Source organism: Rattus norvegicus, chromosome 16 (genome assembly GCF_036323735.1).
Source record: "Rattus norvegicus strain BN/NHsdMcwi chromosome 16, GRCr8, whole genome shotgun sequence".
Classification (NCBI taxonomy): domain Eukaryota; kingdom Metazoa; phylum Chordata; class Mammalia; order Rodentia; family Muridae; genus Rattus; species Rattus norvegicus.
Window position 1 is genome coordinate 18170685 of NC_086034.1, and position 60948 is coordinate 18231632.

Here is a 60948-nt window from a genome sequence, read left to right on the forward strand (position 1 = left end):
CTGTGAAATGAGCTCCTTGGTTTGAAGCAATACTGTGTGGGATACCATGATGATGGATGAGGCATTCTGTAAGTCCATGGATGGTGGTTTTGGCAGAAGCATTACATACAGGAAAGGCAAACCCATAGCCAGAATAAGTATCTACTCCAGTAAGAACAAAATGTTGTCCTTTCTACGGAGGAAGCAGTTCAATGTAGTCAACCTGCCACCAGGTTGCTGGCTGGTCACCTCAAGGAATGGTGCCATATCTGGGGCTCCGTGCTGGTCTCTGCCACTGGCAGATCTGGCATTCAGCAGCAGCTGTAGCCAGGTCAGCCTTGGTGAGTGGATGAGCCCAAGCATAACCTCCATCTTGGCCACCATGGCCACTTTGTTCATATGCCCACTGAGCAATCAATGACAGGGATGGCTGAAGAAAGAGGCTGACTGTCCACAGAACGGGTCATCCTATCCACTTGATTATTGAACTCCTCCTCAGCTGAAGTCACCCTTTGGTGAGCATTTACATGGGACACAAATATCTTCACACCCTTTGCCCATTTGGAGAGATCTGTCCACATACTTTTTCCCCAGATGTCTTTCTCACCAATTTTTCAATCCCAATCTTTCCAAGTCCCTGACCATCCAGCCAAGCCATTGGCTGCAGCCCCTGACTGAGTGAACAATCGTACATCTGGCCATTTCTTCTTCCAAACAAACTATAATACCATGTGTACTACACAAATTTATCCTCATTGTGAAGATTTTCCTTCACCTGCATCTTTCAAGGTTGTCCCGGAAAGGTGTTATAGTGCTGCAGCTGTCCACTTCCGGGTGGTGTCTGCGTAACGTGCAGAGCCGTCAGTAAACCAGGCCCTGGTCTCCTCTTCTTCAGTCAGCCGATCATAAGGAACAATCCATGGGGCTTAAAGGCACATGCTTGCAGCAGATGGCATTGTAACAGGAGTAGAAGCCATAGGCATTTGAGCAACTTCTCCTTGTAACTTGCTTGTGCTCTCAGAACCTGCCCAGGCCTGATCACGTATATACCACTTCCATTTGATAATAGTCTGCTGCTGTGCACATCCTACTTTATGACTTGGAGGGTCTGACAACACCCAGCTCATGATGGGCAGGGCAGGTCCCATGGTAACTTGGTGTCCTATTGTCAAACGTTCAGTTTTCACTAAGGCCCAATGGCAGGCCAAGAGCTGTTTTTCAAAGGAAAGATAGTTTCTTCAGAGAAAGGCAGAGCTTTGCTCCAAAATCCCAATGGTCTTCTGTGATTCCCCTACAGGGGCCTCCAGAGGCTCCAAACGGCATCTCTATCTGCCACCAACACCTCAAGTACCATCGGGTCTGCTGGGTCACATGGTCCAATTGGTAGAGCAGCTGCACAGCAGCCTGGACCCGGTGAAGAGCCTCCTCCCATTCCAGGCCCACACAAAACTAGCAGCTTTCTGAGTCACTTGGTAGATGGGCCTGAGTAACACACCCAAGTGGGGACTGTGCTGTCCCCAGAATCCAAGTAGACCCACGTTGTGCTTCTTCCTTGGTAGTGGGAGGGGCCAGATGCAATAACTTATCTTTCACCTTAGAAGGAATATATCTGCACGCCCCACACCACTGGACTCCTAAGAACATCACTGAGGTAGATGTCCTTGAATTTCGGTTGGATTTATTTCCCATCCTCTGATACGCATATGAGTTACCAATGAGTCCGAAGTGGTTGCTTCTTCCTGCTCACTTGGTCCAATCAGCATAATGTCATCAATATAGTGCACCAATGTGATATTTTGAGGAAGAGACAAACAATCATGGTCCCTTCTAACTAAGTTATGACACGGGGCAGGAGAGTTAATATACGCTGGCCTGGACAACCGGAAGCAAATTGCTTCTGGTGGTCCTCATGGACAGGTATGGAGAAGAAGGCATTTGCTAGATCAATAGCTCCATGCCAGGAACCAGGAGATGTGTTAATTTGCTCAAGTAATGAAACTACATCTCGTACAGCAACTGCAACCAGAGTTACTACCTGATTTAGTTTTCCATAGTCAGCTGTCATTCTCCATGATCCATCTGTCTTCTGCACTGGCCAGATAGACTTAAAGGGAGATGTGGTGGGAACCACCACCCCTGCATCTTTCAAGTCCTTGATGGTGGCAGTAAGTTCTGCGATTCCTCCAGGATATGATACTGTTTTGATTCACTATTTTCTTTGGCAGAGGCAACTGTAAAGGCTTCCATTTAGCCTTTCCAACCACATGTCAGGGAATCAATGTGAGAATTCTGCCAACTTCTAAGTATATCTATCCCAATTATACATTCTGGAACTGGGGAAATGACCACAGGATGTGTTCAGGGACCTACTGGACCTACTGGACCTACTGTGAGTCGGACATCAGTCAAAACTCCATTAATCACCTGTCCCCCATAAGCCCCACTTTAACTGGAGGGCCACAATGTTTCTTGTGATATCCTGGGATCAGGGTCAGTTCAAAACCAGTATCCAATAGACCCTGGAAAGTCTGATTATTTCCTTTCCCCCAGTGTACAGTTACCCTTGTAAAAGGCCATAGGTCCCTCTGGGGAAGAATGGAGAAAGGCTAACAACAAAACGTTTAGGTGTCTTATCAAGATCCTTCCTGAGTAGAACCTAGCCACCCCTTCATTCAAGGGGTTCTGGGTCTGCAAACTGACTCAAGTCTGCAAACAGATTCAGTGGCCGAGACTGCCTTTTGCCACGATCCAATGTAGCCTTTCTTTCATTTGTTTGAGAATTTTTCTGCTTATACAGAACAAACCTGGAAACACCGTGACTGGTTCACCAGTACCAAAGGTCTGATCGAGTCATGCCATTGTAAATTTCACCTCCCCTGTGCTGGCCATTATGGACTATGTCATTATAAACATTTTGTCTATGCTGTCCATTATAATAACTATGATCACCTTGTCTCTGGTGATTCAATGCTGCCACCTGGCCCTTGTCACCTCAGAGCCCAATTAATCCCATTGCATTTAATTCATCTAATTGAGCAGCAGCGTCTCCAAGCCCTAAGGTCTGGCACAAGGAAAAGGGCAAGAACAAAACTCTTCAAATGAGCTGGTGCCCCTCTCACCAGTTTGTGTCTTACAGGATTCATGGAGGGCGTATCTTCTGGGCCTTCCCGTTGTGGAGGATTAGGTTTTACACAGCGTATCCACTCTAGCATTGCAGTTTTCCTGAGCCCTAAAATCCCTTCATCAACACTAAGCCAAGGGATATCAGGCATCTCCAACTCCTTTTCAGTAGGCCATCTTTTGATAAACGCTTCAAACAAACTTCTGACACCTTTTTTTTTACTGTGTGAGCTTCCATATTAAACCTAGAATCTCCACTCAGAGGGTCCATGTCAATAAACTCAGCCTGATCTAATTTTATGTTCCTTCTGCCATTATCCCACACCCTTAAAATCCATTCCCACACACACTCCCAGACTTCTGCTTGAATGAATTAGCAAACTCATTAAGCTCCTCATGGACTACACTTTCTACCTCCCCTCTGGGGGCCTGTTTTGCCTTGAGTCTGGTTATGGGTCTAGAAGAAACTATTGGTGGGCCTTGAAACATCAATATTGTCTTGTCTGCCATTTTCTTCAGCAGAAGTCACTGCTGGTTTATCAGACTCTGTGGGATTAATTTTCCTCATGTGAAAAAGGCATTATTTCAAGGGGTGGGGCTGAGGGCACTACTTCCTTAGGTGGGGTAAACCCTTGAGAATCTGAAGATTCAAATTTCTCGTCTTCAACAGGGCCCTCCCACACATCCCCATCCCAAGTTATAGGATCCCATTCATTGCCAAACAATGCCCTTACTTTATCTGCTGATGCCCTCTGAGGCTGGGGCTTGAAATTTTGCTGTAATTCAGCCAACTTATAATGAGGGCTTCAGTTTGATTTTCTGCAACTCGAGCTCTATGGCTGCTGGAGAGGAGATTCTGTTCAAGGGCACCTTAGAAACCTTTGGATTGTTTGTTTGCTTCTGGAGCCGTTCGATTTTTATCACAGAGCTCATTCTTTTCCTTCATCAATTCTTCCAGAGATACTAAGAACAAGCCAGCAAAATCATTTTTCGATTTTCCCCCCAGCTTGTGGAAAGTTCTGTACACTGCACCACCTAATTCGTGAAGATAATCAAAGCCTAGCTTCTTTAAGTTTGAAATATGGTTTCAGGGCTGGGGATTTAGCTCAGTGGTAGAGCGCTTACCTAGGAAGCGCAAGGCCCTGGGTTCGGTCCCCAGCTCCGAAAAAAAGAACCAAAAAAAAAAAAAAAAAAAAAAAAAAGAAATATGGTTTCAACCACGGATCTTCAATATTCTCCGAGCTTCCAGGAGAGAGAGCATCTGGAGAGGTTTGAGTAGTTGAGGGTGCTAGTGTATTATTAAACCAACTCCAGATTCTTAAAAGATTCATCCTTCTACTTCTGCTCCTCTATAACCACTCCTGCTACCAACTTCTGTATTAGTCAGGGTTCTCTAGAGTCCCAGAACTTATGGGTAGTCTCTATATAGTAAGGGAATTTGTTGATGACTTACAGTCTGTAGTCCAACTCCCTAACAGTGGTCAGCAGCAGCTGTGAATAGAAGTCCAAGGATCTAGCAGTGGCTCAGTCCTACAAGGCAGGCAAGCAGGCAGGTGGAGAAGAGAAGGTGTGTCCCAGATTAAAAGTGTGTACCACCATGCCTAGATCTGGGACTTGCTTTGTTCTAGGTGACCTTGAACTCAGAGATCTCCTTGCCTTAGTCTCCTGGGATTCATAGCCACTATGCCTCAAGATCTCCAGGCCAAGATCCATGGGAGAAACTTTTATCTCCCGGCCTCAAGATCAGGATCAAAGGTGACCCTACAATTCTGGATTGTAGTTCATTCCAGATATAGTTGACAACCAGGAATAGCCACTACAGGGAGGAAGGGGTCCCATGAATCCTGTAAGTCCCAGGGACCTTCTGAGATTTGTGAGTTGCTTACTTCCTTAGCTTTCACCAGCCTCCCTCCAGAATGGAAATGTTTAACTAGAAAAATATTGCTGGACTGGAGAGATGCTTCAGGGGTTAAAAGCACTGACTGCACTACCAGCGGCCCTGAGTTCAAGTACATGGTGGCTCACAACCATGTGTAATGGGATTCCATGTCCTCTTCTGGTGTGTCTGAAGACAGCTATAGTGTTACTCATGTACATAAAAGAAAAAAGAAAAATATTGCTACACAGCATTGGACCAAACCAGTACCCACATCAAACATGTAATCCTAGCAAATCTTGTTCCTATACCTGATCAGACTTATTAGAAAACCTGTACTTATGCCTCAGACCATATCCATACCCAAACCCCTCCCTGCATGCACATCAAATACACACATTAAAATCAACACCCATGCTTTCACTCTTACTCCTCCAAACTTAGTGTCCATACCCAATCCCCACCCACAGCAAACCTCGTGCCTGCATATCCTCCCCCACCAAATCTTCCCTCAGCCCTGCAACCTCAGCCAGACCAGTGCCCAACAGCAAAACCACAGCAAGCTGCTCCCTCTTACAGCATGCGGGTTGAGGGGCCCTGGACTCCAGTCACCCCCCCAACCCCCATGTCTTTCTTTCTCTCTCACCCACTTCATCTCTTGGGCGGAACACTGAAGCTTTCCCTGCACTCGGGTGGCAGAGGCAGGCAGATCTCTGACCTCAAGGTCAGCCTGGTCTACACTGAGAAACCCTGTTTTGAAAACATCCTCTAGCTGTCTGTGCGTGGTGACACACATCTGCCACCCCACCACAGGGGACACTGAGCCAGGAAGAGCTTCTTTCGGTTCCAGTCAAGAGAAAAGTAACTCACAGAGAAGCTAACCCACAATTAAAGAGGGCAGGAGCCATGGCTCAGGGGTGGGGCCTCTGGCTAGAAATCTTCAGAATGAGGCAGGGATAGGGACACTGGCCTCTGGACTATCATGTCTTGGTGTGTGGGTTCAAGTGGCTCTGGGGACAGCGTTTATTTCCCTCATCTGTCCCTCTGCCCCAAAGGGACTGTGATCCTGCGTGTCCCAGCCTTCCAGGCCAGTCTGCCTCAGTCTCCTCAGGCTTCCCCCCTTCTGTCTCATTGTTTTAACTGCAGGCGGAGACAGTTCCCAGTGGGCTACATCCTTTAGTGGGTGGGCTCTCCTGTGAGCTCAGATCTGCTCTGTTCAGAAATACAAAATCAAACAATAAATAAATAAATAAATAAATAAATAAATAATAAAAAAGTAAAAAAAACCCACAGAAATACAAAATCAAGCAAAAGGGGCTGTTGCAGTTGGCCAATTAAATCTCTAATCAGTTCCAGTTCCAGGATGAAAGACACACACACACACACACACACACACACACACACACACACACACACGAGAGAGAGAGAGAGAGAGAGAGAGAGAGAGAGAGAGAGAGAGAGAGCATCTTATTTTTTAATATGCTTTCAACAGCTCAATGGCTGGGCCATTCCTTAACCTCCATGCAGCTAACACACTCTCCTCCAATATTCCTGACTCATCACTTACCAAAATCTGTATTGCATCCTGGCTGCCCCAGACCCAGACCTGTAGCCCTTCTGGGCCATGATCCCTGACTCTTCCGTGCTGGTTCTGTTCCGTTCCGTACCTCTCAGACCCGGTCTTTACTACTTTCCCGGTATGGTGGCCCCTCCCCTATCCCTTGCCCAAGAATCTTAAAAGTCCTGCCCCTGTCTCCCTGCCCAAACATTGGCTGCTGGCAACTTTACCAGTCAGAACCAACTTGGGCAGGGACCCTCAGTTTCTTATGTATGGACATATTGATTCTCTTATAATATTGGGGACCCGGGGTTGGGGATTTAGCTCAGTGCTAGCAAGCACAAGGCCCTGGGTTCCATACTCAGCTCCGGGAAAAAAAAAAGACAAAATAAAATTGGGGACCCAAATGACATAATATAAATAACATTAGACCAAATCCACAACAAGGGGCGGCTGTGTGCCAAGGGCCTCTCAGCCTGAGGTCCCCATGACCTGCTTGTCCTCCTGGCTGAGGGGAGGGAGAGCTGCAGCTTCAGGACACCCAGAGCCAAGGCTGTGTGCTGAGTAAGTGACCAAGAAGCCTGAGGAGCCAGAGGGGTTGGCGCCTGATAGCTTGTCCAGTTCTGGTGAAGACGGCAGGGTGTGTGTGCTGGGGGTGCCGGGTGTTCATGACTGAGGACATCCCTCTCTCAGGCCGAAGGTGAACTTTGTGATAGATGGTGCTGTCAGGGAGAATAAGGTCCCTGAGGTGGGAGAGAAGCAACCGGTGAAAGAAACTACTCTAGAACATTCCACTGTCCGGCAGGGCTGGTGGCGGTGCATGCCTTTATCCCAGCACTCAGGAGACAGAGGCAGGCGATCTCTGAGTTGGAGGTCAGCCAAGGGTACGGAACAAGTTCCAGGATAGCCAGGGCTTCACAGAGAAACCCTGTCTGGGGCGCAGGGGGTGGGGGATGGGCAACCACCGTCTCACATTGTCTGGTCATCCCAGGAGAGCAAACATGGAGAGTAGGAGAGGCAAAAGAGGCTAGGAAGGCGAGAGAGACAGAGAGAGAGAGAGAGAGAGAGAGAGAGAGAGAGAGAGAGAGAGAGAGAGAGAGAGAGACGGGGAGAGAGAGAGACAGAGACAGAGACAGAGACAGAGACAGAGACAGACGGTGCTACTTGCCCATCTCAGCCCTCAAGATGCTGAGGCAGGAGGATCACAAATTGGAGGCCAGTTTGGATTGTCATTTTTTTTTATTGAGTTACAAGTTGCCATGTGCGGGGATTTGTGGCTCCGGCCCCTCCCTCCTTGGGTGCCTAGCTCCCAGTCCCAAGCAATGGGGATGGTGCGATAAGGTCTCCCAGGACTGGATAGGAGGTCCTCCCAGGATTCCCCTTGGGGCTTCCCGGTGTGGAATGGAGCACAGCGGAGGGGAAGACCGAGTGGGATGGCAGCCCACACATTGCAGCTTCGGGAACTTGGGGAGGCAGGGAGGGGGCTCTGTACAAGGTCACACCCTTCGGTCTCGCGTGGAAAGGGCACGGTAGCTACCCTGGGCACAGAGTCTCCAACACCAGCTGTGCCCCGTCCGCTCTGGGACACGCCCAGGCCCCGCCCATCGGCATGAGGCCCCGCCCAGCCAGCCCATGCCCAGTCTAAGGGAGCCTCTACTACTCAAGATCCAGGAGTCCCTGGGGCCGCTGGTCACTTCTCCTCCCCTGGAGCCGGGTCTGACTGCAGCTGCAGCGGCTGTGGCTTGGACTTTGGCTCGAGCTTTGGCTCGGCCTCAGGTTCTGGCTCCCACAGCAGGAACTCGTGTAGCAGTGTGTTGACTGTCTCAGGACACTCCAGCATCACCATGTGGCTGCCTTCCTCGATGAGCTTGAGAAAGGCCAGCAGCAGGATCTGCGGGCACATCGAGAAGTCCCTTCTGCTGTCTACACTTCAGCCCCACCCAGGAGGATGCCAGGGGTGGCCTCTCACCCATATGGACCCTCTCCAGGTATTCCTCACTCAGTCAACATCCATTAAGCGCTTTATAATATGCCCCGGGGTTGGACTTCTCAACCTTGGCTCTGAGGACACTGGGGTTGGCTCATTGCTATGGGGGTATCAGCTGTGTTGTAGGGTGCTGGGCAGCATCCTCGGACAACCTCAGGAGTGGAGGCTAGGGAAACTGCCCTCTAACCCTGTCCACGAATGTTTCTAGATGTCTCCAAGTGTCCCTTATAGGACAGATCTGCCCTTGGTGAGGATCTCCCTGCAATCCCTTCTCCATACCTTTCCTGAAAGTCCTAAGAATCACAGAGTCACAGCCATCCAGAAATCTTAATCAATCAACGCCTGCCACTCAAAGACCCCATCCATCCACAACTGTCAGAAAGACACACCCGTCTGGAAAGTTCACAGCCACTCAGCCTTGTCCTCACTGGCACCTTTCTGGAAAACTAGGCTTCCCACTGGCCGAGCCTACTCAGAATCCATTGTGGCGGGATGCCAGTCTTGGGACCACACACATCCCTAAGTCACGCCCAGGCACAGGTACCAGCCCTGAATCCTGTGCACAAGGAGTGTGTGTTGGTGTTCTGGATCCACAGATCCTACCTCAGCCATGCGTTGGTCCTCTTCCACTGGCACAAACTTGTCGTGCATGCCGTGCACCAGAAGCACGGGAACTGTCAGCTCCGCATGGTAGACCTCGTCACCTTCAGGCCAGTACTGGCCGCTCATCATGGCCCGCAGCACGAAGGAGGACACATTGAACGCATTGCCCTCCTTCAGCAGCTGCTTTTCCTTGGCCCCTTGGCGAGCAAAACCGGCCCTGGGATGCGGAAGATGCCATCTGAGCCTGAGCTCAGCCCAGAGCCTCCCCCTACAGGTCAGTAACGGAACAACCACCCCTCCCCCGCAGAGATACCAGGGGCAGGCAGGGATCTTACTTGAGGAAGCTCCAGGCCAGGCAAGGTGACAGGCAGTGCAGGACACACGTGGGCATGTTGAAGATGGAGCAGAGACTGGGCTCCAGTGCCGTGGGGCCTCCACCGTTGATCATGATCACCTTGTGTACAAGATCTGGGTACTCATGGGCCAGGAAAGTACAGAAGGAGACCCTAGGGGGCAGGGATGGGAGAATCCGGGTCAGCAGGACACTGACAGCATTTTACTTCCTCCCTTGGTCACTAAGTAGGCCCTCAGAGACCAGTTCCCTGGCCCGGCACCCAGCTGGCTGACGGAGGGGTTCCTTCGTGACCAGGTACGCAGTGCTGAGGATGGAGTCCATGGCTTTACACTGGGCATGCGCTTTATCTGCTGAGCTACAGGCCCGGCCCTTTGGCTTGCTGCACGCTCTTCGAAAGCCTATGACAGCCTCTACATAACCAGGGCTCACATCCACCCTTGAGTGCTGGGGTCACAGTACACATCCCCTGTAAGTTCTGGGGTAGTTCTTGTTAGAAACAGGCTTTCTCACTTTAGAGAGTTTCACTTAGAGAATTTCGCTTGGACTAGAAAGCCCAGAGATATGCCTGCCTCCCGGGCACACTTCTGTATAATTTCTGCCGTGCTGAGCCCGCTAATACGGTGAGCTTGGCTGTCCTGTTACTTTGCTGCATCCCAAGTGGGAATGTGCTCCCTTGAGGGGATGCTTGCTAACCGGCACACGGCAAGCCATCCCATCTGAGAGTGACTCACAGATGGCCACACCTTTCCAGCTGAGCTGGATTCTGGAATCCCTTCAGTGGCTCTCCACTGGGCGTGCTTCTGTCCAGCATCTGAAGACAGGACATCATGGGCAGATATGTGGGGATGGCGGGCACTCAGGTCCACAGCCCCTTAGAGGACGGAATCACTGGGTACCAAACAACTACACAGAGAACTCCCTCTCCTCCCCCTTTCTGAAAGAGTCTCACACACTGTATAGCCCACGCTGGAACGGACTTCATGGCAATCCTCCTGCCTGAGTCCCTGGAGCACTGAATTTACAGGCACGTGCCGCCCCATGTGGGCCTTGCCCTGCTCAGCCTCCATCACCTGGTTAATAGCTTGAAGCTATTGAAGGGTTAATAGCTCAACATAGAAGGAGAGGAAGGGGAATGGGCCTGACCATTAGGCCACCCCACCCACCCCCACCCACACACATGGATATGTAATGCTGTCCCACAGTAACCCCAGTCTATTATTACATGTTTGTAAAAAAAGAAACATGTTTTAGACAGACTGTGTAATTTAGCCTAGAACAGGCTTGAGGTCAAAGCAATGAATGCCCCTGCCTCACACTCCAAAGTGCTGAAATTACAGGCACAACCCACCATGGCCAGCTTTAAAAGATTATTTTTTAGGCTGGACATGGTGGCTCACACCTGTTATCCTATCACCCCAGAAGCAGAGGCAGAATCTCTGTGAGTTCGAGGTCAACCATGTGATTTCCAGGACAGCCAGGACTATGTAGACAGGCCTGTCTTAAAAGTAAAAACAAAGGGATTGGGGATTTAGCTCAGTGGTAAAGCGCTTGCCTAGGAAGCGCAAGACCCTGGGTTCGGTCCCCAGCTCCGAAAAAGAGAACCAAAAAAAAAAAAAAAAGTAAAAACAAAAATTTAATTTTTAAATGTTTAAGGACATGAAAAGATCCTGCTGATTGACTTTTTGTGGTGCAGGGACTGAGGCCAGGCCTTGTGCGTGCCAGGTATGCCTGAGCAGTCATTCCCCCAGCTTTGGTGCAGGGGGATGTGCGTCCTCACGTTTGTTAACCGCGCCTGGGAGCTGTGTGGCTGAGTGACCATTACATCTGTCCCTGCCTCCCAGGTACGGGGATGGCACACGAGGGCCACCAGGCCTGGCTTTCAATGCTATTGGTTGATTTTTGAGACCAATAATCTCAAAAATCTGGCTGGTCTTGAATTCCTAGCAATCCTCCTGCCTTGGTCTTGGAAGTTCTGGGGCACCATGCCCAGACTCTTCGTGGTTTGCTTTTTTGGTTTTTGTTGTTGTTGCTTTTGGTTTTTTGTTTTGTTTTGATTTGTTTGTTTTTAAACATAGGTTTTTGCTATAAGTGTAGTCCTGGGTTGGAAACGACTTAGTAGCCGAGGCTGGCCTTACGTTTTGAGCTTTCTTCCGGGATCAGCCTCCTAAGTATGGTGATGACACACCTGCTACCACCACATATACTAAAGGCTGCCATTAGCTAGGCCAGAGCTCTAGTGTCAAGTTGCTCCCAGCCCCCTTACTGGGGGATTCTAGTCAAGGCTCCACCCCTGAGCCATGCCCTCAACCTCTCACTGGGGGATTCTAGGCAAGGCTCCACCCCTGAGCCACGCCCCCAGCCCAATCACATTCTGCAAGGAAAGACATTGCATAGGGTGGCACAGAAGTTGCATAGGGTGGCACAGAAGGCTTTTATTCTAACCTTTGGGAGGTAGATGCAGGAGGACCAGGTTGTTCAAGGTCATCCTCAGCTACATAATTTTTGGGGCTAGCCTGGACTATAAAAAGCCCTGTCTCAACCTAGCTTTGGGGGGAAGAGAATGGTTTGGGAGTAGCCATTCTTTGGGATCTTACCCGTAAGAATGACCAATGAGCACGTTGCGCTTCTTGGCATAGCGCGTGAAAATGGCCCGCATGTCCTCTGCCAATGCGTAAAAGGTGTAGGCGGCTGCAACCTGTGGCGCAGAGCTGGCTCCATGGCCGGCCAGGTCAGGTGCCACCACCTCGTAACCGAGTCGCACAAAGAAGTCCAGCTGCTCCTTCCAGATGGCGAGTGAGCCACCCACTCCATGGATGAAGAACAGCACCACATCAGCCTGCGCGCCCTTGCAGCTGGTGATGCGCTGCTCGCAGTCGATGTGGATGGTCCTCTTCGGACGCCGTGGACGGCGGCGTCGCCCGCTGCCCGGGGTGGCCCGGGTGTCGCCTCCTGCGGGCTCAGCCAACTCTACCTCAAGTGAGCCAGGCGGGTCCCCGGAGCCACTGCGGCCTTGCAGGTCGGCACGAGGCGCTCGGCCCAGGTTCTCCACCACCAGCCTCCCATTTCGGTACACTGTGATTCGGCGCTGGCAGCGCACAAGGCCCGTCTTGACCCCTGGATTATCTTCAGGAGGAGGGGGTGGCGGTGAGGGGATGGGCGCGGGGCACGCATGCTTTACCCGCAGCACCCGGCCTGGTTTGACCTCCACGAACGTGTAGCCGTCACTGGACTCGACGCTCTCCAGCGGCCGCACGGCGTTAGGGGGAGTCCCCAGCAGGCAGCAAAAGAAGCCATCTGTCACGCCGGTCAGCATGGTGTGTCCTGGAGGGAGGGACAGTGGCTAGCTCAGGGTCAGTAGCTCTGCTCCTGCATCGGGTAAGCAGGACCTGGAGGGGCCTTCTAGGTCCCTTGACACCCCAATGCCAGACAAGTTCTCAGGGTGTCCCTTGTACAGTACTGAAGAGAGCATGAGAACACTAAAGCAAGAGCCCTTTGCAGGGGAGACCCTTACCACCAGCCGGAGTTTATCATGCATTCATCCACTCATGCACGCAAGCGAGCATGTTTGCATGCATCTCTTCATACACTGAATTGTGCAAACATGGACACAGCTGGTTTGCATGCTTGGTTTTGAGAAAGAAGCTCATGTAGCCCAGGCTGGCGTGGAAAGCCTCCTACTGCCCAGGCTGACCTTGCTCTGGTTTCCACCTCTAGAGTTGTAACAGGTTAAGCACACAGGTGTGTTTCTAAGACCAAGGGGAACCTCAAACTCCCACAGTCCTCCTGCCTCTACCTCCCCAAGTGTTGAGGTGACAGGCCTGTATCAACCCTATGCCGTTGGTTTGTTTTTGTAACAAGATCTCATTCTGTAGTCCTGACTGTACACTGTCTCAAACTCCTTGCAATCCTCCTGTCTCCGCCTCTGCCTCTGCCAGTACTAGAATGACTAGTGTGAGCCCCCATCACTGCCAACCTTTTACACAGAGTTTCATTCTGTAGCCCAGGTTGGCCTCAACCTTGTGCCAGAACTCCTGGGTGATGAGATGACAGACCAAAAAGCCTCCCTCTTTCTCTAAAATGTCAAAGTTCCCAGCTCAGGCCTCTGGTATGAGTCTCACTAATGACTGATGTGGCCGAGGAAGGATGTTGTCCACTGGGACTCAGGTTGTATATCCGGCTCCAGGTTTGGGAGAGCGCAAGTTGACTCGCACAGAAGGGAGAACCGATGGAGGCTGCTGCCCTCGGCATTCTGGTACTCTGTGTTCTAAGGGGTGGCCACACGACCCTAGTGACAGTCAGGAGGATGAAGGCAGAACCTGACTGGGGGCCTCTGGGCCTCCATCCGGTTCCCTTGACCACCCCCCCCCGGTGTCCATGACAACCACAGGCGGTTACATAACTCCAGGGGATACCGGCGCAGCACACCCCCATTGTCTGAGGCATAGGGATGGGACCAGCTTCATTTTTCCATCACGGCCTGATCGCCGCTGGAGTGATGGTCATTAAATACCCCGCCCGTGGTGGCCCCGGATGCACTCGAGGGAAAAGCAGGCCATGCACCTCGTCTCTAAGAGCCCTGGAACCCCGACTGTGGAGGCCTCTCTAAAGCGCAGCGCCAGCCTGTTTCCTAGCCCGACCCGCTTCTCCCTGGAGTCTATCACCTCCGCGGTGGGGTCAAGGCCACTGTGGTTCCGCAGCATCCTAGCAGTGCGAATGCGGAGCTTGGCCGTTATCCACCTCCCGCACTCCCCTCCCCGCCCCCCGCGGAGGCCTGGCAGCCTGGTGACTCCTCTCTCAGGGAAACAGATCCAGCTCACCTGAGGTCATCGAGGGGCCCGGGGCCCGAGGCAGGACGCAGGGGTCCCGGGCGGAGAAGCCAGCGTCCACCTGCAGGTGCGGCTTACATGGTGATGCGCGGTCGGCCGCATTAGCGCGGACAGGCGCGAGCCTGGACGGTCAACGCAGGGGCATCCCGCAGCCGCGCAGCAAACCGGCCCTGTAAGTCCCACCCAGCGTAGGCGGGGCCTGAAGCCGATGGACAGGCATCTCGGCCTATTGCCGCGGCGAGCCGACTGGCCTAGATAACCGTCCAACCAGAGGCTGCTCTTGCAGGATCAGAGCGCGCTCTGCAAGCAGCAGCCCCGCCCCTGCGAAGAGTTTGGGGGCCAGGGGGGAGGGATGGGCTGGCGCCTGGGCCAAGAAGGGCTTGCAGTTAAGGGACAGCGAGTAGCTTGGGGGTGTGGAGGATGTGTTCTGTCTGGGACGGGGTCTCCTCAGCCATCATCCGCCTCCCGCAAGGCGGTATGCCCACTCTTCCTTGACCTTCCCATTCTACAGACTCCCAAATCTCTACACGTTTGGATCAAGGCTGGCATTTGAACCAGAGGCTGTGTCAGAAGTGTCGGAGCTGCGGAGCTAGAGAATGGGAATTGCATCCCAGCAGTGGGGGGCTCGGCTACACCAAGACTCTTAGAAGGGCAGGAATCCAAGGAGCCTAAGCTGACCCTCCCACCCTGGCCTGCTGTTCGCTTGTGGGCTCAACTTGCAGTTCAGACACTTGCCGCCATTCCTTCTACACACAGTAAGTACTCAACTCTTCGCCTCAATGATTTGTAGGCACAACTGGCCGTTTTAGAGGGTAGGTAAGGACCATGAACTTCAGAGATGCTGGTGTGTACGGCTTCCTGTGGCTGCTGGCACGACTGTCTGGACATCTTAGAGCAGTGGAGAGCACAGGAGGAGTCCAGATCTGAGCCGCGGGAAGGAAATTCCTCCAGGCCAGCCTGAGGAATTAAGCTAGCCAGGGAAAATTCACAACGCACGAATTTTCCAGATTATGAAGAGCTGGGACTCAAGGACATCCGGGCTGCGCGCCAGGAGTCTTGGCTGAGGGCGCGGAGAAGCTGCCAACCCGCTGCGTGCCAGCTGCCCGTCTTCAATGAGGGCGGCTGAAAAGGCCAGCAGCCAATTCCCCGGACTGCTGCCAGAGTCGTCCCCACCACCCTGGGGCGCCCTCTACCAGTGGCCGAGGCGGAGAACTACAACTCCCAGAAGATCAGGGGGGGACAGAATGTCATACACACGGCAGGAGATTACACTCGCTCGCCCCCTCCTGGTTATTTTGGTGAACTACACGCCACTGAGGACAGAGTCTCCAGCTTATCGTCAAGCGCAGGCGTGGAACTACAACTCCCAAAGTGCCCCGTGGCAATAGGTGGAACTACATTTCCCAGAAGGCATTGTCAAGGAGCCCAGAGTGTAGGAACTGAAGTCGACCCGGACGACCAGGCCAGTGACCCGCCACTGGACATGGCCTTCCTAGCCCGGTGCTTTGGGGGCCAGGCCTGCAGGTCGGTGATCCTGTTGAGTGGCAGGTGAGCGCTCCAGACTGGGAACAAGGGTGTTCTCCAGACTACCACGCATACTTATGTCGCGCCTTTTGTATACAAGCTGTTTTGTTGCCCTGCCCATTACAAAGGCGGCTCAGAAAATCATACAGCGTACATTCTCAGGTTTCACGGTTTCTCTGGACCCACAGGTATCTCCAGTCCAGGGTCTGGATGGGACTCCCGGATGCCTGGTCCCTCTCCCTGCAGCAGGTCCGAGGCCGCACACGCGGAAACGAGTATCAGCCGAGCAACATCAAGCGCAAGCACAAGCACGGCTGGGTCCGCCGGCTGAGCACGCCTGCTGGCGTGCAGGTCATCCTCCGCCGCATGCTGAAGGGCCGCAAGTCCCTGAGCCACTGAGGAGCGCCATGCCGCTGTAAATAGACTCAGACGCTGGTCGAGTTGCCCGAGGGCGAGAAGTTGGGGCAAGTTGAAAGTGGGGACCTGTCCTTTCGTAGGTTTTTAGACGAATCCCCGTTCCTCTGCTCACCGACCACCAGCACCTGCGATATCTCGTCCGTTTTTGTAAATATATTTGAAGGTATCTTTGCAAGACAGGCTCATCCACCCCAACGTTTCCAGCCATTCCAAAGTATTACCGACTTGCTAATAAATATTCACGTTTCTTGGAGCACTACGTATCTATTAACCTACAGTTCTGGAAAACTGGTCAGGGGTCAGGGATCTTGGGGCCCCTGCTTGACCCCAGGACTTGGACAAGGCCTTTAGCTCCTAGGTTATGTGTCCCTCACAAACAAGCGCTAGCTTCTGTTTTAGCACAATGGCCCATCTGCAGTTAGTAACTAACTGTCCTCTCCTTTTAAGGTGTGCATTCCTGGGACTGAACTTAGGTCAAGGAGTCCTTCACCTGCTGAGTTCTGTCAGCAGTCCCTGTCTTGTCATGAAGGGCCCCTTGATAGGTAATGTGGATTTAGAGCTGGGGTGTTGTGCACACAGGGGTCAGATCTGAAATAGAATCATAGGGACCACAGGACCCTGAGCAAGAAAACCCTCTTGTCTTGCCTCTGACAACAAAGCAGCAAGAAAAGCTTCCTGGAAGAAAGGGCTGGTATTGCAGAGGGATTGGATAGGGGCAACTACCCACATAGGTGGGGAAAGCCAGAGGGACCTGGAATTTGGACCCCTGAGGTAGGACTAAAACCTTGGTCCTCTGGAGAACTACAGCAGATGTTAGAGCAAAATCTGACACTGCCCACCTGTCATCCCCACAAGAGTGCTGAGTAGGAGAGGAGGGTCAGGAGTTCAAGACCATTGTCATCCACTCAGTGTGGCGTTGTCTTAGATTGACCATGCATTTTACATCTATGCATTTTACTTGTGGCTTAGTTTGGATTCTACCGGAAACAGCTGGTGGAAGAAAGGATTCCTGTCTCTGCCCACAGTACGTCTCTGAAGAATGTCAGGCAGGACCTGTGGCAGGAGCTTATGCAGAGACCATGGAGGGAGCCGCAGGACCTGTGGCAGGAGCTTATGCAGAGACCATGGAGGGAGCCGCTTACTGGCATGCTCCTTACAGCTTGCTCAGCCTTTCTTATAGGAACCACCATCTCTGGGATGCCACTGCCCACAATGGGCTGAGCCCTCCCCTACAATCACTGATTAATAAGACATATATCCAGGCAACTATGGCATACACCTTTAATCCCAGCCCTCAGAATTTGAGGCTAGCCTGACCTACACAGAGAAACCTTGTCTTAACAGAATAGACAATGTCCCACAGGCTTGCCCTTAATTGAGGCTCCCTGCTGCAAGGGCTCTAGCTTGTATCAAGTTGGCATAAAACATTATCCAAGAGAGGCTCAGTGAGTGAATTGTTTATGGTGCAAGCTTGAAGACCGGAGTTTATATCCCCATACTCAAAAAAGGCCAGACATGTCAGTGGCCCCAGCACTTGGGAATCAGTGGTAGGCACATCCTGGGGGCTTGCTAGTCATCCAGTCTAGCCAAAATAGTCCAGTTCCAGGTTCAGTGAGAGACCCTGTCATAAAATATAACTGAAAGGGCTGAGGCCATACCTCTGATAGAACAGTTAGCTAGCTTGGAAAGACCCCAAGTTCCATCCCTGCTGATACACGCTTGAAATTCCAGGTTCTCAGAGGCAGGAAGATCAGAACAAGATCATCCTTAGTTACATAGCGAGGTAAGGGCAGCCTGGACTTAATGAATTCCTATTACAAACCACATGAGGGCCAGTGAAGTGTCCCAGCATATAAGGGCACTTGCTGGTCAATCCTGCTGACCTGAGTTGATCCTGGGACCCACATGAAGGCAGAGAGAGTGGGCGTTCAGTAGTGTTCTCTGCCCTCCACATTCACCACTCACACACAATAAAATTTAGTAAGTAGTTCAGGAAGTAAGGTAGAGGCCATGGAGGAAGACACAGCGTTAAGCCCTGCCTACACACCACAAGCTGGTCTGTGAAACTGAGGCCAGCCTGGTCTGCAGAGTGAGTTCCAGGGCAGCCACGGCTGCACAATGAGACCCTGGGTGCATATGTGTCACTCCAGCACTCAGGAGGCTGAGATCTACATCCTCAGTGAATTCCAGGTCCAGCCTAGGCTACACAGACCTGTCCCCAAAACATAAAATTAGGAGGCTGGCCAAATGGCTCAGCTATAAAAAGCTCTTATCACCATCCCTAATGACCAGAGCTTGATCCCTGGACCCCATAGGATGGAAAGGACTCTAAAGAAGTTCTCCTCTTTACATGAAGACCATCGTGCACACATACACACGCTCATAATTGTTAAAATTGTATGTAACTTTTTTTCTTTTGAGACAAGATATAGCCCTGTGTAACATTTGCTGCTGTCCTGGAACTCTCTCTCCCTCTGAAGACCAGGCTAGCCTCAAATTCTGAGATCCATCCACCTCTGCCTCCTATGTGTTGGGATTAAAGGCATGCCTCCCCACCCCAGCTTCCCCCGTTTTCCTCTTATTTATTTATTTATTTATTTATTTATTTATTTATTTATTTATTTATTTATTTATTTAAAGACTTGTTTATTCATACAGCGTTCTACCTACATGTATGCCTGCAGGCCAGAAGAGGGCACCAAACTCATTATAGATGGTTAGCTGGGAACTGAACTCAGAATCTCTGGAAGTGCTCTTAACCTCTAAGCGGTCTCTTCAGCCTTACATTTCTTTTTTTTTTTTTTTTTTTTTTTTTTCCGGAGCTGGGGACCGAACCCAGGGCCTTGCGCTTCCTAGGTAAGCGCTCTACCACTGAGCTAAATCTCCAACCCCCAGCCTTACATTTCTTAATAAGCCCATGTTAGCTCTACCTAAAATAACAAAAGCCTCACTTCCGTCATCCTAGGAATTTGGGAAGCTGAGGCATGTTTAAAGTCAGCCTTACTATGAGACCTCAAAAAATGAACTGTAGGTTAAGACCAGCCTAGGAGGCTGAGAGTTGGATGGACTCCTTACAAATGAGCCTTTCCGGGGACATCTTAGAAAAGGTGGAGCCATCTCCAGGAGCAGAGCCCAGCCTCATCGCTGGCGAGCTGTGAAATACAACTCCCAGGAGGCATCGCGCGGGCCTCGCCCACTTCCGGATCTCAAGGCCTTACTTCCCAAATCCCGGGCGGGGTTTGATCCTTCAACCGAACTCGACGACGAAGGCGGAGATGCAGAGACCAATTGTAACGCGAGCGAGCACCGGCCGGCCAATGGGAGCGCGTCGGGCGCGGCCGCCGTGAAGGGCGGGGCCACCACGCGGGCCAATGACGCGCGGTGCTGTCGCCATCGGCGTGAGCTGCGCGGCGGCTGGAAGTGGCTGTGCGGCGGCGACTGGGAAGGAGGCTGCGGCGGCGGCGGCGGCGGCGGTGGCCCGGGCGGCAGAGGACGCGGACGATGGTGAGCGCGGCCGTGCGGCCTCCCTTACCGCCCGGCATGGCGGCACGGGATCCTCCACTGTCTCAAGGCTCCCCGCCCGACCCCCCTCTCTTAGCCCAGGCCCCGCCCCTCGCGTTGACCTGTGACCTCCGACCCTTCCCCCGACCCCTCCGTGGGCTGCCCGTCGACCCCACTCTTGACTCTCTCTGCGACCCCTGACCCTAGGTATGCTACCAGGCCCTGACAACTCATTCATTTCCGGGTCGCGACTGTCTCTTGTCTCCCCCTCCCGGAAATCGCTTGGGGTGGGGTGGGGTCCCTGGAGACCCCCCTCTCTGAGCTGTTCTTCGACATGACTCCTCGTGTTCCGGGCGTTTGAGGTGTGGGTCTGGGTGCATTGTAGGGAGGGGTTTGTCACTGTAACATACAGGGCTTTGTCACTAAAGGAGGTGCGACATCGCGCCAGACCCGTTTCCCAGGTCCCTACCCCTTTCTCTCCCTTTTGAGCTCATACTTATTCTTAAAGAGAGAACACCTTCTTCTCCCTGTTTGCAAACTGAGGGTGCCCACCCCTTAGGATGGGGTATCAGCAGAGGCTAACACAGGTACCTGCCCACAGATGAGCTGGGGGACATTCTTCCCTCCTCTCCCCCAACCTTCGAAAGGTGATCCCTGTGACCAGCTGGGAGCTCAAAAACCTGCTCTGTGGTCGTGGCCTCCATGTTGTTTGGGATTGGAGCTCCCACCTGTGACCTGAGGTAGTGGCCACCCCTCACAGTTGGGCAGTGATGAATCCAGACCCCATAGGCCAGCCCACACCCTGGAGAGTAGGTAGTGAACCACACAGAAGAGATTCTAGACAGAGTCGTGGCCGTGAGGTCTCTGGTTCACCTCTGCAACCTCATTCACCACACCAAAAATCTGCTCCTGCCATCTTCTAGAAGCCTGTTCCAGCATCCCTACCTTTTCCCTTCCCAGTCCTTTGGCCCTCTCTAGTTAACACAGAATCAAGTTTCAAAGACATCATTTTGTCTGCTTTCAAACGTAGAAAGCATCCTTGGACTCCCTGTGGTTAGTCCTTTCAGGAGCAGCAAGTGCCCTGCTTTGTGACCTCACCCCCACCTGCCTAGCCCTTTCCTAGTGTTCTCTTCCTCTGGCTCCCAAGTCCCTTCTGCCATGGCACCTTTGCACCAGCTGCACCTCTCTGCCGGTGGCATTTGGCTGTTGGAGCCCGGCCTACCTTGACCCCAGTGGCTCTTGAGGGAGTTGGCGTCTATGGCTTGAGGCCTTATTAGCTCACAGTGGGAGGTTCAGACTTCCTCTAGAAACACAGGCAGATACATACTCAGGCCTTGACCAGAGGGATCTCTGTCCCCGGTTTTTGCCTTGACTGCCTTGGCTGCCTCTCTGAACTGTACTTAGAGGTGACTGTGAGTGGCCATGAACAGGAGATTCAGCCTAGCAGAGTGGTCAAACCCAGCCCCAGCTCACCTGAGCAGCAGCCGCGTATTTAATGTGGAGTTGGGGTCTTCTGTGAAGTCTGCCCAGTCCCAGTCTGATGCCTTAGGGAGGCATAAGTATGCTGGCCTCGTGGGGTCTACCTTGGACACAGCTCAGGCAAGTGGCTTGATAGAGTGGGAAGGTTGGAGGGTGTGTCCCTGACAGAGTAGTGGCTCGCTATGTGACAAACTAGAGAGATCAGAGTGGCCAGCACAGGTGGGGAGCAGTCAAGATCGCTTAGTTGTTTTGAGACAGAGTCTCCCTGTGGAGCCAAGGCTAGCCTTGCACTCCCCTCCTCCCCCCAATCTTGTTGCTTCCACCTCCCAGGTCCTAGGAGCCATGACAGCCGTGGGGGTCATAAGTAGGACAGGGTCTTTTCTGCATGGCTGCTCCAGACTAGCCTGGACCCCAGACTAGCCTGGCCTCTGCCACCAGGCCACACGTAGCACCCTCTGGGCTAATGGCCCCAGGCACCTTGGTTCTGGAGCCCCACCCCCATGGTCAGGTCTGTAGCCCTTATCTGGCCTGGGGGTGTGGGGAGGGAACATTGGAACCTGCACCCTGGGGTGGTCAGTAGTGCTCCTGGGACAATGAGCTGGCGCCAGGTCAGCAGGTCAAGAGGCTGAGGACAGAGACACTGAGGCTGCCTAGCCACATTCCAGGCCAGCAGAGTGGCGGCCATTGGCGCAGCACCTCTGCATTACCAGAAGGCCCCAGGCCTGGGCCTGAGGAATGTCCCAGGGAAGTAGTAATGGGGCCTGTGCACATGCCATTGCTCCCTGGCAGGCACATGACAGCACACAGTGACACCTCCCAGGGTAGGGCATACTAGAAGCCACAGACCCACAGATTTGTGCGGCTCTTGTGCTGCCCCTCTAGACTGAGTGACATTTGGTGAGTGAGTAAACATCCTGGCCCAAGTGAATCGGACTGATGACAGTTATAGAGCCCTTGCCACAGCAACCTTCTGTGTGTATGAAGTGGGACACCCCTTCCCAGGCCAGGCTTGGGGATTCCCCAGAAGCAGGGCTGCCTATCCATTCATACGCACCTGCAACTTTAGTCCACGCTTTTGAGACAAGAGGTTGTGACCATGGCCTAGCAGCCCTCAAACTGACAGACCCTCCAGTCTCTGTTCCTAACCCAGCCGAGCTGGAATAGCATGTGTGCACCATGCCCATCTTCTGAAGTAGCCTCTCATTACACATACACGCACGCACGCACGCACGCACGCACGGTTGTTTTGAGACAGGGTCTCTGTAGCCCAGGAAGGTTTGGTAATTGCCCTGTCTTAATCTCATGAGTGTTGGGATGACAGGCAGGCACTGCTGTGCCTAGAGGAAGTTTAACTTTAAACAGCTAATAGCTTCAGAGAGAGAGAGAGCGCGAGCGCGCGGGAGTGCGCGCACAGGTAAAGTGTGTACAGCTATACCTCATGACAGATCCACCTGGTGAAAGGGAGAAGCGTGCGTGCGTGTACACATATACACACCACACACACACCACACACACACACACACACACACACACACACAGTGCCACCATACACCTTCCCCCATACACAGCACCAGATGGGTGTGCCCTGGTCTGCATTGGCAGCCTCACACCCACCCTGTTTCCAGGCAGACTTTCTGAAAGGCTTGCCCGTCTACAACAAGAGCAACTTCAGCAGATTCCACGCGGACTCCGTGTGCAAGGCCTCGGTGAGTGTGGGGCTGGGGGTGGCGTCACTGCCCTGAGGATGAGGCTTGCCAGCTAACCCACCGCTCCCCGTCCACAGAACCGCCGTCCCTCAGTATACCTGCCGACCCGAGAATACCCGTCAGAGCAGAGTGAGTACTGGAGGGCTTCGCCTCCACACAACTAGAAAGGGCCCATGGAGGGTAAGGGGTGATCCTGGAGACAGCCCACTGTACCTAAGGCAGCAGACACTGGCTCTCCTCAGCCTGGACTGCCTTGCCCTCTCCTGCTATCTGCATATCAGGATTATAAGCCGGGGCTACCCTAGCACAGCAGCACATGAAACGGGCGAGGTGAGCCCACCTGCTATCCCAGCTCTGGGTGCTGAGGCAGCAGGACCAGAGGTTGAAATGTGAGTTTAGATTCCTGGAGCTGTGTGAGAGCCAGGAGCCTTGACTGAGGTCTGTGGTGGGAATCTGTCCCCACCAGGCAGTCTAGGGTCAGCCAGCCTCCTGCAGCAGAGAATGAGGGCTCAACAAGGCCAGGGCCAGGCCAGCACCCAAGGTTGATCTCTGGCCAAGGCCACGTAGATGCTCACAAACTACAAGCCAAGGACTGTAGGTGTGGAAGTGGGAAGGGCCGTGACTCTCTACAGAGCCTGTGGGCAGTGCTGTCCAGGCCCTGTGTGTAGGTGAAAAGGGCCTGGTGGTTTAACTGGTAAAGAGTCTGGAAGCCAGGTGTGGTGGCGCATACATCTAAGCCCAGCACTCAGGAGGCAGAGGCTGGTGGAGTTATGTGAGTTTGAGGCCGGCCTGGTCTACAGAGCAAGCTCCAGGACAGCCAGGGCTACATAGTGATACCCAGTCTCAAAATAATAAACCTCACAGTCTGAGGTTCAGGAGATGACTCAGCAGGTATAGGTGCCCACCACCATCTTAAAAACCTGATTCAGTCCCCAGAACCCACCTAGTAGAGGAGAAAAACAACTCCTCCAGGTATCCTCCTGCCAGTGTGTACGCCCACCTAGCACAGCAAGGCCATCCATGTGCTCAGGGTTAGCGCTTGCTGCTGCTGCTGCAGGAGACCCTTGTCCAGACCCCAGCATCTCACTGTGCCTCACAAACACCTGTGTCTCTCTCCAGCTCCAGAGGATCCAGTGCCCTCTTGTGGCCTCCTGGGACACATGCACACCACACACACACACACACACACCAGACAAATATAAAATGATCAAAGTAAATTTTTTTAAAGATTTATTTATTTATTTTTAAAGATTTATTTATTCATTTATTATATATAAGTACACTGTAGCTGTCTTCAGATATACCAGAAGAGGGCATCAGATCTCTTTACAGATGGTTGTGAGCCACCATGTGGTTGCTGGGAATTGAACTCAGGACCTCTGGAAGAGAGGTCAGTGCTCTTAACCACTGAGCCATCTCTCCAGCCCTCAAAGTAAATTCTTAAAAACAAAATGAATCTGTTCTGGAAAGAGGGCAAGGCTCATGCGTAGCATAGTTCCTTGTCGTGGGTGAGGCCGTGGGTTCTGTCCCCAGTACCCAAACCTCACTGTTGCCTTGCATTTCTTCCCTGCTGTCTCACCGCCTCGGATGGGCCCTAGGAATAATACAGAAGCACATGGGAGGCCACCTCAAACCCAGTGCTGGCCTGTGTCCTGGAACCCGGGCTCCATTCTTGGCACTGAAACCATGCTCAGACAGGCTGAGGAAGGTCCGGGCCTCAGAGCCTAAGGGTGGGGCAGAATTGGAGCTGTGTACTCAGGAGAGAATGCCAGTCTTCCGACTTCTAAGATAGAGGTGCTGAATTTGAGCCCAGTTTCTGTCAAGGCAGGCCAGGAGGCCAGGTGGAGGTCAGAGTCTCACCCTCTCTCTTTGCTTCTCAGTCATCGTGACAGAAAAGACGAACATCCTCCTGCGGTACCTGCACCAGCAATGGGACAAAAAGGCAAGGTTCCTGCCGGGGACTGGGGATATTGGAGTGGGAGCCGTGAGGGTTGAGTAGGAGTTCTTCAGGTTCCAGGACTAAAAAGTATTTCAGTGGGTACGCTATTGGGGTCCTGGTACTTAAGAGACAGGATGAATCTGGAGCATTCTGCACTACACAGCCAGTGCCCAGCTGACCAAAAACTCCAGCCCACGTGCTACATGCCTATCACCCCAGTATTCAGGAAGCCAAGAGAGTGTTTAGGGTCAGCCTGAGGTACAACACCATGCAGTTGGGGGTTTTGGGCTTTTATTTTTGATTGTGTGTTTGTTGTTGTTGTTTTTGGTGGTTTGGGGTTTTTTTTTTGTTTTGTTTGTTTTGTTTTGTTGTTGTTGTTGTTGTTTTGACACAGGTCTCACTGAGCCCAGGATGTCCTCATACTTAGAGTGATCCTCCTGCCTCTTGACTCCCAAGTGGTGGTCTACAGGCCTATGCCACCACAGCCAATTTTAGATATTGTAAAAATACATCCACCCAGCTTGCCTGAGTACCCTGCAGGATGCTCCCAGGTGGCTGGCTGATGGCTCCCTCTAGGCCTTTGAGATAGGGTGGGTGTGGTGATTCCCAACTTTAATCCCAGCACTCCAGAGGCAAACAGGAGACTCTCTGTGTTTGAGGCTAGCCTACTCTATAAGTTTCCAGACACCAGTGCTTTGTCTCAAAAAGGTGGGGAAAGACCCAAGCCATTGGCTGCCCTGGTGCTGTCCTCACCCTTGTGACTCTCTTCCCTTCCCCCACCTCCAGAACGCCGCCAAGAAGAGAGACCAAGAGCAGGTGGAGGCGGAGGGCGAGAGCTCAGCGCCACCCCGTAAGGTGGCCCGGACTGACAGCCCCGACATGCCCGAGGACACCTAGGTCCTGTGCATCACCCATCGTCTGTCAGCTGTGTCCGCTCCCACCCACGTGTGTAAGCGCAGTCCGCCTCCTACATCCAGTCCACGCCCTCCAACCTCATAGGACCCATGTATTTATTTTCCTTGAGTTTATTTATGCTGTAACTCGTGTCAAGCATTGGTTAAAGGGACATCAGGCCCAGCCGCGAGGTGTCGGTAGATGCTTTTTAAAGCACAGTGGTGTCCCCCACCTGCAGCAAGACCTCGTCGGGGGCCAGAGCCCAGGGAGGGCTGGCCCCCCAACACACCGAGCGGCCTTCTCGCTCCTTCCCACCCACAGGCCCGGCACCCGGGTCCCTCCCGTGCCCAGGCCTCACTCTGAGCCCTCGCCAGGGCAGGAAAGAGCTGGCCCCTCTGGATCTTTCTCTTTCATCATTTATCATGGACTAGCCCGTGCTCCACGTCCACCCCAATAAAAGGACCTTTCCTACTCCACACAGCGTCTTTGCTCCACAGACTTCGGCTGGAGCTGCTGGGACCTGCAGGAACCAACCCCTGCCCAGGGTCCTTGGGGTAGGGTTCCCTGGGAGACTAAGCCCAGGACAGTACCACAGGGCAGATCAACAGCCACCCACCACTGGGCATCATATGCAAGGCCCACCAGCCTCCGGCACTGGCTGGTATCCAGCTGGCCACTTGGGAACATTGCAGGGCTGAGGTGGCCACACTATCATGAGGTTTGGGGGAACTACCTGGAATGGTAGAGTGGCTGTGCACCCTCAGCCGTGACATGGTACACACTGCAGGTATGAAGTTCTGGGGACCCCACACAGACTGTACTCTGCTTGTGAAGGCTAAGTTGTCTGTTTCCTAGGGGCCATTACTTGGCTGTGGCCCTACTGACCTATCCCTGGTAGCATCTCAGCCTCATATGGTGACTTGACAACTGCGGCCATGCCCTATTAACTCCAGGGTGACCTTATGGGGCTGGGGCTTCTCCTTGTACCCTGCCTCCGGAGGCCTCTCCTTTCAGACACATGCTGAAGTTTCTGCTACTCTCAGGTCTTGGTCCAAATTCCAAATGCCTTCCCATGATTGCCTTGCTGTGCTACCACTGTGCACTCTTGGGAGTGTCACCTGGACCACCCAGGTCCCTGCAGGCTGGCCTATGACCAGACTCGAGGCTCAGCAGGCTACTCCCCATGCAGCCTCTGTTCCGGGACCCCTATGAGTGCGCTATACTCATGTTACATCTGGCTGAGGTGTTGGGTGCCATGTGTGTCTGTTCCCAGACCAGAAAGGCTCCGAGGACCTCCTAGAGGCCTCATTCTGGAAGAACTGGGGTGCTTAGCCTCCAGCCACGAATCTAGCAAGGCTCTTTCACTGCTCTGACCTCGAGCACTGTTGAAATAGACTTTTTATTGCATTTCTGCCGTTTTACAAAAATATGACAAAATAAATTAAAAACAAATAAATAACCACCCATCCTGTGTACTTTTCTGTACTGTGGGGGTTGGGGGGTCCGCTCGTGGCCCCCATCCTGGTCGAAGGAACGGCAGGGGCGCAGCGGGGCTAGTGGCGGGCTGTGGGCCAGCAGGCGGGCTGCGCGGGGCGCGCGGGGGCGTCCGCGGGGACGCGGGGCGGGTTGTCGCCGCAGCCCCAGGGCGCGTCCCAACGCCAGCAGCCGGCGGGAGGCGAGGCGGGCCCTGCGGAGGGAGAGCGCGGTTCGCGGGGCCCCACGGCGCCCACTGCCCTCGCAACGCGCGCCCCAGTTAAGGCCTGTGACCTGCGTCCTCCGGCCGCGGCTCCAGCTCGGCGGCCGCGGGCTCGTCCCCGGCGCTCCTGTGAGAGCGCGCGCCGCCCCCGAGGGCCCCGTTGGCTGCGGGCTCGCGCGCCGCGAACGCGAACAGCTTCCCGGGCCGCGGCGGGGACGGGCCGCGCTCGGGCGCTTTGAGGAAGCGCAGGCTAAGGAAGGCGGGCAGGCGCGTGTCCGCGGGCGAGCGCGGCGGGGGCGCGCACCCGGTGGGCGCGGGCGGCCGGGTCTGCAGCGGGATGATCTGCTTCAGCCGCAGCACGGGGCCGGGCGGCAGCAGCGCTCCGGGCCGTCGGGGACGCTCGCTGCCCTTGGCCTTGGCCGCGCCGCGCTCCGCCGCGGGGTCGGGGCCCGGGGCCTCCGCGCGCGCCTCCTCGCGGCCTCCCGTGTCGCGCTCCCGCCGCGCCTGCTGCTCCGCGTGCCGCTGCCGCTCTTCCTCCTCGCGCCGTCGCCGCTGCTGCTGCTGAAAGCGCTGCTGCGCCTGCCGTTCGTGCCGCTGCGTGAGGGGCGGGAGGGGGGAGATGCTGGCTGAGCGCCAACTGCGACAAGACCTACCCCGGCCCCTAACCCCTGACCTGACCCTTACGGGTGCCTGAGGAACTGAAGATAAGGAAACTCGGTTCCGGCTGTTCAGAGAGCAGGGGATGGGGGAGACTGTAGACCTGCTGGGGCTTTTTCAGGAGAATCGCTTTCCTCCTTTTCCCTTGCTCTGTGTGTTTTTGAGAAGGGTTTCACTGTCTAGCCCAAATTCAGAATCTTCCAGCCTCACCCTCCCCAGTGCTGGGATCACAGGCATGAGCCACCACTCAGGGCCCATCAATATAAATTAAGTTACATGCGGTTTGCAGAGGTGTTTGGAAGAGGCGGACTGGCAAACTGAAGAATGAATATTCTTGAGAGCTTGTGCCATCAAGAATCAACACCCACTGTGGTGAGCGCAAGCTACAATCATCCCTTAGTATCCACAGGAGTTGGGTCCGGGACCCACAAGTATGGATGCTCTGGTCCCTTCTACAGTGGCATCCTGCTTTCTATACGCTCACACTCTCCTGGGGACTGGAGAGACGGCTCAGTGGTTAAGAGCACCGGCTGCTCTTGCACAGGAGCCTGTTTTCGCCGCCAGCGCCCACATGGCCGCTCACAGCCATGTGTAACTTCGGTTCCAGGGGATCCGACGCCCTCTAGTGGTCTCCAAAGGCACTGCATAAACATGGTGCACATGCACACATGCAGGCAAAAGACTCGTAACATAAAGTACAATTAGATGAAATAAATATAAACAAGAAAGGGATGCGTCTCTGGAAATGCCTCAGCTGCTCTGAGGAGGCACCGGGTTCCACATCTGTGGTCCCAGATAACTGAGAATGAAGGTCCGCTCATGGGTAGCAGTCCCAAACTTGGACTGAACAATAAGACCACTAACACCAAAACGAACTTTAAAAAGGAAAAAACGAAACAAAAAATAGGTGCAATGGTACATGCCTGTCCCCAGAGTCTGAGGCAGGCATTCCAAATTGGAGGCAGAGATGAGCTATGTAGAACCATAGCACCTTCTCTACACATAGAAGGAAAACGCAGTAGACCTGTACATAGTCAGTACAGATGCAAATTTGCCTTTGTTTTGTTGTTGTTTGTTTGTTTGTTGAGAGCACAGCATTTAGTCTAAGCTGGCCTTGAACCCCCCCACCCCAACTCCATGTAATTGAGGATGGGCTTGAACTGATCCTCCTGCCCCCACCCCCACCTTCGAGGTGCTGGAATGACAGCTATGCACCAGCGCACCCTATGTATGCCGTGAGCTTTCTGAGTACTTTCCATCCCAGTTGGTAGAATCCTTAAGTGCAGTACCTGGGGGTGGGGGTGCGGCCCGCTCTGCATCCTGAGGGCTTTCACTAAGACTTTAGTCTTGACTTTATTCCCTCCTGAAACCACGTCAACCTGACCCCAGCCTCATACCTTGAAGGCTTCCCGTCGCTGGTACTCCAATTTGGCCATCTCCTCAGCCACCCAGCCAGGGATGTCAGGGATGGCTGCGTGGATGAGGTACTTGACTAGAAGAGCCAAGTGCTGTGGGGGACAGACAGCAGGGGCTGCAGGCTCAGGCAAGCAAGCCTCCCCACCCTACCCCACCCACAAAGCCCCGCCCTCAGGCTCCCAGCCCCACCTCTAGCACCACTACAGACACAATGGCCGCCTCTGGGCTCAGCCAGGGGAACAGGCGCTGCAGCTGGCCACACTGGCCAATGAGGTAGCAATTCACCACGATGGCCAGCACGCCCATCGCCTCCATGACCTTCTGCAGGGAAGGAAGGAGGGTCAGGGACAGGCCCAGCGAGGGACCACCATCCCCAAGGTGCCATCCCCTCTAGGTCTCCCTGACTGGCCCACCTGCCACTGGCCAATGCTCTCCACACGCTGGCCAAAGGGCCGCTGTAGGCCAGTGCAGAGCTTGAAGGCATCACTTCGGATCTCAATCAAGTTGTTGACAAGGGCGCACAGGGCGGCCAGTGGGAAGGCAGAGGAGAAGAGGACCACATAGCCAAACTGCACGAACATCTCCTGGTAGTCCTGGAACGTGTCCTGAGGATGGACAGGGGCTCCTGTCAGGCTTGGCACTGGGATATTAGATCCCCTGGAGCTTGAGTTACAGGCTTTTGTGAGCAGCTGATGTGGGTGTAGGGATCTGACATCCAATTTTCCGATCTGGAGCTCTCTTACCTGCTGGGTAGGAACTACTCCAGTATGATTTATTTTTGGTTTTGAGACACGGTCTCTCTGTGTAGCCCTGGCTGTCCTGGAACTCACTCTGTAGAACTAGGCTGGCTTCGAACCAATAAGAGGTTCTCTGCCTCTGCCTCCTGAGTGAGGAACTGAAGGTGTACACTACTACTGCCCTTTGTTGTTGTTGTTGTTGTCATTTGTTTTTTGTTTTTCTTTCCTGGAGCTAAGGACCGAACCCAGGGCCTGGCCCTTGCTAGGCAAGCTCTCTACCACTGAGCTAAATCCCCAACCCCCCTATTTATTTTTTAAGGCAGGGTTTTCTGTAGCCCAGGCTTGCCCAGAATGTACTATATCACAGAGGATGACCTTGACCTTTTCTTTCTGCCTCCACTTCTTAGTGCTGGGAAGACAGCCGTGCTCCCCCATGCCTGGTTTATGCGGTGCTGGGAATGGAAGCCAGGGTTTCCCGCATGCTAGACAAACACTCTACCAACTGAGCCACGAGCACGTAGCAGTTAAACTATCGAATCCTATTTGATTCTCTTTGGAGTTGGGGTTGTCCAGACTGCCTTCCTGCCTCCACCTCCAGTCGCCATGGTGGCGTGGGCTCCGCCTCTCTCACCTCATACTTCTTCATGCAGCTCTCCAGCTCTGCCTGTGTGAGCTGCGGTGAATGCTCCTCCTCTGGCGGGTCGATCCACGAGGACCTGTTATGTCTCTTCTGTCTCCCGGCCGCATCGCCAGAGCCAGTCTCCGGATCTCGGTCTCCATCAGATCCTTGGTCGCGGCCCTCGCCACCCGCCCGACGAAGCAAGACGGTCTGGGGTTCTGGCCCGGGGCTGCTTGGAGGCGCCTCCGGCTCATCGTCTTCTTCGGCCAGCGTAAACACACCAGGCTCCAGCCCCTTCTCCACCATGGTGGGACTCCCCTCCTCCAGGAGGCCGTCGGGGCTTGGGCCTGGCCTGCGCCGCCCTGCGCCCCGCTCAGCAAAGCTGACCTTCTTGAGGCGCAGCCCGCAATCCAGGAGGCTTCCTTCCTCGCCCTCATATTCCTCGTCCTCATCCTCGTCGTCGTCGTCCTCCTCCTCGTCCTCTTCCTTGCCACCCCGAGGCCCTTCTGGAACCTCCCCACCTTCCCCTGCTGGCCTCCTCTCCACAGCCACCTCCTCCTCCTCCTCGGGCGCCCCGCAGCCACCGCCCAGGCACCTGCGGCTCCCCGCTCCGCCCTCATCAGCCTGGGCCTCCAAGTGCCGTCGGGGGTCCGGGCGCAAGGGGTTGAGCAAGCCTAGCAGGGCCCGGGCCAGCTCCAGGATGGTGCGCAGGCCCAGCTCCCCGCTGCCCAACCTGCGGTACAGGTGCGGCTGCAGCACCTCACGCACATTCTGCAGCAGCTGCCGGGTGATGAGCAGGGTGGCCAGCATCTGTGGGCGGAAAAAGGCCGCGTGGGACGGACGGGGCTGGGCGCGGGAGGGTCACAAAACACTCTCTCTCTCTCTCTCTCTCTCTCTCTCTCTCTCTCTCTCTCTCTCTCTCTCTCTCTCTCTCTCTCTCTTCCCGGTGCTCCTGCAGTCCCTCAACAGTAACCCTGGATGTGAGGCCGCAGCTCAGCCCCAATGCCACTACCACACAACAATCTGCAGACAGGCCAGGATTAGCAGAGCATTTTCTCCCCCCCCCCCTCCGCTGCCCAGGCATTGCCTAGTTCCCTGGGCACCTCAGTAGGTCTTACTCAGCCTGTATCAGGACCCCTTTTGCGCATGCGCCCTATGCTTGCCATGTCCCACCCTCAGCACAGCCACACTGCCCACACTGTGGGAAGGCTCGCCACCTGCCCGTACTTTGGCCCGGGCCACGAGCAGGAGACCCCGGAGGGACAGGAGGAGCAGGCGGAACCGCAGGGCCGCGAGCGGGACCAGCGCCGCCCGCAACTGCCGCTCGAGGCTCTGGGTCAGGGACAGGAGTAGCAGGAGCTGTGGAGGGACCGACCAAACAGGTGGACAGACAGATGGGAGAGGGGAACGACAGGCAGAGAAAGGACACACGCACAGACGACAAAAAGGAGAGAAGGATGGAGGACGGGAGGGAGGGGCTGGAGAGCCCTGGACCCCTTACATGGGTCCATTCCCAAGGGACCAGGGTGCTGCCCCTGGGGCCGTGCATGGGCCCTCACCTCTTTCAGGCGGTCCATGTCTTTGAGGTAGAAGCCGATGTAGAACAGACTCAAGTACGAGTTGACAAACTGGAACTGGGAGGCAGGCAGCTGGGGTCATCCTGCAGCCCTGCCTTACGATCCCCCAGCCTTCTCTCCCTCCCGCCCTCCTAGCCTCTTTGCACATGTGTGTTCACTCACCAAGACGACTTTGATGATAAGGTGCCTCTCGTAGGTGCTCTCTAGCCGGTAATTCTCTAGGGGCCGAGGAGGTGAGTGAGAGACCACCCTACCCCTACGAAGGGTTATGGGGATCATCGGGACGGTGAGGGCCTCCCCTGCTAGTACCTACCCATGTCATTTAGCCACACAGCTAACTTCTTGTAGCCCTCAGCACTCACGCTGACCAGCAGGGCTAGTATGACCTTAGGCAAGAAGCGAACTAGGCGGGGCAGACCCTTCACGCTCAAGACTAGCTCCTGAAAGGGACGGGGCAAGGTAGGGGAATCAGCAGGTTGAAGCTGGACCTGGTGCTTGATGGGCAGGGGCTAGGGCAGAGTAGGGATGAGGCGTTACCTGCAGCTGGAAGCAGCCAAGCATCAGGACAAAGACACAGACGAGACAGGCCAGGCACAGAGGCAGGCTGACAAGCAGTTGAAAGAGCAGTCGCTTCCAGGGCGGGTAGTAGAACTCCTCAGCACGGGTGATGGGGCTGATGCGCCGGATGCCCTAGCAGCCAGCAGAAAAGGCAGTGAGACCAGGGACCACACCCACTTCCTGATCATAGGAGCCCAGTTTCCCTCAGCTACATCTTTTCTCTGGCAAGAGACACTTCTCAATGCACCCTTCTTCCCAACTTCCTCCCATCCTGTCGCAAGCCTCCCTGGCCCACAAACTTCTCTGACTGTTACCTAACTAGACCTAGAGTCCCCTCCCCCGCCCCCCCCCCACACACAAATGCTCTTCCCCAACACGGCATTTCTCCTTTACAGCCTTGTTGAAAACCTCAACCTCAAGCCTCTGCCCCAGACTGACCCTGAACTGGGGACGTGGCTCCTCCACAGCCTCCCCAGGTGAGTCTAGTGTACCCCACTTGTAGGCTAGCTCTGCCCCCCTCCGTTTCCACTCCTCCAAGAACAGTGTTGACCAGATCACGTTGAAGAGAGCAAAGACCACACAGGAAACATCCCGGCTTGTCTGTAGGTAGCAGAAGAAAGCCAAGTCATCGACACCAAGTCGACTCACCAGCTTTTGGAGGAAGACTTTCTAGGCCATCCCCAGTCCTGGCCCGGCACTTCCCAGTACCTGATCAGCTTCAGTGAATGTATACAGAACAGAGCCAAAGACAGCAGGGTAAACCATTGCTGATGTGTAGAAGCCCAGCCAGGCAAAATACATAGCAATCTTCACCCCAAAATAGTCACAGATATCATCTGCCAGGAGAAAAGGGAGTCTGGGTCACCTCTAAGTGTCTCCTGGAACCCCAACCCACTCCTCAGTCACAGAGCCACACCTAAAGGCTGGTTTTCACACACGGCCTGCACCCAGGACTTCATGAGACGATTCAGAATACGCTGCTCGTGAACTGGAAACACCTGCTGTATGATGCCTCGTGCAGCCAGCTCCGGAACTGCAGGAGGAGGAGTGAGTGATCCCTGCCCCTGCACTATCTGATCAGAGTTAGCAACAAACCTTGGCTGGAACCAAAGTCATAACTTCTCTGCCTTCTCTTAAGCCCATCAAAGCTAGGGATGTGGCCTGGTTGGTAGAGTGCTTTGCTTAGCAAGCTCGAAGACCCGGGGTTCTATTCCCAGTATGGCATAAGCTGGGTGTGATAACCCATACACTCTGGAGATGAATTTGAGATGGACAGGGATGGTTGGGAGTCTATGTAGCCCAGGCTGGTCTTGAACTAATGAGTTGGAGTCGGGAGATGACAGGCATGTTCCCACCGTACCTACCAAGTGTATTTTAGAGTTTAACAGCCCCCTACTTTTCTGGATCTAAATTTCTAAGGAATGAATGACACAGGTTGGTACAGAAAGTGAACTGGTGAGACCTGCCTGGTTTTCCTAGTAGGCCTCACCACCTGGTCCATGGGTGCTGTCCATGGTCCTGCCCACACCTTCTCGGAGACCTATATAAAAGCCTAGCCCATACCACCTCATCCATGCTTGCACTAGGTGCCAGAAAGAGGCTACACTCTCTGGGTTCTTTGAGTGCTCAAATTTTTCCTAGCCTTTGATGGGTTGCCAATATGCCCGCCCCTTTGTACCCATTTTCTAACAGACACGCCCAGTTCTCTGCCAAGTGATTGGATGGAAGGCTCGCCCTGCTCACTGATTGGCTGGTCCTCCAAGAAGCGCACGTTGTGCAGAGCCTCCCCCTGCTTGGCTCGTAGGTTCTGCAACCAGAAGCGAATGATGCTCTGCCGCTCCTGTGGGGAGAAGGGTGTGAGCTAGGTACGAGGGCCGTAGGCGCAGAGACATGGGCGCAGCGCGGTCACCTGCGATGTGAAAAAGCGTAGCTCATTCTCCACATTCTCGTAGATGAAGTCCTCTTCGCAGGAGAAGCTGCGAGTGCCCCCTCCAAACTCGGCCTTCACGGCCTTGCGCAGACCCAGCTCGTCGGCCCCACGGAGCAGGCTGCGGACAGGACAGGGCATAGTGGGCTCACCGTGGTACCCTTGCTCACCATTCCCAAGCTAAGAACTATACGAGAGCCACATCTTAGGGCAAATGTTAGCACAGTTGGCCTTCAGAGGAGCAAAGAGCCAAGTGACAGGGCCAGAGGGAGGCAGAGGCAGGGGACTCGCCTCTCGTATGTGGCGGTGACAAAGAAGGCATAGGCACGCGTGTGGCGGTGGTGGCGAACTTGCACGATCAGCTCGGGAATGCCCACCCGGATGTGATTCAGCAGCCACAGCAGCGTGTGGTCATCAGTGGTGTCTGCCGAGGGGCATAGGGGCCAATGGGTCTTGCCTCGAGAGGTGCCCACAAGGGCCTCCACATTTCCACCGAGGCGGTAAAGGCTGCATCCGGGCCCACAACAGGCAGGTGTGGATACCTGGGAAGGTCATGAGCACGTCGCAGTCCTCGGTGGGCACTGTCTTCATCCATGCCTTGTGGGATACCAGGTAGCGGCCAGCCTGCAGGAGCCTCTTCCCAAATAGTTTATCTATGGGGCAGCGTGGCAGGCTGGGCTGAGATCAGGCCCTTTCAGGGACTGACTCGGCCCTCATTAGAGCTCTCGAGGGCTGGGCACTTACAGCCTCGGCTTGCTCTTCTTTCTCCTGCACCAGCCAGGCCCTTCCCCCTAGATTCTGCCTTAAGAATTTTAGTCATGGTTGAGGCCCAACTCCGCCTCCCGAACCAGAATTGATGGGATGCCCACAAGCAGCCTTGAGTACTTCTTGGTATGACAGAGCGGTCTTTAAGCAGCCACAGAGTGCAGTCCTTCCTCCCATTTCACAGGTCACCAAACTGAGGCCCAGCGACGTATCCACGGACTCAAGGTCACCCAGCCAATATGGGATTTGAACCCAGGACCCTATTGCCCTGTGTCCCTGTGCTGGGACTCTCCAGGTGGCGAGACTCACATGGAACAGGCTGGGGCCGTCAGAGGGGCGTGTCCACGTTTCTGCACCAGGGACCCCCAGTGCAGACGCACTGACCCAACCCCGCGCCGCGCTGCAGACGCAGCACCACGAGGAGCAGCCTCCCGGCCACACGCTAGGGTGTGTGACCCCGATCGGCGTCCCCTGCAGCCCCCTGGCGCACCCCGTTCACCTGTCCCGGTGTCACCCGCAGCAAACATACCCAGGACTCCAGACGCAGGCGCCGCAGGTTCGCCCTCGGGTGGGGGCCTCTTGCCCCGCTCCCCCTCCAGGGTCGCGTCCCCGGCGCCCGAAGCCGCCTCGGCCATGGCGAGGATAAGGCAGGTTAGGGGCTGCGGGACGCCCGGGCGCCGGGGGGCCGCGGGCTCATGGGGACCGGAGTGGCACCACCGAGCGCGCTGGAGAAGACAAAGGCCTCTCTCGCCCGCCCGCGCAGCCGGCCGTCCCTGTGCTCCACTTGCTTGTCGTCCCCGCCCGAGCCAAACCTCGATTCTTCTTCCCAGCCTCAGCGCGTCACTCTCAGTCACTCAGTCCCACTCGCCCGCCTCGTCTCTGGTTCTCGTCCCCGCCCGTGTTTTTTTCTGCGCTTCCTTATCGCCCGCCCACTTGGATCTCCAGTACTTGTTCGGCCCAGCCCTTCAGCCTCTGTTTACCCATCTACAAAGTACTGAGTTCACAAGGGGTAGAAACTGAGCTGGGTGTGAGAGGGAGGACCTGGCTGGGTGACATTCCCAAGAACAATACCTCAAGTACCCCAACTGGAGTGCAAGTAATTAGAGCAGGACCTGCCTGCCCCCCAGGGCCTTTGCACATACAGTTCAGGTAGACATCTTCCTGCCCTCTGCTCCCACACAACCCTTATTACCTTTACAATTCAGCCCCCATAAAGGGATAAGGATGCAGGTGCCACTTTTATCAAATAAACACAATCCTGAGCCGCTCACTGCATAAAAAAGTGCTGCTGCAAGTTGTTCTCCGATGCTGGCCTCGCACACACAGATAAATGGGATAAAACAGTCCGGGCAGAGGGCACCGGCTGGTGTGACACATTCGATAGATCGTTGGCCTGGCACAGAGCTCCCAGCCCTGCACTCAGGAGGCAGAAAGATCTGGATTTCAAAGCCATCGTCAGAGGCCACACAGCAAGTCCATGGTCACCCCGGGCTTCCAAGACACCGTGTCAAGAAAAGGTGGACAGAACTAGAGAGATGATCCCGCGGTTAGGAGCACTTGTGACTCGTCTCGAGGACCGGGGTTCCTGCACCTACACTTGCTTGTAACTCCAGCTCCAGGAGACGCTGAATACGCCAGACACCAGAACTTACACAGAGTTAAATAAAAATAAAAAATAGACCTCAAAAAATAAGTCCACTGAATTAAGTACATTTCAGATTTCAACTGTTTTGTATGTTCTGACTACTACACAGAAAGAAATGTTGCTTGTCTGAAACTTATATGTTCTGGGTGATCCTGGGTGAGAAGGGAGGCTGTCAAAAGTCCAGCTGCTCTAGAACGAAGCTACGCCTCAGGCTCTAGCCCGCCTATTTTGTCTGATACCCGACTTTTAAAGAACATTTTGTTTGTTGGGATAGAAGTAGTTTGATGAGTGTGTGAAGTCAGAGGATGGACATCCGCGAAAACTGGTTCCTTCCACCACGTGGGTCCAGGAGATTGATCTCAGGTAGTCAGGTAGTCAAGCACCACGATCCATAGCTCTGATCTCCCAAATTCTCCCACTTGGAGTGGCCCGCCCCGAAGTCCTGAGAGCCCAGGCTAGTCAGGAGACCAGTTTGTTTCTCGTTGCCCAGTAGGTAATAGGCACTTACTGTAAACGTGTTAAGATAGAACCACGGGAGATGGACAACGTCACTGTCCCTGTTTCACAGATTGAAAGTAGGGCAGATGGGGACTTGAGGGCTTTGCTACTATCCTGTGCTCAGCAGCTTGAACTAAAGAGCGCCCGCCCGCACAAGTCCAGAACCAGAGAACTGGCAGTGCGAGGGCGCTCGTGAAGCCCCGCCTGCCCCGAACGTGGAATTCGAGCCTACTCCCTCACCCCGCAATTTAGGGCTGCCCCGAGTTAACCCGAAGGTAACTCGAAGCCCCGGGTGCCTATCCCGGAGCACACATCAGACCCGCGGGCAACTGAGACCCCGGAGAGGGCGGGGAAGCCAGGGCTGGAGCCGGAGCTCGACTGGAGCCGCCTGCAGGGCTTCCTGGTCTGGGAATGGTGCTTAGCTAAATATGCTTGCCCAGGAGCAGCAGCTGGCAAAGATGGGAGAGCGGGGGTCAGTGAAGAGAGACAAGAAAGGCCAGGAAGAAACTTCCCCGAAGTTTGAACCAGATTTTTCCTGGCCTAGGGTGTGGCTTCCCCCGGAACTCATCCCCTTCAGTCACTAAGATGCTTTGAGTTTCCGGTCTCTAAATGGGAGCAGAATACACCACCCACTCCCACCACCCCTACCTCCGCCCCCTGCAAATCCCGTGGAGGTCAGAAGGCAACTTGCACAAGTCTGGTCTCCTTCAGTAAGCGGATCCCGGGGATAGAACTCATATTGTCAAGTTTGGCGGCAAGCGCCTTCGGCTCTGCCTTTCATGGATGTGAAATCGGAGCGCACACATAGCTTCTTAGCTTCTCTAAGAATAAGGAATAGGGGGGTTGGGGATTTAGCTCAGTGGTAGAGTGGTAGGTTCGGTCCCCAGCTCCGGAAAAAAAAAAGAATAAGGAATAGGCACAAAGAAAAGACGATGCTCGAACCTCCGTTGCGATATATCCTGCATTTTCTTCCTCCCACTACTGTGTCAGATACCGGCTGCTCTAGGAACCGAAAACTTTGCTCTGCATTTCTGCGGGACACTCTTGCGCTGCACACACACACGCCCCACTTCGTTTCCCTTGGATTAGCCAATAGGAATCAAAGTCTATGACTAGAGGGCGGGACCTCCTATAGGCCGTCTAATGATAGTTGAGAGTCGTACCGCTGGTCACGCCGCAAAGGGGCAGGACTTTCTTCCAGAACTTGAAACCGTGCAGAAGTGTCGACCTAGGTGCTTGCAAATTTGAAATCCATGTGGCGTGGGCTAAGCGCCCTGGTGACCCGGCCGGCAAGTGCGCCCCTCAGGTGGGTGGCGCGGACCTGCTGCCAGGGCGCGAGGCGCTGCTTTAGGCCCCAGATTCGCCCCTGAAGTCCCAGACCCGGTTCCTAAAACCAGAGCTGCCGTGTCCTTCCATGCCCATCTCCTGGCCGTAGCTCACACAGCTTGGGCATCCACGGGCGACCATCCCTCAGCCCTTATTCACCCCGAAGCTCAGCGTTCTGGATGCGCTTACTTGTTTCCTGTCCGATCTCCAGGCTGTGCGCACGCTGCAGCACCGGTGCAGAGTCCTTGGTCCCCGGGAGCACCATCTTTGCGCTCAGCTCCGGCCAGGGACGCTGCGCCATCGCAGTGATCCGCACCAGCGGCCCAGCCAGTGGGCTCGCGCTCCGCAGCCTCACGGCTCTCCGGGAGCCGCCTCCGGCCCGCAGCGCCTGCTTGCGCCTTCTCCGCCACCCTTGCTCCGGGGAGCCACTGGACCGCTCACTCGTCCTCTGGTTTCCAGGTGAGGGGTCGGATCCAGGAGCCCATGGCGTTTGTGTCCGGGTCTCAGTTAACCTCCATCAGTCAGCCCGGGTCCTGCCCATCGTCTTGACTATGCTTTTTGCCATTCAAGGCCCCCAGAGTTTCACGGGTGAGGATTGCATGGAGTTGCACGTACACGGAGGTCCTGCGGTGGTCAGCGGTGTCCTGCAGGCATTGGGTGAGGCTCTGTTGAGTGACACTGTTCCTAGGGGAGACTAAAAGGTCTTGGGTATAGACTGCAAAACACATTGTCATTTGGGAGAAGAGATGTATCATGTTAACCCTGGCCTTATAGATGAGTAGGCCAGTAAAGGCCATTGTTGCCAAATGTGAACCTCAGTCGTGAAAAGTAAGAATTGATTCCTACAGGCTGTCTTATAACTTCCAAGTATCACACACACACACACACACACACACACACACACACTCACACACACAAGCACACAGTAAGTCCTATTCAGGGAATTGAGTAGCTGGTACAATGTGCCAGTGTACAGCCAGGCTGTCTGTGACTCCGGGATGGTAGGGACAGGGAGGGTCTTGCCTTTCCAGGAAGAAATGTGTGACCTTTACTTAATGTGAGTTCATCCAACATGTTTGCCACAGGAAGCCCCTGACGGCCAGCACTCTGTCAGTCTGGGGCCTGCGTGTGTAATCAGCATTGATGGGGAGGGACAGCTGCAGGTGACCTCAACAGCTGGCTGGCCTGGGTTCTAAGAGAGATATCTACATCCCCCAGATGGGGTGCCCAGGTCACAACCAGTCACTGACTCAATAGGATCCAGCCTGGAGAACCTGTAAGCTTCCTGGAATTCCTTACAGGATCAGGGGATCCTAAAGCAGTTGTGTCACTTGAAAACCAACCCACGGGCTGGAGAGATGGCTCAGTGGTTAGAAGCACTGACTGTTCTTCCAGAGGTCCTGAGTTCAAATCCCAGCAACCACATGGTGGATCACAACCATCTGTAATGAGATCTGATGCCCTCTTCTGGTCCATCTGAAGACAACTACAGTGTGCTCATATATAATAAATAAAGAAAATCTTTAAAAAAAAAAAAAAAAAAGAAAAGAAAACCAACCCACCTGGGGTTTGGTTTGTTGCTCTGCTGGCTGTCACCTGCCATTGGATGGGGACTCAAGGAGCTTAGACCTTGTGATGCTTTCCTGCAGGTAGTGTGCCAGGACTTCGCCCAGCCAAGGCCGGGGAGTTCACCAGGAGGGCCTTTGCCCATGGCAAACTGAGCCTGACTGAAGTGGAGGGACTTGCGGATCTGATCCATGCAGAAACAGAGGCCCAGCGTCGACAGGCCTTGAGGCAGCTGGATGGGGAACTGAGCCAGCTGTGCCAGGGCTGGGCGAAGACCCTCACCAAGGCAAGCCCACATGCTCACCCATCCATCTGGTTTTTTTTTCTTTAAGATTGATATTATTTATGTTATTTACTTTGTGTTTATGAGTTTATGAGTGCTCTGTTTGCATGTATGTCTGCATGCCAGAAGAGGACATCTGATCCTATTATAGATAGATGGTTATGAGCCACCATATGATTGCTGGGTATTGAACTCAGGACCTCTGGAAGAGCAGCCAGTGCTCTTAGCTGCCAAGTCGTCTCTCCAGCCCCATCCATGCACTCTTTAGAGAAAGAAAGCTCTAGGACTGTTAAAGGCAGTCTGGTCGTGCAGGTCAGGCTGGAGCTAGAACTTAGAGAGCACCTGTGACATTTCCCCCTCCTCCCCAGGCTCTGGCCCATGTGGAGGCCTACATTGACTTCGGAGAGGATGATAATTTGGAAGAGGGTGTGTTGGAGCAGGGTATGTCTGTTTTCGGGGGGGGGGTGTGTGGCTGGCATCTCAGCCTGCCCGAGACTTTGCTGACTCCCCCTCCCCTCCATCTGCCTTCTCCCTCTCACAGTGGACAGAGATGTGCGGGCCCTGGAGGTGGCACTGAGTTCCCACCTGCGAGATGCCAGACGTGGACAGAGGCTCCGCTCAGGGGCAAACGTTGTGGTCGCCGGACCGCCCAATGCGGGCAAGAGCAGTCTAGTGAATCTGCTCAGTATGTGAGATGCAGGAACGGACGGGATGGATTTCTTCTGGGTGGGGTGCAGCATCCTGGGGGTGATAGATGCCTCTGACCTGGCCTTCTCCAGCTGTGGCTTCCTGGACACTATGGTGGCCCCACTGGTAGCTCAAAGCCAAACAGTGCCTCCCAAAAGTGAGGGGCTTTTACCTCCACTCTGTGGTCCGTCATCATACTGTCTCTGTTATTCAGGCCAGAAGCCAGTGTCCATTGTGTCCCCAGAGCCCGGGACCACCCGTGACATCTTGGAGACTCCTGTGGACCTGGCTGGGTTTCCTGTCTTGTTGAGCGACACCGCGGGGCTTCGGGAAGGTGCAGGTGCTGTTGAGCAGGAGGGAGTGCGCAGGGCCCGCCAGAGGTAAGTAGAAGGCTGAGGGTACGGCGACCAGCAGCCTTTTCTCCCCTGTGAGTGGATTTCATTATTCCCAAATCAGAAGGTTTTGAGGCCCCTCAGAGCTGGGAGCAGGGAAGCTTCGTAATTTGACTGAGATGCGAGCTTGGCCTGTGTCCCTTTCTCCCCTCCCCAAGTCCTGTTCTGTCACTCCTCAGGCCACCTGTTCTGTCACAACCTGGCCTGTGCACTTCTTTGCCCCACCCTCTGCCCGCTCTCCACCACTCTGCCCTTGGCTACACCCCCAACAGGTCTGCCCGGTCTTCTCTGAAGCCATGCCCTATCCTTTTAGCAGGCCCTACCTCACTGCTCTGTCATCCTGCCAGAGTTCCACCCATGCTCCCTTACAGAGCTGGCCAGACAGTGGCACCTGTTGCTGCCCTGGCTTTTGCTCTGAGCCATGCCCTATAGTGCTGTTCCTCCCTCTGCTGAGTCGCTCCCCTGAGCAGCTCCCACAGTGTCTTCCCAGGATCCTCCACGGCTATGCCCTGCTTCATGGTTCCTTCCTCCCCAGGCTGGAGCAAGCTGACATCATCCTGGGGATGCTGGATGCCTCCGACCTGGCTTCCTCCTCTAGCTGCAGCTTCCTGGACACTGTGGTGGCCCCACTGGTAGCACAAAGCCATGACAGTGGCAGGCAGCGCCTCCTGCTGCTGCTCAACAAATCTGATCTGCTGTCTGCTAATGCCCCAGCCAGCAGCACAGCCCTGCCTCCTCACCTGCTTCTGTCCTGCCACACTGGAGCTGGGATGGACGCCCTCCTGCAGGCCCTGAAGACTGAACTGGCTGCAGTGTGAGTCCCCCTCAGCCACCTTCAGCTTCATCAACCCAAGTTCATGTGTAAACATAGCTGCTGGCTTTGGGCTCAGGTCTCTCTCAAAAAGGTTTCTGTGGGAGGTCCTTTTCAAAAAGGTGCTGCACAGGCTGAGTGAGACAATTAGGTTCTGTCTTTGGCAGGTGTGGGGACCCATCCACAGGACCGCCGCTCTTGACCCGAGCTAGGCACCAGTACCACCTCCAGGGCTGCCTGGATGCCCTGGGCCGCTTCCAGCTGACCACAGATCTGGCTCTGGCCGCCGAGGCCCTGCGCCAGGCTCGGAGACAGCTAAGCCACCTCACAGGTGGAGGGGGAACCGAGGAGATCCTGGACCTCATCTTCCAGGACTTCTGTGTGGGCAAGTGAGGTCAGAGTTCCCACAAGCTCATGATCCAAGATGGCAGACCCCCCGACAGAGAGCAGGAGAGCACTGGAGGTCTGCAGCCCTCCGCAGTGAGGAGAAAGACGGGTCAGGGATCTGAGGACGGATAATTCCTCACCCCGGATGGTGGGATTAAGGTCCACATCATGTCGCCAAGTGTCTCAAGTGTCTCCATGATATAGTGGTAGAGGTGAAACCCATGAGTGTTAGGTGCTGAGCCACACCCTCTGTACGACACTGGGAGATTCTGGGCAGAGGCTCCACCCCTGAGCCACACCCTCTGCCCATCACTGGGAGATTCTGGGCAGAGGCTCCAACCCCTGAGCCACACCCTCTGCCCATCACTGGGAGAGTCTAGGCAGAGGCTCCACACCCTGAGCCACACCCTCTGCCCATCACTGGGAGAGTCTAGGCAGAGGCTCCACACCCTGAGTCACACCCTCTGCCCATCACTGGGAGATTCTGGGCAGAGGCTCCAACCCCTGAGCCACACCCTCTGCCCATCACTGGGAGATTCTGGGCAAAGGCTCCACCCCTGAGTCACACCCTCTGCCCATCACTGGGAGATTCTGGGCAAAGGCTCCACCCCTGAGTTGCACCCTCTGCCCATCACTGGGAGATTCTGGGCAGAGGCTCCACCCCTGAGCCACACCCCGTAGCTTCGTTGTTTTTTTTGTTTTAATTACCAAAGGAGAACGAAGAGTTCTGGTAATCCAGAAACATATGTTCACAAGGATCAGTCAGCCTTACCTTCCATAACTTTGCCGACGTATTTCTATTTATGGCATCGTTTGCTGATTAAATACATTTATTTTTCCTTCTGTAGTAGCATTTGGTACCTGGCCGTGAGAGTTTTGCCGTGAGAGTTTCATCCAAGTATCTCCTGTGCTCTGATCATGCCCTCTCCCACAGCTTGCTTGCTTGGATCCCGACTCACTAATTCCCTTCCTTTTCTTTAAGAAAATGCCCTTCTGTGCCCTCCCCTGTCCCCCAGGGCTTTTTCACTACCTATCTATTTATTATATATAAGTACACTGTAGCTGTCTTCAGACACACCAGAAGAGCGCATTGGATCCCATTACAGATGGTTGTGAGCCACCATGTGGTTGCTGGGAATTGAACTCATGACCTCTGGAAGAGCAGTCGGGTGCTCTTAACCGCTGAGCCATCTCTCCAGCTTTCACTACCTATCAATCTTCAGACCCACGTGCCACACCCTCTGCCTGGACAGGGCATGAACTGGCCTGACAGGACGACTGCGGCTCAGCAGCACCAGGATCCTGTCATGCTCTGATGTCACCCAATCCTTGGCTCTTATACCCCACACAGCACTTCCACTGTGCCCCCTATGTCCGGGGGTAGAATTGGCCCCTTGACTGCTGAACACCCAAGATTATTATACACACACAAGTGTGCGCCGCGCGCGTGCACACACACACACACACACACACACGCTTTAAATAGTTATGAATCCCTGCAGTCACCACCGCTCAGTGAAAACATGACTGATATGGGCCCAGTGCTGGTGTCAGGCCTGTGCCACCCTTGGGGTGTCTGCAGCACACTCGGGGAGGTCGGAGGACAACTTGCAGGGGTCTTCTGCAATGGCAGAAGTGGGAGTCTCAGGGATCAAATGTGGGCCATCAGGGCTGACAGCAAGAGACGTTATTTTTAATTATATGTACGTGTGGTGGGAGGACGTGTGAGAGCAGAGACCAGACAATCCCCTGGAGCTGGAGTTACAGCCCACGGGTGCTGGGGACCAAACTCAAGTCCCCTTGCAGCAGATCTTTTTATCTTCAGAGCCATCTTTCTGGCCCCTTATCGGATTATTTTATTTATATTTATTTTTAGTTTTTGTGATAGGTTCTTACTCTAACTGGCACTGGCCTCAAACTTACAAGGATCTGCGCCCCTCTCTGCTTCACCAGTGCTAAGAAAACGAGGCTCAGAGTGGCCTCTCTTAATGACCTCTGGCTTGGGTTTCAGCAATCAGTTGCACCTCACATTGAGCATTGTGGAGAGCCTTCTATCTCAGGCAAGATTGTAGGGTGCTGGGGTCACTTGGGTCTTGTCCTCCTGAGCTGTGGTGGTTCCATGTGACATGGCTATGAGGAGGCCTGATGTTGCCTGCTGCGCCTAGTGCAGCTGCGACCCGCCAGCAGAGGGCGAGTGTTCCTAGCGTAACTCTCTGCTGTCCCCAGACCACGTGCATCTTAATTGATGAGGTGTCCGCACGCCTGTCACCCCAAGCGCCTGTTCCAAACCAGGCTGGGTAATAAAGCGAGATCCTGTCTTGAAGAAAAGGGGAAGGGTCCCGAGCTCCCAGGAGGAGCCGTGGCGCCTCGGGCTGGGAGGGGCCGCACCTCTGGGCAGCTCGCCCGCCCGCTGCAGGCCGCCTGCCTTGGGCCTGGCACACAGCTGCATGGAGGCCTTGGCCGCAGTCCCTTTTTTCCAAGAAGGGTGAGGAGTTTGTGGGAAGCGACGGGGGGCTATTTATAGAGAACACAGGAAATCCCCAAAGAGTCAGGGCCTCACCCAGCGGAGGCGGCCGGACTGGGCACTGGGCCCCCTTCCGCCCGGGAGCCCGGCGTGGGGCCTGGGAGCGGGGATGGGACTAGGGGCCCAAGGGACCAAGGGCTATAACTAGGGAATCCAGAAAACCTGCCTAGAGGAGGGGTCTGGGCAGACAAAACTGAGCCAAGGTCTGGGCAGACAAAACTGAGCCAAGCCCCTGCCCCGTGGTGGGGTGTGTGTGTGTGTGTGTGTGTGTGTGTGTGTGTGTGTGTGTGTGTGTGTTGCTGTCACACACGTGGGTGTGGGGATCCTAGTGGACATATGAGCCAGAGGAGGACACAGAACTGAGCCAAGGTCTGGACAGACAAAACTGAGCCAAGCCCCTGCCCCATGGTGGTGTGTGTGTGTGTGTGTGTGTGTTGCTGTCACACACGTGGGTGTGGGGATCCTAGTGGACATATGAGCCAGAGGAGGACACAGATCAGGTCTCAAATCTGTGCAGCATTCACATCTTCCTATCTGCTGGGGTTACAGGTGCACGGCCATACCCTGCTTTTATATGGGCAATTGAGAGGGACTCGGTTCCTCCCGTTTGAGCAGCAAAACACCCATGGAGCCAGGCATATTAGTGCGCCCACGATCCCAGCATTGTGGAGGCAGAGGCAGGAGGATCTCTGAGTTGGAGGCCAGCCTGGGCTACATAGTGAGACTCTTATCTCAAAACAAAAACGAACACAAATGAAGCAAATAAGCCTTGTTCACCTTTAAGTCCTAATCAGAAATTCTGAGAGCAGCCAAGGCTGAACGGGGTCTGTGAGCTGCCAAAGGGCTGAGAAACTAGACGTAGGGTAATGGGGAGCCATGGAGGATGTGTGAGCAAAAAAAAAGGCTTGTTCAGACTCTATAACAGAGAGATGACTGTGTACCAGTTGAGGACCCCCCTGAGGCAGTGGCTAGGGACAAGCTTTTGTTTTTTCACAGCAACTAGGTCTCTGCCTGAACAATCCACACTTGTTATCATAACTATTGTTGTGGTTATTAGCGGTGGGCTCTTACTGTGAAGCCCAGGCTGGCCTGGAACTCTTAGATATAAGCAATCCTCCTGCCTTCCAATCATATTATCTGAGAGTACAGATTTGGAACACAGTATCTGGGAAGAGAAAACCGAGGCTGAGTTTGAGCACTATCTACACCCAGGACTGTGGCTATCAAACCTTCAGTCAGGCTCTCTGGTTACTAGGTCAGCTTCATCCTGAGCTCAGGCTCAGGGCCAGGGACGTCCCCAGTTCCTTGGGGCCTTCATCCCAGCCGTCTGGGCAGCCTCCCAGGCTGACCCCTGGTGGCCCTGTTGGCCGGGCTCCAGCCGAGTGTTTCCTGCAGTGACAGGCTCTGGCCTGTATTTCCGGATCCAGGAAATATCGCCGCTTTGTCCCCAAGGCAGAGCGTGGCACAGCCGGCTGTGTGATTCACCCCCAGCTCCCACTGGGGCCAACGCTGGAGGGAGCAGCCGCCTTCAGCCTCCACGTTTGTCCGGTTTTCCCTCGAAGGCTCCAGCTTGCTGCTGGGAGTCAGGGACAGCAGGGCTAGGGGTTAGAGAGCAGTCCTCACCCTTCAGTCCCCTGCCTTCATTCTGTTGCATATCGATTCTGTAAGGGCTGCTTTATTTTCATCTGTACCAACCTGAGGAGATGTTCTGGTACAATATGTCTGCACCAGAAGGAGGTAGGATAGCTTTTTATTTTTATTTATTCCTGATGATTAAAACAGGGTCTCCTATAGCCCAGGCTGGCCTTAAATTCCTAATCCCCCTACCTCAGCCTCTTCAGGTCTGGAACAACACCACACCCAGTTTATGTGGTGCTGGCGATGGAGTTCAGGTGTCATCCATGCTACATAAGCACTCTACCCACTGAGCCACAGGGTCGGGCTGAATGGTGGTGCACGCCACTGCAGCTGGCATCTATTCATTTAAAGATTTATTCTATGCACCACCCGAATCTGCTCCCTCTGGAGTTCAAGAGAGGGCATCAGAGCGCCTGCATGTAGCTGTAAACTGCCATCTCAGTGCTGGGCACCAAACCCAGGGTCTCTCTAAGAGCAGCCAGTACCTAACCTGCCAGGCTGTCTCAAGAGTCCCCACTGGACACAAGGGTCATCACGCCCTCAGGAGGCTGAGGTAGCAGGATTCAGAGTTCAGAGCCAAAGGTCTGAACCTGTGACCTTGTTTACATATAAATAAAAAACATAAAACAGAAACCAGCCAGGTGGCAGTGGTGCACGCCTTTAATCCCAGCACTTGGGGGGCCAAGGCAGGCAGATCTCTGTGAGTTCGAGGCCAACCTGTTCTACAGAGTGAGTTCCAGAATGGTCAGGGGTACAGAGGGGAAACTGGGCTCAAACAAACAGACACAAATGCAAATAGAAACCAGTCTCCAAAGGACTTTCATGATATTTATTACGTGCCAGTGATGTCTTTAAGGGCTACAAGCAGACTGAGGCGGGAGGCAGCCCTCCAGGGCCTGAGATCCACAGGGGACTCATCTACAGTTGAGGTCCTTCCTTGTGAGGAGGAGGGGAACCTGCAGACTCTAGAAAGGGTTCTAGAACCCAATGAAAATTCTGCGGGAATGGGGGCAAGAACCCTTCAGGAGAGGCCTGGAAACTCTCAAGGAGAACCTGGAAACCTTTAAGAGAGAGGCTGGACACTCCCAAGGGAGCTGAAGGCCGGGCTTCCTGTTCTCACCTCCCGGGTCAGGAGCAGAGTGATAGGAAACCGGAGGAGGTGCCTAGGCAGCTGAGCTGTGGGCACTTCATGTGCGAAGGGGGCGATGTGACGTCACCTCACAGCTGCCTGTGCCTTAAATCCAGTGTCTGGGAGGACAGTGGGGTGCAGGGGACAGTGAAGGGGTGCTAGAAGAGGTGTGGGGGTGGAGGTCCCTGGCGGGGCACAGCGGGTGTCCAGCACTGTGGGCATCTGGCTGCCCCCATCCACGGGTGGGCGATTCTGGTGCCCAGTGTCCGGCAGCAGCTTCATCCTCAGCCACTGGGGAAAGAAGAGGCAGAAAGCTTAGTGGTCATCAGAGGCTGAGGAGCCCAGGGGCTGCTCTGCAACAGGAGCATGGCTCTGCTGTCTTCTTTTTTTTTTTTTCCCCGGAGCTGGGGACCGAACCCAGGGCCTTGCGCTTCCTAGGTAAGCGCTCTAACCACTGAGCTAAATCCCCAGCCCCGCTCTGCTGTCTTCTTAGGCCTTATCTGACCCTACAACCCATGGCAAAGTGGGGCTGGGCCTCCAGGTTAGACCCAAGCTCCAGAAACACCCTAAGGTTTGTCTCTGCTACACAGATGAGGAGCCTGAGATTCAGGGAGGCCCCACAAGGTTCTAGGGATCTGAGGCCTGGGTCTCCATATCCAGGGCGGGCTGGCTTCAAACCCAGCCCTCCTGCCTTTGCTCCCTAGGTAGTGGGATTCTGGTTTCTCTCTTAGAAAACTGTTGGAATGAGCCTACCCTACGCCACACTCTCCATGGCTGCCCACTATCCTAAGGACCAACCAAGCCCACAGCTTCAAAGGCTGACATCACGGTCTCATCCCTCCTGTCGTCCCTCAACAGGGACATCAGCCCCACCTAAGTGCCAACAATTTCAAGAGGCTTCCGCCCCACCCCCACAGCATCCCTCACTCGCTCGGGAATGCCCTTCCCCCCAGGCCTGGCAGAGGAGCTCCGGTGGGGTCAGAAGTGGTGCTGAGGCATTTCCTGGTGGTGATGGGGGGGGGGGTCTGCAGCCAAGTCTGACTTCCTCTCCCCCTCCCTTCCTTCCCCAGTTCTTCCCTGGGGCCCCTAGGCTCTCCTTCTGGCTGGCTCTGGTCCCCTCCCTGACTGCCTGGTGACCTCTGTTCTTGCCCAGGTCACTTCCCCTGAATCAACTAGAGTGAACCAGTTGTAAATCTCCATGTAGGCCAAGCCCTGTGTTGCCCATAGCCTTCTGTGACCCCCAAAGTCCTTCACAGCTATGAGGTAAGGCTGGGGTCCCGTCTCCTCACTGGCCTCCCACTGGTCCCTTGTTCCAAGGCACACCCTCTAGAGTCCCTGTGCTCCTCCCTAGTTCATCTCCTTCATGAGCTTGTCCTGGCCCCCGTGGAAGATTCCCGTAGAGTCTTCCACAACATCAGAAACTAAGAAAATCGTGGGCCAGCAAGAGTTCTTATCGGGTGAAGGTGCTTGCAAGCTTGATGATCTAAATTTGCTCCTAGATCCACATGGTGGAAAGAGAGAACCAACCACTGCAAATTGTCCTCCGAACACACCCCACATGTGCTATGACATGAGCAGATACACCATCAATCATCGTAAAAAAAAAAAAAATTGTGTTATAAACACATCCGCTTCTATGTCGCCAGATACTTGGCTGGTACACTCACGGGGCTTGTGGGCCTATTTTCCTTTGTTTGTTTTTGAGACAAGGACTCTCTGTGTAACCAAGGCTGGCCTTGAACTCACTCTGTAGACCAGGGTGGTCTCAAACTCACAGATACCCACCTGCCTCTGCCTCTGCCTCCTGTGTACTGAGATGACAGCCACAGGTCATCACACTGGTCCAAAAAGGTCTGAGTATCAGGCCACTCCAGAGTGAGTATCTCAGGCAAGGGCAACTGGGAGGTGGAGGCGGAGGGGCTGTGTGGGGCCCTATGCCATATCCTGATGAGGCTCCTGAGGTGCCAGACCTCAGCCTGCTACTGCAGTCCCGCTCAGCTGTTTTCATCCTGTCCCCACCCCTAGACTGCCCCTTGTCCTGTTCCACTTTGCCTACATTTCCTCAGGGCTGTGAGATCTAAGGTGCAGGACTTACAATGTCAGGCAGGAAGGTTAGGAGTTCCAGGTCAGTCTCAGCTACATGGGGAATCTGAGATTAGCCTGGGCTATATAACTCCTTTTCTCAAAAAACCAACACACACACACACACACACACACACACACACACACACACAAACACAAACACACACAAACACAAACACACAAAATCACAATCCCAGGTGTAAAAATCTTCAAAGTATTTTTGAAATGTTTTCTGTCACCTTTAATCCTAGGGCTTGGGAGGCAAAGGCAGATAGACCTCTGAGGCCAGCCTGGTCTACAGAAGGAGTTCTAGGACATTCAGAACCCACCCACTCAAAATGTGAAACCTTCTGGCACAGAAAATTGGCTGGAATAACCAGGCCAGCAGGTTGATTTCATTTAAAGGACACATAGTGGGCTGGAGAGATGGCTCAGTGGTTAGGAGCTCATATTGCTCTTCCTGAGGACCCGAGTTCAATTCCCAGCACCCACACCAGGTAACTTGACAACTGCCTGGAACCCCAGCTCCAGGGGATCTGGCACCTCTGTGGGCACACGCATTCATGTACATACACACACCCTGACACTCACATAATTAAAACAATACAAATATGAATCAAGGAAGCACTGTGGGCTGTCAGATGACTTAGCGGGTGGAGGGTCCTCTCCAGAGCCCAGTGACCTGAGACACACAGGGTCAATTCCAAGACACGCAGGGTGGAAGGAGACTGTAACAGACTCCTATATGTGTCCTGGTAGGCCCTGGCTCTCCAAGCATGGTGACCTGAGCTGCAGTCCTCGGGGTCTAATTAAAAAGACAGGTGCTGTTCAGGCACAAGGTGCACAGCCTTAATCCCAGCTCTCAGGAGGCAGAGGCAAGAGGATCTCTGTGAGTTCGAGGCCAGCCTGGGCTTGCCTCAAAGAAACAAAAATAAAAGAACAGCAAAAATCTGGGTGTGCTTACACCATCAGCTGTGATTGTGGTGTCTGGGGCCCAAGGAGCTGCAGGTCCAGTGAGAGACCTGGTTTCAAGGACAATGACAGAGGGCACAAGTGTCCTGGCTTCCACAGGCAGTGGCACACAAAGGCATTTGGATGTTGAAATTCTTTCTTTTTAAAAGTTGGTTGTGAGTGGGGGAATATGGATTCTGAAGAGGCCACTTCCTATACCCAGGGGGAGGAATAAGGACAGAAACCCAAGCCTTCCACCCAAAATGTGTCCTACCTATAGATGTGCAGGGACACAGAGAACAGATACGAAGGGAATGTCTGACCAATGACAGTCCCAGATTGAGACCAGGGGCAAGAGCCAATCCCTGACACGACTAATGATCCCCTGTTACGCTTGCAGACAGGAACCTGTCATAACTGTCCTCTGAGAGGCTCCACCAGCAGTCAACAGAAAGAGATGCAGAGACCCACAGCCAAACATTGGATGGAGCTCAGGGAGTCTTATGGAAAAGGACTGAGGGACCGGAAAAGGACAGAGTTTTCACAAGAAGATTGACAGTGTCAACTAACCCGGACCCTTGGGGGCTCTCAAATTGAACCACTAACCAAAGTGGAAGCATGGCCTGGATTTGGGCCTCTGCACATATGTAGCAGATGTGCAGCTTGGTCTTTGTGAAGGTCCCGAAAACAACTGAAGTAGGGGTTGTCCCTGAGACTGTTGCCTGCCTGTGGTGCCCCAAAATGGACTGCATTGTCTGGCCTCAGTGGGAGAGGGTGTCCTATCCCTGCACTGGAGGGTAGGTTGACACCAAGATGGGGGTTCCTGTTCTCAAAAGAGAAAGGGAGAGGGAGTGGGAAGAAGACTTCTGTGGAGTACTGAGAGGAGAGGAAGGGTTGGTATTGGATTATAAAAGGAATATATAAATACATTTAAGAAGAAGAAGAAGAGGAGAAGGAGGAGGAGGAAGAAGTTGAGACGGTGTGGCCATTCTTTCAAGCCCAGCACTGCAAGGGCAAAAGGCAGGTGGATTTCTGAGTTTGAGGCCATCCTGGTTTACAAGGTAAGATGGTGTCTCAAAATAAACTCATTAATTAAATGACTCTAAAATTGGATGTGGATTTCGGGGTCAACCCAGACTCACTTCCTTCTTTTGGTTTTTCAAGACAGGGTTTCTCTGTGTAGCCCTGGCTGTCTTGGAACTCACTCTGTAGACCTGGCTGGCCTCAGACTCAGATCCTCCTGCCTCTGCTCCCCGAGTGCCGGGGTTAAAGGCAGCACCACCAGCACCCGGCCAAGCCCAGACTTTCAAGGTTGATGAAGAAGAAAGGTTGAGTTTGGGGTTGGGGATTTAGCTCAGTGGTAGAGCGCTTGCCTAGCAAGCGCAAGGCCCTGGGTTCGGTCCCCAGCTCCAAAAATAAAGAAAAGAAAAAAAAAAGAAAGGTTGAGTTTGAAATCATCAAGGTTGAAGAGTCGCACATTATCCTGAAACTACACAGAACCAGGCTGGAGATGTGCCTGGTCAGTGCTCAAAGGAGGGAGGGATGGGGAGGAGCAAGAAGGCACAGCACTGTCCTTGACTCTAGATGGTGAGGAAGAGGCCCCTAGTGGACATGGCCCCAGCCACAGGGCAGGGCCCTTCCGGGCACCCTGAAGGCTGACAGACCTAAGTAAGCATTGTCCCACAGCATGGGCGCCATTCAAGGTAAACAATGTCAAAAGCTTCCCCCGTTCTCCTGGGCAGTCTTGGGCGGCCATCCTGGCCCTGTGTGTGCATGACACTGGCTGGGTCCTCAATTTCCTCCTCTGAGAAGTGGGGATCAGAATAGAAACTCCCAGCCAGAAGGGTCGGGGTGAGGGGATGAGGAATGGGACTGGGGGGAGCTTGCAAGGAGGCCGGGTCCAGCCTTGTCTACATTCATCCTTTTGAATGTTTCCTTTGCTCTCTCCCATCTTCCTTCCTTTCTTTCAAAAAATGTTTCCACTGTGTAGTTTTGAACCCCTGCGGCGGTCTTCCAAGTGCCAGGCTCACAGGTCTATGATTCCAAGGCTGACTCCTCACTGTCCTACCTTGCAGGATGGTTTGGAGCTGGAGGCCAGCCCAAGCTACACAAATCAGATCCAGTCTCAAAAACAAGCTGCTCACTAGGGCTGGAGAGACAGCTCAGCAGTGAGCGCTTGCCCCAGACCCACCCAACTGCAAGTGGGGGGGGGGGGAGGACACAGCACTCTCCTCTGGGCTTTAGGCACCATGCACCCGTGTGCCAGAGCATGCATGTGTGTGTGTGTGTGTGTGTGTGTGTGCGCGCGCGCGCGCGCGCACATAGCAAAGAACAGATACGGTGACGTACACCAAGAGGACATACTGAAGAGGTGGTGGCAGAAAAATGACTTTGAGGCCAGCCTGGGCTGTATGTTGGAACAGGTTATGATGTCACACACCCTTAAGTTAATCCTAGCACTTGGGACACAAAGGTAGGACAATCTCTATGAGTTCTGAGCTAGTCTGGGCTACATAATAAGTTCCAAGTGGGCCCAGGCTAGAGTGAGGCCCTGTCTCAAACAATAAATAAATAAATATTTTAAAAAGAGGCTGTGGGTGACAGACACAGGTCTGGTGACCAGAAAGGTGGTGGGAAAGAGCTGAAGTCTAGGTCTTGAGACCAAAGAGGTTTGGTTTAAAATCACAAAGACTGTGGCTGTAGACATGGTTCATTTGTTAATGTTATTTGTTCTTTCAGGGAACCTGAGTTCAATTCCCAGCAACCATATGGTGGCTCACAAGCATTGGTAATGTTATTAGATGCACTTTTCTTGTATTCAGACAGACGTGCAGACAAAGCATCCATATACATTGAGTCCCAGAGGCCACTCTTGACCCTTGGAACCTAAACTACTAACAAAAATCAGATTCCTGGGTAGCCCTGGATGGCCTTGAACTGTTAATCCTCCTGCTGCAGCCTCCTAAGTGCTGAGATTACAGATGGGTCCAAGATCTGAGTGGTGACCCAGTCACCCAGGTGATGTGACCTGAATCAGAGTGGCCAGGGCTCTGCAGGGAACAGTGGCTGAGTCACCTTCCCTATGGCACACTGGCTCACTCGGTGTCTGCAGCTGATGACTGGGCTCCTGGTGAACTGTGGGGGGTGTGAGTGGGCCCTGGGCCAGGACCTGACCCAGTGTCAGACACCCTGGTCCGGCTCAGGAGATAGCCCTGGCCCCTCTCTTTGGCTGTGGATCTCGCTACAACCAACCCTGTGGCGGACGGGCCAGTAGGCTGGCTCAATGAGCAAAGTGCTTGCCACCAGGCCTGGTGATCTGAGTTCAGTCCCCAGGACCGACCTCCACACAAGTGCCACAGTATGGGTTGGTCCACACACAATAAATTAGTGGGGAAAACATGAGACCCCAGCAGGAGGCTACCGGGGAACTGTAGGTGGGGTCACAAGCACACACACATTGGAACACAGGCTATGAGACTCAGAATGCTGCTGGTCAGATGTCCTTCTCAGTCTCCGAGTCTTTGTGCATGCTGTCCCAGCTGCCTAGGAGACTCTTCCCAGTGGCTGCGTCCTCTGCATCCTCCCTCCAAAGCCCTGCCTTACCTGCCTGAGTAGAGGCACCTGCCACACCCTAGTATACAGCAAGTGCTCCATTATGGAGGCAGCAAGTGTGAGCTCTGCCTCCCTCTGCCCTGAACCCCAATCTAGCTTCCTTTATCTAGAGTTCTGGGATTGACAGTCTCACCTGGGTGGGACAGCAGGGTTGACTAGAGGGGGCCGCTGCGACTCTAGGATCCTTTTCTTGAATTCCTCCAGGCTAGCTGGATCTATGGGAAAAAATGAGGGTTCATGTTGAGCAGCCTAGGAGAAGAGAGCTGGGGTGTGGAACCAGGAGTCCCCGACTCCAGACCCCTCTGGCTGTCACTCACCAATGGGTGGAGGGTTGGGGGGTGGACCTGGGAGTCTCGGCTGGATGGCTGGCAGCGACTATGGGAAGAACAAGAAAAACGTTTAAGGAGCTCATCTCCTCTGCTCCCGACGAAAGCCTAAGCGTCTGAGTTGGGTGGGGTTTTGTGAGCGATGGCTACGTTTTTTGAAACAATCTCTCTGTGTAGCTCTGGCTGGCCTCAAACTCTCAGAAGTCCTTCTGCCCCTGCATGCTTAACGGAATGCCGGGACTAGAGGTGTGCGCAGCCATGCCTCATCGACGGAATCTAGATCCTATCCCAAACCAACCTAAGACGCCATCAGAGGAGCCTGATTTAGGTGGGAGATCAAGGCCACCACAGCCCCGACGTCACCTGCAACCATCGCACCTCCCCCCACCCCCCAGTTCATCATTGGACTCAAACCCCTTCCACACCTGGTTCCTACCATCCCTGCTAATCCTACCCGGCCCAGCTTCTCTTCCGCAGTGGCATTCTCCGGCCTCAGCTCGCACCTAACCCCAGGTTGATCGTCCCAGCACCCCACGCTGAACCTAGGACACCTGTCCCCACCAGCGGGCAAAGCCCACCTTGGCCTTGACGCAGGTGTCCAGAGCGCTAATGCGCACATCCACCTCGGTGCGCAGTTGCTCCAGCTCCCGCTTCCGCGCCTCCAGCTGGCGCTCCAGGTCGTCCCGCTGTGTCCGCAGCGCTGCCTTCTCCTCCAGAGCCAGCTGTGTCTGGCGCGCGCACTCCGTCCGTAGCTGGGTCTCTCGAGCCTGCGCCTCGGTCCCGGCGCGCGTCCGCGCCTCCCGCTCGCCCTGTATCGCGCGCTCCAGCTCCAGCTTCTGGCGTCGCAGCTCTCCATTTTCACGGGTCACGCGCTCAATGCCCGCGCGCAACCCGCGCGCCAGCTCTTCTACCTTGGTGGTCATGATCCCGGGCAGGCTCTCGCATGTTCGGCGGAGGGACGAGAACTCCGGCATCAGCGAGTAGTGGTAGCCTATATTATCCAGGGAACGGTAGACCAGCGAATCCCGCCACACGTTCAGCACGTCCGCCTGGAACTTCTCCTGGTCCAGTGGGAGGCACAGGGACTGCACCTTGCGCAGTTGCTCCTCGGTCACCTGCTGGTCCTGCTTTTGCTGCTCTCGCGCTTTGCCACAGGCCTCCTGCTGCATTTCCGCCTGCCGCTTTCCTGCCAGCAGGCTGTCCTTGTCTTTGGAGCACACCGCCTTCTCCTTGACCACCTCCATCTCCAGTGTCTTAACCTTCTCTCCCAGCTTGAAGAGCAAGGCTGGGGGGCGGGGGCAGACGGGTGTGTGTGTGTGAGCCCAGGCTGCCCCCTGAGCTGCATGGTGTCCCCTCCATCCCAGCTGTGTGTTACTGTCCTCCCTCCCTTCCCCCTCTCCACCCGTCCCTGCCCGACCCCCATTCACCTTCGCAGGTCTTGTTGCCCTCCTTCAGCTGTTCCTGGCACTGCTTCTCGCTCAGGATGATAGCGGCGATGAACCGATTATAGTTTATGTAGGTGATCTGCAGGTTTGGACACGTGACACAGCTCAGCACATACCTCCAGGGCTGCACACACAGTGACCTCCAAAAGGGACCTCCAAGAGTTTTACCAGAACTGGGGCTGAAGCTCCCGTTGGTAGACAGTGCTTGTAGCTCAATTTGTTGTTTAACTGTAGCCTAAGATGCACAAAGCCTTGGGTTCAATCCCCAGCCCATAATATGGTGTGTTGGCTCTTACCTGTAGCCTCTACCATGAGTTAGAGGCTAGCCTGGGCTACAGAGGAAGACTGTCTTCCTTTGTTTGGGATGGATTTCTGTAACACCAGCTGTTCTGGAACGACCCGTATAGACCATCCTGGCCTCTAACTCACAGAATTTCCTGGCCTCTACCTCTCAAGTGCTGGGGCTAAAGGTGTGCACTACCATGCTGGGGTAAGATCCTCTCTTAAGGGGTTGGGGATTTAGCTCAGTGGTAGAGGGCTTGCCTAGCAAACGCAAGGCCCTGGGTTCGGTCCCCAGCTCCGAAAAAAAAAAAAAAAAAAGAAAGAAAAAAAGAAAAAAAAAGATCCTCTCTTAAACAAATGCAGAGGCTGGGACTGGAGCTCAGTTAATCGAGAGCTTATAGCTCAGTCTATAGAGTGCTTGTAGCTCAGTTAATAGAGTGCTTGTAGCTCAGTCTATAGAGTGCTTGTAGCTCAGTTTCGAGAGTGCTTGCCTAGCAAACCCAAAGCCAGACTCTGTGCCTACCACCACAGAAGCAAGCTGTGCCTGCTGTCTCAAACAGAAACTATAAGTCCGAGGTTATTCTGGGCTACATAGCAAAGGTTTATCTCAAAACAAAACCTGAGGGTTGGAGAGATGGCTCAGCGGTTAAGAGCACTGATGGTTCTTCCAGAGGTCCTGAGTTCAAATCCCAGCAACCACATGGTAGCTTACAACCATTTGTAATGAAATCTGATGCCCTATTCTGGTGTGTCTGAAGAGAGCTACAGTGTACTCATATAAATAAATAAACCTTAAAAAAAAAAACCTGAAAGAGAAAAGACACAAAGAGGAGGGAGAGGAAGAGAGCAGAAAGATCCCTTTCTTTATGCCATGGGGAAGTGGGAGAGAGAACAGAAACCACAGAGTGTAGGCAGCTGAGGGCCTGTCCACCATGGGAAAGCCAGCTTGCCACAGAATCCCAGTTCCCTGAGTCAAACGGTCATGTAGCCCAGGCTAGAAAATTTAAAATGTAGAACAAAGGCTGGGATGTCATGTGCGGACAAAGTTCACACTTAGTGGAGAAAGCTCTGGGTCACACTGTATGTAAATTAGTTAACTGGAAATTAAAACTCGGAAGTTTTGACTCTGTGTTCTCCAGGGAGGGAGTCTGGGAAACTGTGCGGGTGGATGTCAGTAATGATCCTGACCTGGGGCCCTAAACCCAAGAGGCCCTGGGCAGCTCTGCCAGAGGAGGAGCCTGGACTTCGGGCTGTCTTCCCTATCAGGCTAGTCTGACAGAGGATCACAGTCCTGTCCTAGTGTCTGAGGGAGGAGGCTGGGTCTGAGTGAGGAGACCATCTATATCCTCAGGCAGCTTAGGACTCTGTCCCCTCCAGGGGAATCCTTGCTTCACCCCTAATCTGGTGGCTGCTGGCACCCTCGATGTTGAGGCAGGAGCTGCCTCAGCCTGCAGCCTCTTGTTCTCCCGTGACAGTGTGGAGGTGTGGGAACAGCTGTCTCCGGGATCTCAGCTCTGTTACCATACCAGGTCACAGTGGACTCTGCCCCTAGAAAAACTAGGGCCTCTGGTGGCCCACCTGGATGAGAGGGGGTCTTTCCTACCACACAGTATTCAAAACAAGCCTCCCTCTCCTCCTCCCCCTCTCCCTCCTCTCTCCCCTCCCCTCTCCCTCCCCCCCCTTTCTTTCTCTGACAATGTCTTATGTACTCCAGGCTAACCTTGAAGTCCCACTCCTAAGCTTTAGAGTGACTGAGCTGCCCCCAAGCTCTGTTCATCCTCATCACACGGAGGGACATCCTAGCCTTCTAAGTCTGTTCACCATCTCTGAGTAGCTGCCTTGAGCAGGCACAGGGCAGGCACTGACAGCAGTAGGACCAGTGATGTCCAAGATACCCAGCTAAACATCAACTGTAGGCAGACAATGCTAGGGTCTGCACGTGTTCCCACCCCCACATCCACCCAGAGAGTTCCACTGCTTTATCCCAAGAGAGATTTTGTTATTAAATTGAAGGATCAGAGAGCCCAGCATAGTGGTGCACACCTTTAATCCCACCACTTGGGAGGCAGAGACAGGCAGATTTCTGTGAATCCCAGGACAGCCAGAGCTATAGTGAGACCCTGCCTTGAAAAATAGATTAGTTATTAATTAATTAATTGAGCCATGAGGCCTGCAAGGCAGCTCAGGGGTAAAGGCACTTGCTGCTCAGGCTGACAATCTGAGTGAAGTCTTCCACAAGGTGGAAGGCTGTCCTCTGACCTCCACACAGAGGCCAGAGCATGTGGGTAAACACATACATGTGCAATAAATACATTTAATCTGAAAAACCAAGCCACCTGCAGCAAACTCTTTCTTGACAGGCGATATCTGCCATCGAGAAATCACACTGTCATGAGATCCTCATCAACTACGTGGGGTGACGCACACCTATCATCTCAGCATTCAAGCGGCTGAGGCAGAGAATTGTCACGAGTTTAAAACCACCCTGCCAGGGTTGGGGATTTAGCTCAGTGGTAGAGCGCTTGCCTAGCAAGCGCAAGGCCCTGGGTTCAGTCCCCAGCTCTGAAAAAAAAAAAAAATTAAAAACCACCCTGCCTAGGGTGGGGAGTTAGGGAGAGAGAAAGCCTGTAGCTCCATGGTGTAGCATGTACTACATACACCAGGCTTGACCACTGGCTGGTCATCCCAGAGTCCCAGAGGCGGAGGCAGGAGGGTCAGGAGCCCAACAAGGCCATCCTTGGGTACATAGCGAGTTCTAAACCAGCTATCTGAACTACCTGAGGTCATGTTCTAAATAAATAAAGAAGGTGTGTGTGTTCCGGGGGGGGTGTGTGGGGAGCAATCCAGATTTCTTCCCATGGGAGCGCCCAGGGCTGCAACCAAGGGCACACGAGTTGCCTCTTACCAGGTCGCCTTGGCACTGGCGGAAGCTGGCGTTGATGCGCTCCACCTCGCGCCGCGTGGTCAGCAGCTGCTGCATGACGGTGTCCTTGACGAGGGTGCTGATGTTCAGCTGTTTGCTCAGGTTAGCCTGTGCGGCCGACAGTCCCACCACCTGGCTGTATAGGTTGTCGGCGCGGATCTCCGTGGCCCGCAGACTGGACTCGGTGGTGGCGTGCACATTACCATAGATCATGAAGAGGACCAGGCCCAGGATGATGAGGAACTGGATGAGCGACACGAAGAGGAAGAAATAGCGCAGGTAGTACCAGCAGCCGCGATCCCGGTCCCCCGTGCGGGAGTACGGGCTGCGGTCCATGGAGAGCCCCATTTGCGCAGTGTCCGCAGGGCGCACTGTCCGGTCTTGTCTGCCTGGCCAGATCTGGGCCGCGCCAGGCAGGGGGGAGTGTTTATATTACTTCTCTTAATGCTTCCTTTGCCCGGCTCCTTCCTGGCCAGGAGGAAACGGGGGCTGTGGGTTATCACAACACTCCCACCCCAGGCTGTTGAGGGACTGACTGGCTGTCTGAGCAGCCGTGATAGGTGAAGGGCGGGGCACTAACTGGATGACTGAACTGACTTCCCCAGTCTGCTCCGGCCTCAGTTTCCACCACCGCCACCCTCTCACGCCAACTCCACACACCCTGCTTTAGGTCGGTCCCTCTGCACCTGGGACGGTTGTCCGGTGGCTAGGCTCGTTGTGTGAAA

The 60948-nt window shown here is 54.2% G+C and overlaps 6 protein-coding genes and 1 long non-coding RNA gene across 16 annotated transcripts; 4 read left to right on the top strand and 3 right to left on the bottom strand.

Annotated features, from left to right (window-relative positions):
- Positions 1-7756: 7756 nt before the first annotated feature.
- On the bottom strand, positions 7757-14494 carry Abhd8 (abhydrolase domain containing 8). The gene is made up of 5 exons (NM_001107301.1): positions 14296-14494; positions 12073-12799; positions 9459-9629; positions 9124-9340; positions 7757-8424 (listed from the first exon to the last, which is right to left on the bottom strand). The coding sequence occupies exons 1-5, from the start codon at positions 14303-14305 to the stop codon at positions 8224-8226; spliced, it is 1326 nt and encodes a 441-aa protein (NP_001100771.1). The 5' UTR covers positions 14306-14494; the 3' UTR covers positions 7757-8223.
- Positions 14495-15762: 1268 nt separating this feature from the next.
- Mrpl34 (mitochondrial ribosomal protein L34) lies at positions 15763-16498 on the top strand. The gene is made up of 2 exons (NM_001006965.1): positions 15763-15852; positions 16017-16498. The coding sequence occupies exons 1-2, from the start codon at positions 15788-15790 to the stop codon at positions 16225-16227; spliced, it is 276 nt and encodes a 91-aa protein (NP_001006966.1). The 5' UTR covers positions 15763-15787; the 3' UTR covers positions 16228-16498.
- Positions 16499-19595: 3097 nt separating this feature from the next.
- Dda1 (DET1 and DDB1 associated 1) lies at positions 19596-27230 on the top strand. Of its 4 annotated transcripts, none has more exons than XM_017600246.1 (5): positions 19602-19749; positions 22855-22931; positions 23009-23060; positions 24812-24873; positions 25657-27228. In XM_017600246.1, exons 1-5 carry the CDS (start codon positions 19617-19619, stop codon positions 25765-25767), a joined length of 435 nt encoding a protein of 144 aa, XP_017455735.1. In that variant the 5' UTR covers positions 19602-19616; the 3' UTR covers positions 25768-27228. The 4 variants fall into 4 exon arrangements, with proteins under 4 accessions (XP_063131811.1, XP_017455735.1, NP_001128262.1 ...); NM_001134790.1 differs by having other exon boundaries at positions 19639-19749; positions 22851-22931; positions 25657-27230; XM_063275740.1 differs by having other exon boundaries at positions 19718-21349.
- On the bottom strand, positions 27145-36521 carry Ano8 (anoctamin 8). Of its 7 annotated transcripts, XM_039094997.2 has the most exons (19): positions 36246-36520; positions 35494-35604; positions 35243-35375; positions 34934-35072; positions 34768-34864; positions 33941-34057; positions 33733-33860; positions 33463-33624; positions 33004-33156; positions 32780-32906; positions 32629-32684; positions 32449-32523; positions 32117-32248; positions 30902-31699; positions 29947-30138; positions 29723-29854; positions 29515-29625; positions 27532-28054; positions 27145-27451 (listed from the first exon to the last, which is right to left on the bottom strand). In XM_039094997.2, the coding sequence occupies exons 1-19, from the start codon at positions 36349-36351 to the stop codon at positions 27318-27320; spliced, it is 3426 nt and encodes a 1141-aa protein (XP_038950925.1). In that variant the 5' UTR covers positions 36352-36520; the 3' UTR covers positions 27145-27317. The 7 variants fall into 7 exon arrangements, with proteins under 7 accessions (XP_038950925.1, XP_038950930.1, XP_038950927.1 ...); XM_039095002.2 differs by lacking the exons at positions 35243-35375; positions 35494-35604 and adding an exon at positions 35409-35493 and having other exon boundaries at positions 36246-36521; XM_039094999.2 differs by lacking the exon at positions 33941-34057 and having other exon boundaries at positions 36246-36521.
- A 2541-nt stretch (positions 36522-39062) lies between these two features.
- On the top strand, positions 39063-44154 carry Gtpbp3 (GTP binding protein 3). Its single transcript, NM_001011919.1, has 9 exons — positions 39063-39165; positions 39397-39644; positions 39756-39842; positions 40835-41037; positions 41403-41475; positions 41576-41719; positions 41936-42101; positions 42649-42927; positions 43092-44154. The coding sequence occupies exons 1-9, from the start codon at positions 39113-39115 to the stop codon at positions 43315-43317; spliced, it is 1479 nt and encodes a 492-aa protein (NP_001011919.1). The 5' UTR covers positions 39063-39112; the 3' UTR covers positions 43318-44154.
- A 2143-nt stretch (positions 44155-46297) lies between these two features.
- Positions 46298-52548, top strand: LOC134482466 (uncharacterized). The gene is made up of 2 exons (XR_010058640.1): positions 46298-47572; positions 52036-52548. It is a non-coding gene; the product is annotated as an uncharacterized LOC134482466 (long non-coding RNA).
- Plvap (plasmalemma vesicle associated protein) lies at positions 48282-60595 on the bottom strand. Its single transcript, NM_020086.1, has 6 exons — positions 60206-60595; positions 57001-57097; positions 56152-56858; positions 55565-55622; positions 55381-55462; positions 48282-48893 (listed from the first exon to the last, which is right to left on the bottom strand). Exons 1-6 carry the CDS (start codon positions 60569-60571, stop codon positions 48887-48889), a joined length of 1317 nt encoding a protein of 438 aa, NP_064471.1. The 5' UTR covers positions 60572-60595; the 3' UTR covers positions 48282-48886.
- Positions 60596-60948: the final 353 nt, after the last annotated feature.

Bases quoted from the DNA above. Each gene is read 5' to 3' on its own strand.
- Abhd8 (NM_001107301.1), bottom strand. The intron at 9,630-12,072 runs GTAAGATCCCAA...CCTGCCCCCTAG, and splicing joins CTCATTGGTCATTCTTACGG to GGTCTCCTTCTGTACTTTCC. The intron at 8,425-9,123 runs GTAGGATCTGTG...ATGTGCCCGCAG, and splicing joins AGGACCAACGCATGGCTGAG to ATCCTGCTGCTGGCCTTTCT.
- Mrpl34 (NM_001006965.1), top strand. From the start codon at position 15,788: ATGGCCTTCCTAGCCCGGTGCTTTGGGGGCCAGGCCTGCAGGTCGGTG. The intron at 15,853-16,016 runs GTGAGCGCTCCA...CTGGACCCACAG, and splicing joins GTGATCCTGTTGAGTGGCAG to GTATCTCCAGTCCAGGGTCT.
- Dda1 (XM_063275740.1), top strand. From the start codon at position 21,169: ATGAACAGGAGATTCAGCCTAGCAGAGTGGTCAAACCCAGCCCCAGCT. The intron at 21,350-22,854 runs GTGGCTTGATAG...GTTTCCAGGCAG, and splicing joins CTTGGACACAGCTCAGGCAA to ACTTTCTGAAAGGCTTGCCC. The intron at 24,874-25,656 runs GCAAGGTTCCTG...CCCCACCTCCAG, and splicing joins ACCAGCAATGGGACAAAAAG to AACGCCGCCAAGAAGAGAGA.
- Ano8 (XM_039094997.2), bottom strand. From the start codon at position 36,351: ATGGCCGAGGCGGCTTCGGGCGCCGGGGACGCGACCCTGGAGGGGGAG. The intron at 34,865-34,933 runs GTGACCGCGCTG...TTCTCCCCACAG, and splicing joins TACGCTTTTTCACATCGCAG to GAGCGGCAGAGCATCATTCG. The intron at 29,626-29,722 runs GTGGGGCTGGGA...TGTCCCCCACAG, and splicing joins TGTCTGTAGTGGTGCTAGAG to CACTTGGCTCTTCTAGTCAA.
- Gtpbp3 (NM_001011919.1), top strand. From the start codon at position 39,113: ATGTGGCGTGGGCTAAGCGCCCTGGTGACCCGGCCGGCAAGTGCGCCC. The intron at 39,166-39,396 runs GTGGGTGGCGCG...TCCGATCTCCAG, and splicing joins CCGGCAAGTGCGCCCCTCAG to GCTGTGCGCACGCTGCAGCA. The intron at 41,720-41,935 runs GTATGTGAGATG...TCTGTTATTCAG, and splicing joins CAGTCTAGTGAATCTGCTCA to GCCAGAAGCCAGTGTCCATT.
- Plvap (NM_020086.1), bottom strand. From the start codon at position 60,571: ATGGGGCTCTCCATGGACCGCAGCCCGTACTCCCGCACGGGGGACCGG. The intron at 56,859-57,000 runs GTGAATGGGGGT...CCCGCCCCCCAG, and splicing joins GGGCAACAAGACCTGCGAAG to CCTTGCTCTTCAAGCTGGGA. The intron at 55,623-56,151 runs GTGGGCTTTGCC...TTCTTCCCATAG, and splicing joins ACACCTGCGTCAAGGCCAAG to TCGCTGCCAGCCATCCAGCC.